The sequence below is a fragment of the Muntiacus reevesi genome, chromosome 1 (assembly GCF_963930625.1).
Source record: "Muntiacus reevesi chromosome 1, mMunRee1.1, whole genome shotgun sequence".
NCBI lineage: Eukaryota > Metazoa > Chordata > Mammalia > Artiodactyla > Cervidae > Muntiacus > Muntiacus reevesi.
In genome coordinates this window covers 192,364,964-192,437,052 of record NC_089249.1, presented here as the reverse complement: position 1 = coordinate 192,437,052, position 72,089 = coordinate 192,364,964, and the positions used below count along the sequence as shown (strand labels likewise).

Sequence of the window (72,089 nt, the reverse complement as noted above, 5' to 3'; positions counted from 1 at the left end):
GGGCCCCTTCATATCCACATATTTGACCATGTTTTGGGGGCATTTCATGAGCATTGTCCTGCGGTGCTGGGAAGGCTCATCCCAGGTCTAATGAAGATTCCACTGACAAGTCACTCAGTGTGCTGTCACTAGACCAGGCCTTGCAAGTGGCAAAAGTCTCTGGACCATACCTGTCTTACTAGTCTCTTGGTCCAGAAAAATATTCCCTCTTGCTGCTTCTTCCCATATCTAGAGCTACATTATTGCAAACATTGATGTCATATGGAACTGCATATTAGCATTTTATCACAGGCTAAGTCACACATTTGGTAATGTAAGATATAATCTGAAACAAGCCACATAGTAAATAATATAGCTAGCAGTTATTAGTAAGGTCACAAACAAAAATTTAAGTCAAGAACTTTCATTGGGTATAGCCTGATATACCCCAGGTCATCTGACTCAGCTAAATGATTATGAAAAGTGAAGGTGAAAGTTGCTCAGTCGTGTCTGACTTTTTTCAACCCCATGGACTCTACATGGAATGCTCCAGGCCAGAATACTGGAGTGGATAGCCTTTCCCTTCTTCAGGGGATCTTCCCAACCCAGGGATTGAAACCAGGTCTCCCACATTCCAGGCAGATTGTGAGCCACACAAGGTGCTAATCTCCTGGTTGTCCATCATGGAACATCTGACCTTTATCCAAAGATTTGTTACTGAGATAAGCTTAGAAACAATCTTACAGTGTCCTTTTTAATAACTTAATCAAACTTTTTAGCAAGGTAACATAACAAGGAACTATCTCAGAAGTGAGTCTTAGTAATCACAGACCTTAATTAACAAAACTAGAACTTAATATTCAGTGAAACATAATTTTTTTTCCCGAACTCATTGTGAGGGCATTAACACTGTAGCGAGGGAAGGCTTTAACCCATCAAATAAAATAAAATAAAAATGAGGTCTGTCAGGGAGCCAGGAAAAGCCAAGTGGCCATCTTGGATTTCCAATAGTCCTGGCTCTTTGATTTTCAGCTGCTGTTTATCCATTTTTAATTACCTGATTTAGGAGCAGATTATTGCCATGTTTTAAGGACATCAGGACATTTAAGCAAAAGTCTAACTGTGAGGGTTTATTTTTTTGTAGAAGCAGAATGAGCTTTGTCTATATGTACCATAATCTTAAATAATTCTTTTTTATTTTACCAAAGTAACAGAAAGATTTAAAAAACAAATATAAATCACTTAAAGGCAAAGAAACTCATAATCTGTTATCAAAAGCTGCATTCTAAGAAAACTTTGTTCTCTAAGCAGATAGAAGAGCAAATTCAAGTTTTTGCACCAACTTACTTTAAACTCATTTAGATAAACTTAATCAAATTTATTTTAAACTTAGTCAGTCGTAACCATACACAAAACGTTTATTCAGTGTTCATTTTCTGTAAAACTTCTAATCACTTTCTGTGCCTATCACTCTGTTCTCTCATCTTGAAACACCTGTAAGTCAGACCTACTTTCTTTACCCTTCATAAAATGTAATTTCATTCCTTATACCATCTTTATTAAAAAGAGACTTCCTACTTTCCTTAAGGAACTAAGAACTGGCCTTTATGTTAGCATTTTATAGATTGATGAGCATAAATACCAGTGATAATTTTTTTTAAAACTTGCTTGATGTTAATGACTCTTAGACATGTCTATATTAGATTAGCAAACAAACATTAATACTAGATATTTAATATTGAGTATTTCCCAGCTTAGGTGAATCTGACATTCATTTAGGTTAATTTCTCTTGTGTTTAGAATTGTTCAATTTGTAAGTGCTTACATTTTTTAGGCCAATTAAATTAGAATTCACTTACAGCTTCAACAATATTATCAAAAAAACAAAAGACATACACTGAGATATACATAAATCAAGACAGATAGACAGAGATCTTACAGTTTTCTGTTTGAGATTTAAAATGTCTCTTACCCCTTTTTTCCTTTGCTTGAAGTTTTAATTTGCCCAAGGCTGAGGTCTTGGGTAAACTGGGCTGTGTATTTCAAGGACATGGAAAGGGTTAGGTTCAAGCTTTCCCCTAGGCAGGCCTTTTAACAAGTTAGTTGTTTTTAATTGCATATGCAATAAGAATTGGTTTTGCAGTTTCCAAGAAAAAAATTTCTCTCACTCCATTCAATTAACAATCGTGCACTCACAATCATTCAGAGATTATCACAATGCCTCCCTTCTCCCGAGTCCTCAGGTTTCCTTAACTGTTGCTCCTTTTTGGGAGCTCCAAGCAGGTGATCAGTCTCCTCTTCTACCCGTTGTCATAGGACCTGACTGGGGACTGGCCGCAAGGCCTTCCCTTATCTTGTGGCCATTCCTGGTAAGTTGGTCTGTACCTCCAATGAGTCCGGTTGGGGCTTGGCCGTCTGGAGAGTTGGAATGCTGGTACAAAAGAGAACCCGGAAAATCATCAGGTGGCATGCCTTCTTGTTTGTCTGGGAGTTCCTCCTCTCCACCGGGCCAAGCTACCGGTCCGGTGGCTCAAGGGGCTGGCATGGTTGGAATCTAGCTGGGGCCTCCAGAAATGTTGCAGAAAGCAGTAGTCAAGAAACCAAGCACCACAGTTGGAGAGTTGAAGAGCTCAGGTTTATTACGCCGGTGGGCCCAGAGGAGTTACCACTCCAAGCTCTGAGCCCCAAACAAAGGGGTTTCAGAGTTTTTATAGACAGACTATAGTGGGCAACTTTAGCTACTAATAGGTTGGTCTGAACTAAGGGGCTTTGCTAAACTGTAATAGCAGTTAAGACGGGGAAGGGGATGCCTGACCTTTACAAAGACAGGCATGATTAAGCAGGATTGCGGGGGCTAGACAACTGCAAAGAGCAGGACAAGGGTGAGTGAGACAAGCTCCAGTTCCAGGTATTGATGTAAGTCCCCACTTTCCAACACTGCATAACCTACATGATCCAGACTTTGCAAGGAACAAGCTGAGTTACAGAGGCGGGACGAACAGGAGGTTATGTAAAATTTTAACTTTTCCTCTTCAACTGGTTTCTGTCTGTTACCACATAGTTCCATTTTTGCCTTTATCCTGCAGTAGATTTTTAAACAACTCCCCATACCTAATTCTTTTCATTAAAAAAATTAGCTTGTTTTTTTGTCCTTGACCAAACCTTGAATGATAAATCATAACATGGATAGAAAGGTACGTTAGGAGTTGTGTGCATTTTGGAACATTGCAAAATGTGATAAAAATGAAAGTCTTTTTTTGTACTTTTAATTTTTAAATTTAATTTAATTTCATATTGGGGAGAGTCTATTTACAATGTTGTGCTAGTTTCAGGTGGTTCATTTATACATGTACATATGTCTATTCTTTTTTAGATTCTGTGCCCATATTGGTTATTACAGAATATTGAGCAGAGTTCCCTGTACTGTACAGTAGGCCCTTGTTGATTATCTGTTTTATGTATAGTCGTGTGTACATGAGAAACTGAAAGTGTTGGTTGCTCAGTGGTGTCCGACTCTTTATGACCTCATGGACTGTAGCCCACCAGGCTCCTCTGCCCATGGGATTTCCCATGCAGGAGTACTGTTATTCCCCAAATCCTAATTTTCCCTCTCTCCCACTTTCCCCTTTGGTAGTCATAAGTTTGTTTTCAAAATCTATGAGTCTGTCTGTTTTGTAAATAAGTTCATGGGTAGCATCTCGCTAGGTTCTGCATATAAGTGATATCACATGATAATTGTCATTCTTTGTCTGACAGTATGATAATCATATTAAGTGAAATAAATCAGACAGAGAGTAAGAGAAAGTGTAGAGGGACTTCCCTGGAGATCCAGTAGTTAAGACTTCACCTTCCAATACAGGGTGAATTGGTCCCTGATTGGGGAATAAGATCCCACATGCCTCGCAGCCAAAAAAGCAAAGCATATAAAAAAAAAAAAAAAAAAAAAAAAAAAAAAAGCAAAGCATATAACAAAAGCAATATTGTAACAAAATTCAGTAAAGACTTTAAAAATGGCCCACAAAAAGTATATAAAAGTCAATAGTTTTCTAATACACCAACATATGTCAGTTGAAAAGAAAAAGTAGACACTGGATGTCATTTAAATAAACAAAAAGGCCTTTAAAAGGGAAATAGAAAGCTCCTTTTAGAGACCTAAATTCTAGTTGAGAAAATGGAAGTAGCTTCAGATTCTGTTACAAAATTCTCCTTAATTTACATGATTAACACAATGAATTTGCAGATGTCAAAGTCAAAAGTCACAAATTAAATTTTTGAAAAAGAATCTCTACTTGTTGCTAAAATACTTGAAATTAGAAGGCAATTTAATCTGTACATTTAATGTACACATATGAGCTTTCTCCTGAGAGGAGGAAGGACTCATACCCTTCTCAATGGATTCACTTTTCTTCTTCTGTTAACATGAGGAGGTCCTCAGAGATTGGGATTAACATGGACCACTTTTGCTAATTATGAGCTCTGGAATTAAGATTGCTGGGAGAAATATCAATAACCTCAGATATGCAGATGACACCACCCTGATGGCAGAAAGTGAAGAAGAACTAAAGGGCCTCTTGATGAAAGTGAAAGAGGAGAGTGAAAAAGTTGGCTTAAAGCTCAACATTCAGAAAATGAAAATCAAGGCATCCAGGTCCATCACTTCATGGCAAATAGAAGGGAAACAATGGAAAAAGTGAGAGACTTTATTTTTTTTTTTGGGGGGGGGGACTCCAAAATCACTGCAGATGGTGACTGCAGCCATGAAATTAAAAGATGCTTGCTCGTTGGAAGAAAAGTTATGACCAACCTAGACAGCATATTAAAAAACAGAGACATTACTTTACCGACAAAGTTCCGTCTAGTCAAAGCTATGGTATTTCCAGTGGTCATGTATGGATGTGAGAGTTGGACTATAAACAAAGCTGAGCACCAAAGAATGGATGCTTTTGAACTCTGCTGTTGGAAAAGACTCTTGAGAGTTCCTTGGACTGCAGGAAGATCCAACCAGTCCATCCTAAAGGAATTCAGTCCTGAATATTCATTGGAAGGACTGATGCTGAAGCTGAAACTCCAATAATTTGGCCACCTGATGTGAAGAACTGACTCATCGGGAAAGACCCTGATGCTGGTAAAGATTGAAGGCAGGAGGAGAAGAGTACGACAAAGGATGAGATGGTTGGATGGCATCACTGACTCAATGGACATGAGTTTGAGTAGACTCTGGGAGTTGGTGATGGATCAGGAAGCCTGGCATGCTGCAGTCCATGGGGTTGCAAAGAGTCAGACATGACTGAGTGACTGAACTGAGATCTTTGCATTTTGCTCTCAAGGCCTTACAGTAGGAAATAATAATTAGCTAGTGCCTTCAGCCTTTCAGGGTACCATTCTCAGTTAGACTTTATATCTGTGTCTCCTCCACCGAGAGTCATCATCCACATAAGGGAGTTCATGCCTGAGTCTGTCTTCCTGCCCATCCTGAGGACAGAGCCTTTGCCCTCATCATTCACCAGGCAGGAGAGGGCAGAATCCAAGCTCCTTGGTCATGACCCAGCAGTGGTACTACATGGACCAGTGAGTGCCTGGGTTGATGGTGAATGGGAGAGGGACTCCGGGAATTGTTTTCTTATCAAGACAAACACAATGGGTTGGGGTAAACAGATGGAGGGACACTGATATGCAACATTTCAGCTCAGAGGCCTGTGGAGTTTATATTCTTTTTTCTGTTGAAGATTTCCAAATTTTCATTCAGAATTCTGCTCTTCTTTGCCACTGTTTCTGGCATCCGTAGGCATTGCCCACACTGGAGTAGACAAAGGATCTTTTTGAATCATCATCCAAGCACTCCCAAATGATCACAAATGTCATAATGCTGATGACGATGATGAGACTAACCATAATATTACAAAACTTTATTTTTTAATTGAAGTATAGTTGATTCCCAGTTTTGTGTTAAATTGCTGTATGCCACAGTGATTCAGTTACAAATATATGCTCTTTCTTTTTTGATATTCTTTTTTATTATGGGTTATCATAATATATTGTATATATTAATAGTTCCCTGTGCTATATAGTAGGACCTTGTTGTTTATCTATTCTATATACATCAGTTTGTGTCTGCTAATCTCAAACACCCAGCCCATCCCTCTTCCACTTCCATCCCATTTGGCAGCCACCAGTCTTTATGTCTGTGATTCTGTTTCTATTTCATAGATAAGTTCATTTCTGTCATATTTTAGATTTCACAGTAAAAGTGATATCCTTTGGTATTTGTCTTTCTCTTTCTGACTTACTTCACTCAGTATATAATCTCTAGTTGCAACCATGTTGCTGAAAATGGTGTTATTTTGTTCTTTTATGGCTGAATAGTTATTTCATTATATATATGAACCACATCTTCTTTATCCATTCACCTGTCATTAGGCTGTTTCCATGACTTAGCTGTTGTGAACAGTGCTGCTATGAACATAGGGGTGTATATATCTTTTTGAATTATAGGTTTTTTTTTGGATTCTTGCCCAGGAACGAGATTGCTGGATCACGTGGTAATCTTATTTTAGTTTCACAAAGCGTTATTGAAGCTTTCCTTGCAACAGGCTCTGATCAATGTGTGTGTAGTTTTTAAAGTTTTATCTGCATACCCTTAAAATAGAGGTATACACATTCTCATTATTTTACAGTTGAGGAAAGGAGCACAGTTTTCTTATTTTATTTGGCCCTGGGGTAAAAAAGAGTGGTCAAGTGTGGATCTGAGCAGTGAGATTATTTACCTGGCACAGAGTGCAGGGTGATGTCTTTCCATACAATTTAGTTTCATGTGACTTTTCAGACCTTGACATGTGGCTAGTCCAAATTGAGGTGTGCCATCAGTATAAAATACCAGCTTTTGAAAATATACAAAAATAAGTAAAATATCTCAAATTTGTGTATTGGTGAAATTTTAATATTTTTGGTATAATGGATTGAATAAAAATTTAAAAAAAAAAAAAAAAACCACCTAACTCACTTATTTGGCTTCCTTGGTGGCTCAGTGGTAAAGAATTTGCCTGCCAATAGGAGGCCTAGGTTTGTTCCCTGGGTCAGGAACATTCCCCGGAGAAGGAAATGACAACCCACTCCAGTATTCTTCCCTGGGAAATCCCATGGACAGAGGAGCCTGGAGGGATAGAGTCCTTGGGGCCACAAAAAGTGTCAGTCATGACTTAGCAACTAAACAACAACAAATGTGTATGTATAACTGATTCACTGTGCTGTACAGCAGAAAGTAGCACAACACTGCAAATCAATTAGACTCCAATAATAAAAAAAATTAAGTTGTAAGACATTCAGATTGTGTGGTGGAAAATTGCTTGTTGTGGGGGGAAACCCACATAAACAGTGACCAGAAGTATCAAAAGTGAAGTGTTCTCTGCAAAAGAGAAACACAGGAAGTGAGAAAGCAAATTGGTTTTTCCTATGTAGTGTCAAAGAGTTGATTCAATTTTAATCTAGTACTCATTGGGTCAGAATGCCCATGCCTTTGGTGGCATTTCTGAGGGCAATGGATGCTATCACAATGGGGGACTGTTGCATGACAACAGTTCTCATGGTGGAAGTGAGGCATATATACTTGTGTATATAAATATATATATGTATATATTAAACAAAAACATGGGAGAACAAATCCACACTTTTATTTGCTTTTCAATAAGTTTAAAATCCTTGAAGGGTACAGCATCACTTGGATTCTGTGTCTAATGGCCTTTAGCGGGAAGGTTGCTTCAGAATTAGACATGAACCATGCCACAGTTTGTCATGAGCTTGAGTCATCTTTCCCCAATCAGGATTTGTTAGGTTTTCCACCAGGAGTTACTGTGCTGTTCTTCACTTTGTACACATAAGCACATTTCTTGCCGAGCTAGAATTCCATTTCATCTGAAGCATACACACCTTCAATTTTCAGGATAACTGTGTGCTCCCTCTGGTTTTGTAGACACTACTTAAAGCCAGCAAAACCAGCCTTGAATCAGAGCCCTCCAGACATATGTCATTTTAGGTATGTCCAGACATTTGTATGTCCAGACGTATGTCCAGACATATGTCATTTTAGGTAGAAGTCTTCTTCCCAGCAGCCTCCACAGGGTCCAAGATGGCTGAAAGACAGGAGGCATACATGTTTGTCCCCCTTTTCCTATGTCCAAGAACCGTCACAAGATTGTAGAGGGTACCTTGTTCAAATTGAGTGGGATTCTCTCAATGATCCCAGTACAGCGCAAGAATATTCAGACAGAGGAGGGTAGGGTGTCATTCACTTGCTGGACATGTGCCCCAGCCAGGTGGCCCTGTGGCTCCCTCCACTTTTATTTATTTTTAAAAATTAAGTTGATGCGTCGTTGATATGTTTTTCATTTGTATTCAGTTCAAGAAGTTTTCTTTCCATCTTTTTTTTGTTGTTGTTGTTGTTGAATGGCATGTGGGATCTTAGTTCCCCCACCAGAGATCGAACCCAAGCTGCCTGCGAGTGAAGCACCGAGTCTTAACTACTCGACTGCCAGGGAAGTTTCTTTCCTCTACTTTTATTATTTTTTAAATAATTTATTTTTTAATTGGCATGTAATTGCTTTACAGAATTTTGTTGGTTTCTGCCAAACATCAAGATGAATCAGTCACCAGTATACATATGTCCCCTCCCTGCCCAGCTATTACTATAATTTGTGTCCCAGTGTTGACTGAGGACATGAAGGTTTGCTAACTGGGGCATTTCAGCAGATATTTAAATTAATTCAGAATCTATGTTGAAGAGATGCAGAAGTGGCCCTTATTTTTGTTCTATAAATTAATTTTAGTAAATGTTGGCTTTCCAGTTGGGTCAAGTTGTATGCCTCTGTTTCAGTTTTCTACTTCCTTCTCAGTATCCAAGTTTCTTTCTCCCTCTCTTCTGTCTTTTATTCTCTTTTTATACATTTGTTTTTCAAATCACTGGATATATTTTAAGGGAGGTCTTCTTTATCCCACTCGTATTTATAGATTTCCTTCTCTAAGAGACTCAAATCAGCATCTTCAAGGTTACCATTCATCCCCACCATGATAATTGTTGTTTTGCAGGGTTTGTATACCCTGTTCTTAACTCAGCTTTGAAGTAATCCCTTTGCTGTGCTACAGGGACTCCACAGATGTTTCTCCCTATAATCTCAAGGATCTGGATCTTTGTTACGACAAAGGCATGGGCAAGCTTAGTAACAGAGATGTTCAAAGATTCTGGTCTGTTATTAGGAGTGTAGACCTCAATGTGACATGTGATGCCTGCTTTTTTCTTCTCATCCCTTCTTTCCCCCTCCCTCTGCTCTCAATTCCCTAATGACCACTCTTTCATGAGCAACCACAGAATGGACCTGTGTCTTGCCCAGGGCATACTCTTTCCCCTGAACACCCAAAGACACTACTGTCTGGTTAAATGACACAACTAGTCAGACTATGAGTTCTTCCCCTGGGGCTTCCCTGGTAGCTCAGCAGTAAAGAATCTTCCTGCCAATGCAGGAGACACAGGTTCAATCCCTGGTTTGGGAAGATCCCACATGCTGTAGAGCACTTAGGCCCATGCACCACAACTACTGAGCCTGTGCTCTAGACCCCAGAGCAGCAACTACTGAAGCCCATGTGCCCTAGAGCCTCTGCCCTGCAGCAAGGGAAGCCACTGCAATGAGAAGCCTGTGTTCCACAACTAGAGAGTAGCCCCCACTCACTGCAACTGAAGAAAAGCCTGTGCAGCAATGAAGACCCAGCAGAACCAAAAATAAAAAAATAAATAAGAAAAAAGAGTCCTTCCCCTGACCCTAGTGTCAGTCACAGCTTTATTCTAAGGCACGCAGGCAGCTCTGAGCCAAGACACAAGACCTGGGGCCACAGAAAAAGGATGTGATCCCATACTTTTGTCTCTAATCACCAAATAATTATTGAAACTCCTAAATTAGATTATTTAGATCTGTAAGAGAGGACTGAAAGTGCTCAAGAAGTGCAGCACAGTGAAGCGAGCAGGTGGTCACTTTAAGTGTCTGCTTGCCATTAGGCAACAGAGCCAGTGAGGAAGTCAGACCAAGAGCATAAAGACTTCTGATGGTGGTGATTACTGCCCTTGTGCCCCATTTGCTGTAGTGAACACTCTTCAGAAATAAGATAGACTCTCACCCCAAATTTAGCTTGGATGGATAGACTGAAAACGCCACACATATAAGAGGGTATAAAAAGTTTTACTCTTCTTCCTCTCCTGGGCATGTACTCTGAGAAAACCGTCATTGAAAAATACACATGTACCCCAATGTCCTCTGCAATCCTATTTACAATAACCAAAATATGAAAGCAACCTAGATGTTCATCAACAGACAAAGAGATAAAGAAGTTATGTTACACATATTCTATGAAATATTACTCAGCCATAAAAAGGAACAAATTTGAGTCAGTTCTAGTGAGGTGAGTAAATCTAGAGATTTACAGGGTGAAGTGAGTCAGAAAGAGAGACAAGTACAATATCTTAAAGCATATATCTGGAATCTAGAAAGATGGTACTGATGAGCCTATTTGCAGGGCAAGAATAGGGATACCAACATAGAGAACAGATTTGTGAACACAGCAGGGGAAGGAGAGGGTGGGACGGATGGAGAGAGTAGCACTGAAACATATACATTACCATATGTAAAATAGATAGCCAGTGGGAATTTGCTGCATGGTGTAGGAATCTCAACTAAGTCCTCTGTGACAACTTTGAGTGGTGGGTTGTTGGGGGGAGTGGTGTTCAAAAGGGAGGGGATGTATGTACACTTATGGCTGATTCATGTTGTTGTATGGCAGAAACCAACACAACATTGTAAAGCAATTATCCTCCAATTAAAAATAAATTAAAAAACATTTCACTCCTCAGATGAAGATCTCTCTGTATGGAGAGAGCATAGTGGTTTTAAGTTGGTCTGAATTGGCATGAGCGTTCAAGTAAAGTGGCTTGAGTTTCAACTTTTAAAAATTGTGGTCAGATTCTCATTAGTTATCTATTTTATACATAACATCAAGAGTGTATAGCTCAGGGAACTCTACTCAGTGCTCTGTGGTGACCTAAATGGAAAGGAAATCCAAAAAAGAGGGGACACATGCATTTCTATAGCTGATTCACTTTACCGAACAGAAGAAACTAACACAGCTTTGTAAAGCTACTATGCTGCCATGACAGTTAATTAAAAAAACTGTGATTAGAGTGTGGGTTCAGAGTGAGAGTTCCAGTATAAGTATTCCGGCTGGCTTGGTTTGAATCTTCTACTGTTGCCAAAGGAATGAGGACCAGAACTTTCATCAGATTCCCCAGAAGTTGAGCAGAAGGAGAAGAGACAGAAGTATGGCTTAAAAACTATCAGTAACCAAACATCACACACACACACACACACACACACAAGACAGAGCTACATGCTTTATTACATAGCGCTTAGAGTTTTATAAATGGTCCAAATCAAGAGAATTAATTGCACTGCATTTGGACAAAAAAATATACATAGGACTGCTTTCTAGTGTCCTTTAATTAGAACTTTTTCTCTAAGGGAAAGGATATTTCATATATATATATATATATATATATATACACACACACACACACACACACACACATATATATACACACTCACATATATATATGTATACTCACACACACACACACACACATATATATATATATATATATATACATAGACACTCATGTATCTGTATATAGCACTCACCAACACACATATATACATATTTTTGTTGCCCTGGTCTTGGTTGCAACATGTGGGTTTTCTCTAGTTGCAGAAAGCAGGGGCTGCTCTCTAACTGTGGTGCACAGGCTTCTCATTTCTGTGTCTTCTCTTGTTGTGGAACACAGGCTCCAAGGTGCACGGGGGCTTCAGTAGTTGCAACAGGTAATCTCAGCAGTTATGGTGCATGGACCTAGTGCTCCACAGCATATAGGATCTTCCCAGATTAGGGATTGAAACTGTGTCTCCTGCACTGGCAGGCCGATTCTTATCCATTATACCCCTGGGGTGGGGCTGCGGGGTGGCTACCCAAGTGGCACAGGCAGGTTTGATTCCTGGGTCAGGAAGATCCCCCTGGAGGAGGGCATGGCAATCCACTCAAGTATTCTTGCCTAGAGAATCCCATGGACAGAGGAACCTTGCAAGCTACAGCCCATTGGGTTGCAAAGAGTTGAACATGACTGAAGCGACTTAACACACACACAAACATACCACCAGGGAAGTCCTCTTATGACCTTGATTTCCTTGAAAGGGTAAGAATTAATATTTTAGTGTGTTTATGGAATTTTTTAATCTTTTAATATACATGCTTCTCTAACTTGTTTAGCCTCTTTTTTCCCAATGTGATGCATATAGTAATAAATGAATGGAGAAAAGGCCAATGTAACAAGGAGTTCTAAGAAGGACATGTTTGTTATTACAAAGAAATATTGCTAAAGAGATATTTTCCTCAAGTGAATGCATTATTTATGAATTGCTTGACTTCAGAATATAGACACACTGATGGGCACGTATGTATTGTTTCCTTTGTATCAACTCTCATTTATTTTCCAGGAAATGTCTCTGCTCTGTGGAACCATGGAATTTGATAGGTCTCTTGGAATTCCTCCTCCTGGGCCTCTCAGATGACTGAGACCTGCAACACCTTCTCTCTGGGCTGTTTCTGTCCATGTATCTGGTCACTGTGCTTGGGAACCTTCTCAACGTCCCGGCTGTCACCTCTGATTCTCACCTCCACACCCCATGTACTTCTTCCTCTCCAACTTGTCCATGGCTGACATTGGCTTTACTTCTATCACTGTCCCAGAGATGATTTTGCACACTCATACTGATAACAGAGTTATCTCCTATGTGGGCTGTCAGATACAGTTGCCTGCTTTTAATCTCTGGGTGTATGGACAGTGTCCTTTTAGCTGTGATGGCCTATGACTGGTTTGTAGCTCTTTGTTATCCCTTGCACTACCTGGTTATCATGAATTAATACCTCTGTAGCCTCCTGGCTCTGGTGTCTTTTATAATCAACCTTTGGGACTTTCAGATTCATTACTTGATGATGTCTCAACTTGTATTTTTCTCAAAAGTGGAAATTCCTCATTTCTTCTGTGACTCTCCTCACCTTTTCAAGCTTGCCTATGAAGATACCCCACTGATAAAATAATAATATATTTTATTGGTGCCATCTTTGGTGGTATTCCAGTTTCAGGGATCCTTTTCTCTTACACATGAATTATTCCTCCATTCTGAGAGTCCCATGGACAAGTTCCTCAGCAAGGCAGGCTAATCTCAATACTTAGGATTTCTTTTTTGGGTCTCTGGATTAGAAATGATCTCAGAATAAACATCTGGAGTTGGCAAACATGCCTTTTTAATCACATAAATTTCATAGTTCAAGTTTTTTATTTACTTATCATATTTATTATGTCTGAACGTTGTTTATTTTGTCATATGTTTGAAGGGATTAAGAGAGTATTCTGGATCTTATGTAAGTCAAATCATTGTATGATTGAATCGTATTCCACCTGTTGAACTTCCTGTATTTGTCACCCATGGCCTAGGCACCCCGTAGAAATTCACAATTCTTTACTAATTTATATATCAATGCAATTTGTAGCCATTTTCACAGTCCATGTTGGTTTTCTGTAAAACTGACTTCTATCAAATTTATTGATTCAGGTCTGTGGGGAGTGAATGTCACTTTTCTTCAATACTGATTTCATAAAGGAAGCACCTGATGACACAAATAAATGGAGAAATATACCGTGTTCATGGATTGGAAGAATCAATATTATGAAAAGAGTATACTACCCAAAGCAATCTATAGGTTCAATGCAATCCCTATCAAGCAACCAATGGTATTTTTCACAGAACTAGAATGAATAATTTCACAATTTGTATGGAAATAGAAAACACCTCGAATAGCCAAAGCAATCTTGAGAAAGAATGGAACTGGAGGAATCAACCTGCCTGATTTCAGACTCTACTACAAAGCCACAGTCATCAAGACAGTATGGGATTAGCACAAAGACAGAAATATAGATCAATGGAACAAAATAGAAAGCCCAGAGATAAATCCACATACCTACGGACACCTTATCTTCGACAAAGGAGGCAAGAATATACAATGGAGAAAAGACAACCTCTTTAACAAGTGGTGCAGGGAAAATTGGTCAACCACTTGTAAAAGAATGAAACTAGAACACTTTCTAACACCATACACAAAAATAAACTCAAAATGGATTAAAGATCTAAATGTAAGACCAGAAACTATAAAACTCTTAGAGGAGAACATAGGCAAAACATTCTATGACATAAATCACAGCAGGATCCTCTATAGCCCACATCCCAGAATATTGAAAATAAAAGCAAAAATAAACAAAAGAGACCTGAGGAAACTTAAAAGCTTTTGCACAACAAAGGAAGCTATAAGCAAGCTGAAAAGACAGCCTTCAGAATGGGAGAAAATAATAGCAAATGAAGAAACAGACAAAGGATTAATCTCAAACATATACAAGCAACTCCTACAGCTCAATTCCAGAAAAATGAATGACCCAATCAAAAAGTGGGCCAAAGAACTAAACAGACATTTCTCCAAAAAAGACATACAGATGGCTAACAAACATGAAAAGTTGCTCAACATCACTCATTATCAGAGAAATGCCAATCAAAATCTCAATGAGGTACCATTACACACCAGTCAGGATGGCTGCTATCCAAAAGTCTACAAGCAATAAATGCTGGAGAGGGTGTGGAGAAAAGGGAACCCTCTTACACTGTTGGTGGGAATGAAAACTAGTACAGCCACTGTGGAGAACAATGTGGAGATTCCTTATAAAACAGGAAATAGAACTGCCATATGACCCAGCAATGCTACTCCTGGGCATCCACACCAAGGAAACCAGATCTGAAAGAGACAATGTTCATCACAGAACTGTTTATAGTAGCCAGGACATGGAAACAACCTAGATGCCCATCAGCAGACAAATGGATAATGAAGCTATGGTACATATACAAAATGGAACATTCAGTTCAATTCAGTTCAGTTGCTCAATCGTGTCCGACTCTTTGGGACCCCATGAATCGCAGCACGCCACGCCTCCCTGTCCATCACCAACTCCCAGAGTTTACTCAAACTCATGCCCATCGAGTCGGTGATGCCATCCAGCCATCTCATCCTCTGTCGTCCCCTTCTCCTCCTGCCCCCAATCTCTCCCAGCGTCAGGGTCTGTTCCAATGAGTCAACTCTTTGCATGAGGGGGCCAAAGTGTTGGAGTTTTAGCTTCAACATCAGTCCGTCCAATGAACACCCGACTGATGTCCTTTAGGATGGACTGGTTGGATCTTCGTGCAGTCCAAGGGGCTCTCAAGAGTCTTCTCCTACACCACAGTTCAAAAGCATCAATTTTTCAGTGCTCAGCTTTCTTCATAGTCCAACTCTCACATCCACACGTGACCACTGGAAAAACCATAGACTTGACTACATGGACCTTTGTTTGCAAAGTAATGTCTCTGCTTTTTAATATGTTATCTAGGTTGGTCATAACTTTCCTTCCAAGGAGTAAGCGTCTTTTAATTTCATGTCTGCAGTCACCATCTGCAGTGATTTTGGAGCCCCCCCCAAAAAAGTCTGACACTGTTTCCACTGTCTCCCGATCTATTTCTCACGAGGTGATGGGACCAGATGACATGATCTTAGGTTTCTGAATTTTAAGCTTTAAGCCAACTTTTTCACTCTCCTCTTTCACTTTCATCAAGAGGCTTTTCAGTTCCTCTTCACCCTCTGCCATAAGGGTGGTGTCATTTGCATGTCTGAGGTGCCTGATATTTCTCCTGGCAATCTTGATTCCAGCTTGTGCTTCTTCCAGCCCAGCGTTTCTCATGATGTACTCTGCATAGAAGTTAAATAAGCAGGGTGACAATACACAGCCTTTATGTACTCTTTTTCCTATTGGAACCAGTCTGTTGTTCCATGTCCAGTCCTAACTGTTGCTTCCTGACCTGCATACAGGTTTCTCAAGAGGCAGGTCAGGTGGTTTGGGATTCCCATCTTTTTCAGAATTTTCCACAGTTTATTATGATCCACACAGTCGAAGACTTTGGCGTAGTTAATAAAGCAGAAATAGATGTTTTTCTGGAACTCTCTTGTTTTTCGATGATCCAGCAGATATTGGCAATTTGATCTCTGGATCCTCTGCCTTTTCTAAAACCAGCTTGAACATCTGGAAGTTCATGGTTTATGTATTGCTGAAGCCTGTTTGGAGAATTTTGAGCATTACTTTACTAGTGTGTGACATGAGTGTCACTGTGCACTAGTTTGAGCATTCTTTGGGATTGCTATTCTTAGGGATTGGATGAAAATGGACCTTTTCTAGTCCTGTGGCCACTGCTGAGTTTTCCAAACTTGCTGGCATATTGAGTACAGCACTTTCACAGCATCATCTTTTAGGATTTGAAATAGCTCAACTGGAATTCCATCACCTCCAATAACGTTGTTCATAGTGATGCTTTCTAAGGCCCACTTGACTTCACATTCCAGGATGTCTGGCCTAGGTGAGTGGTCACACCATTGTGATTATCTGTGTCATGAAGATCTCTTTTGTACAGTTCTTCTGTGTATTCTTGCCACCTCTTCTTAATATCTTCTGCTTCTGTTAGGTCCATACCATTTCTGTCCTTTATCGAACCCATGTTTGCCTGAAATTTTCCCTTGGTATCTCTAATTTTCTTAAAGAGATCTCTAATCTTTCCCGTTCTGTTGTTTTCCTCTATTTCTTTGCATTGATCACTGAGAAAGACTTTCTTATCTCTCCTGGCTATTCCTTGGAACTCTGCATTCAAATGGGAATACCTTTCCTTTTCTCCTTTGCTTTTTGCTTTTCTTCTTTTTCATAGCTATTTGTAAGGCCTCCTCAGACAACCATTTTGCCTTTTTGCATTTCTTTTCCATGGAGATGGTCTTGATCCCTGACACTCGTACAATGTCACGAACCTCCGTCCATAGTTCATCAGGCTCTCTGTCTATCAGATCTAGTCCCTTAAATCTATTTCTTACTTCCACTGTATAGTCATAAGGGATTTGATTTAGGTCATACCTGAATGGCCCAGTGGTTTCCCCTACTTTCTTCAGTTTACGTCTGAATTTGGCAATAAGGAGTTCATGATCTGAGCCACAGTCAGCTCCTGGTCTTGTTTTTGCTGACTGTATAGAGTTTCTCCATCCTTTACTGCAAAGAATATAATCAATCTGATTTTGGTGTTGACCATCTGGTGATGTCCATGTGTAGAGTCTTCTCTTGTGTTGTTGGAAGAGGGTGTTTGCTATGACCAGTGCGTTCTCTTGGCAAAACTCTATTAGCCTTTGCCCTGCTTCATTCCATACTCCAAGGCCAAATTTCCCTGTTACTCCAGGTGTTTCTTGACTTCCTACTTTCACATTCCAGTCCCCTATAATGAAAAGGACATCTTTTTTGGGTGTTAGTTCTAAAAGGTCTTGTAGGTTTTCATAGAACCGTTCAACTTCAGCTTCTTCAGCATTACTGGTTGGGGCATAGGCTTGGATTACCGTGATAATGAATGGTTTGCCTTGGAAACAAACAGAGATCATTCTGTCGTTTTTGAGATTGCATCCAAGTACTGCATTTTGGACTCTTTTGTTGACTATGATGGCTACTCCATTTCTTCTAAGGGATTCCTGCTCACAGTAGTAGATATAATGGTCATCTGAGTTAAATTCACCCATTCCAGTCCATTTTAGTTCACTGATTCCTAGAATGTCAACATTCACTCTTGCCATCTCCTGTTTGACCACTTCCAATTTGCCTTGATTCATGGACCTAACATTCCAGGCGCCTATGTAATATTGCTCTTTACAGCATCAGACCTTGCTTCTATCACCAGTCGCATCCCCAACTGGGTGCTGTTTTTGCTTTGGCTCCATCCCTTCATTCTTTCTGGAGTTATTTCTCCACTGATCTCCAGTAGCATATTGGGCACCTACCGACCTGGGGAGTTCCTCTTTCAGTATCCAATCATTTTACCTTCTCATACTCTTCATGGGATTCTCAAGGCAAGAATACTAGAGTGGTTTGCCATTCCCTTCTCCAGTGGACCACATTCTGTCAGACCTCTCCACCATGACCTGACTGTCTTGGGTGGCCCCACACGGCATGGCTTAGTTTCATTGAGTTAGACAAGCGCCCCAGCTGTGATGGACTGTGCAGAAGCGTGCCGACTGCATCAGACCTCACAGAAGTGTGGTCGTGAGGAGCTACCCCTCGCCCAAGGTCAGGGGTAGAGACCGAGAGCCCCAGAGGGCGAAAGTGCAGGAGCAGCGGCCGAGAGGAGCAACCCCACCTCCAAGGAGCGGCTGCTGTCAGGCACAGGAGGGCTGAGAGCACCTACTCCACGTTCAAGGTCAGGAGGGTCAGCCGAGAGAAGATACCCCTCCTCCAAGTTAAGGAGCAAGGGCTGCACTTTGCTGGAGCAGCTGTGAAGAGATACCCCATGTCCCAGGTAAGATAAACCCAAGTAAGATGGTAGGTGTTGCGAGAGAGCATCTGAGGGCAGACACACTAAATGGAATATTACTCAGCCATTAAAAAGAATTCATTTGAATCAGTTCTAATGAGGTGGATGACACTTGAGCCCATTATAGAAAGTGAAGTAAGTCAGAAAAATAAAGACCAATACAGTATACTAACGCATATATATGGAATTTAAAAAGATGGTAACGATAACCCTATATGCAAGACAATAAGAGACACAGAAGTAGAGAACAGACTTTTGGACTCTGTGGGAGAAGGCGAGGGTGGGATGTTCTGAGAGAATAGCACTGAAACAAGTATACTATCAAATGTGAAACAGATTGCCAGCCCAGGTTGGATGCATGAGACAAGTGCTCAGGGCTGGTGCACTGGGAAGACCAGAGGGATGGGATGGGGAGGGAGGCAGGAGGGAGGATTGGGATGGGGAACACATGAAAATCCATGGCTAATTCATGTCAATGTATGGCAAAAACCACTACAATACTGTAAAATAATTAGCCTCCAACTGATAAAAATAAATGAAAAAAAAAATCCTCCTGCCTGAGTCCCACTGAGATAAGCTGGCACCTGGGACCCTTTGCCGCAGTGCTTCCACCTGGACAAATGTCTCCTTAAGCAGCAAAATACAAAGAAACTTCAGAGACTAAAATATGACTGTGTGCACGCACAGATGGGGCAAATTATGAACAAGCTAATTATAAAAGGGCTAAAAACCCCACCTACCACTTCTGAAGAGTCAGGCGCAAAAATAGGGGGTTGGGAGCATAAGCAGGGTAACACTAATGCCCCCTGCACACAACACCATGAGAGATGTGGGCAAACCACATAAGCCACTCCTCTGGCCCAACCCCTGGACACATCCCTACCTTCACTGCATATAAGGAATATGCTCACCCCCCACACACATCCCCACCCCAGGGAGAAAGCAAGGGTATAGTTGTTGGTCCCATCTGCCTCCTGCCGCAGTCAGGGCCTCGATAAAGCCTTGCCTGAGTTTCCTGCCTGGTCTCTAGTCATTAGTCATTGTCTGGGAAGGCCAAGAACCCTGATCCATATCACCATGATCATAGATTGAGTTTTAATTGGACTGGAGAATTAAAAGAGTATGAACAGTTCTCATAGCATCCCAGGTGGGTCTTGGTGGCTCAGTGGTAAAGAATCCACTTGCAGTGCAGGATACTTGCAGGAGACACAGGTTTGATCCCTGGGTCAGGCAGATTCCCCTGGAAGAAGAAATGGCAACCCACTCCAGTATTCTTGCCTGGGAAATCATATGGACAGAGGAACCTGGTGGGCTACAGTCCATAGGATCACAAACGAGTCAGACGTGACGTAGCGACTAAACAACAGCAACAGGTGGGTCTAGCACGAAGCCAAGGTTTGAGAATTACTAAATTTTGTAAGATCTTTCATTCAAAAATGAGTTATGTGTCTTGAGTCCCTTACTGTTCATGGTCAGACCCTGAAGTGAAAAGACAATAAAAGAGAAGATAGAAAAGTGTTTGCCTTACATCAGTGTGATTTGTCTCAATATTCCTGGCAACATTATTTCACATGTCTTCTCTTTCCACATTCTACAGCTTGGTCATAGTTGCTGGTCATTTAGACATTGTTTATGTGCTCCAAACTTATCCTTTTTTACTTTACATTGTGATGGTGTGGTGGGGGCTGGAAATCTTTAACCTGCCTGCTCTGAATTTTCATATTTTCCCTTTAGGTTCTTCCAGTTCATAGTCAGTAAAAGTCATCTTGCCCTAACTCCCAGTCTTTCCCCTATATCCGTTAGCCCATGGCATTGACACTATTTCCTGCAGCTAGGGCTCTGTGTTACTATATATATATTTGGCCTGTCATTTCTCTATAATCATTCAATTACCTATATTAAATTATTGTCAATTAAAATAACTAGTGTAATTTCCCTTTTCTTATTTGAATCCTGATTAATAAATCACAATACATTGCAAAATGCAATTTAAAACTTGCAAAGTGAACTTAGGATAAAAAAGATGATTGTAATGATATGTCTTGGTCAAGGGTACGCCATTGAGGCTTAGTAGCGGTGTGATGTAAATCCATGGCTGATTCATGTCTATGTATGACAAAAAGCACTACAATATTGTAAAGTAATTAGCTTCCAACTAAAAAAAATAAATGAAAAAAAATTAGAAAAATGAAATAAAGTAGTGGTATGGTATTTCCAATTACTGGTTCTAATTGTGTCTTCAGATCACTGTCACCCAAGTCATTATGAATACTTTTATCTTAACTGTTATTACTCGAGGATAGCAAAGAACCATGTCCTTAGCAAAGGGGGATCTTTCCTTTCACTAGTAACCACTTCATTAAAATTCACTTTGTAAAAATGCTTCCTTCTCTTCTGTCAGGATCAAACTATCTTGGCCTCTTCTGTCTTCAGCTAGATATCCAGTTACCCATGACCACATCAATCTTTCCTTTAGAGATGCTTCACACAGTTTATTTATTTATTTACTTATTTATTTTTGGCTGTGCTGATCCTTGTTGCCATACTCAAACTTCCTCTACTTGAGGCAAGTGGGAACTACTCTTTGATGTGGTATGTGGACTTCACATTGCAGTGGTTTCTCTTGTTGCAGAGCATGGGCTCTATGCATGTTTGCTTCAGTAGTTGAGGCTTATGGGCTCTAGAGCACAGGCTCAGTAGCTGTGGCCCATGGGTTTAGCTGTCCAGTGGCATGTGGAATCTTCTGAGACCAGGGGTTGAACCTCTGCCCTTGGCATTGGCTGGTGGATTTTTAACCACTGGACCACCAGGGAAATCCTTCATATGGTTTCTGAGGTAGCAATGTCAGCTTTCTGAAAAGCTGTCCAGTAATTTACTCTGCCTTTTACCAGGAAGCTAAATCACCCACCAACTTCACTAATGATGAATCTAGTATCTGATTTACTATTCCTACTAAGAAATGACTTCAGTTTAATATAAGGTTTTTTCCTCCCTCGCAAGCTCCTAAAATGTCACAACACTCACACCGTCTATCCTCCTGGTCACTTGGGCTCATTAAAATTATATTCTGCCATTTACACCCACACGTTATTAGCATACTTTCTCTAATATCCAAGTATATTGGTAAATATTCAAGTTTTCTTCATATCAGTTAGTGAGAAACCAATCTCTGAGTTCCTCATATAGAAAAATCTGAGCCAGATTGATGGCAAATGTAAGACATAGAGGTTGCCACAAACTATGATATCCATATACTCACTTAATGAACCAGAATCACATTTTTTATTGAAGTAGAGTTGATTTACAATGTTTGCCAATGTCTGCTATAGCAAAGTGAATAAGTTATACACATATATACATTCTTTTTTATTGTCATTCAGTTGCTCAGCCATGTCCAAATCTCTGTGACCCTATGGACTGCAGCACACCAAGTTTCCCTGACCTTCACTATTTTTTAAATATGCTTTTCTATTTGCCACTTGCAGCAACATGGGTGCAACCAGAGATTATCATACTAAGTGACGTAAGTCAGAAAGAGAAATGCCTTATGATATCACTTACATGTGGAATCTAAAATATGGCACAAGTTAACCTATCTACAAAGGTGAGACAGATTCATAGAGAACCATAGAATTCATAGAGAATGGTTGCCACAGGCGAGAGATGGGAAGAGAGAGAGGGATAGACTAGGATTTGGGGGTTGGTAGATGCAAAAAGTGAAGAGGAACTGAAGTCTCCTGATGAAAGTGAAAGAGGAGAGTGGGAAAGTTGACTTAAAGCTCAACATTCAGAAAACTAAGATCATGGCATGTGGTCCCATCAGTTCATGGCAAATAGATGGGGAAACAGTGGAAACAGTCAGACTTTTTTTGGGGGGGCTCCAAAATCACTGCAGATGGTGATTGCAGCCATGAAATTAAAAGACGCTTACTCCTTGGAAGGAAAGTTATGACCAAACTAGATAGCATATTAAAAAAGCAGAGACATTACTTTGCCAACAAAGGTCCATGTAGTCAAGGCTCTGGTTTTTCCAGTGGTCATGTATGGATGTGAGAGTTGGAATGTGAAGAAAACTGAGCACTGAAGAATTGATGCTTTTGAACTGTGGTGTTGGAGAAGACTCTTGAGAGTTCCTTGGACTTCAAGAAGATCCAACCAGTCCATCCTAAAGAGGTCAGTCCTGGGTGTTCATTGGAAGGACTGACGCTGAAGCTGAAACTCCAATACTTTGGCCACCTCATGCGAAGGGTTGACTCATTAGAAAAGACCCTGATGCTAGGAAGAATTGGGGGCAGGAGGAGAAGGGGACAAGAGAGGATGAGATGGCTGGATGGCATCACCGACTAGATGGACATGAGTTTGAGTAAACTCTGGGAGTTGGTGATGGACAGGGAGGCCTGGTGTGCTGCGATTCATGGGGTCGCAGAGAGTCAGACACGGCTAAGCGACTGAACTGAACTGAACTGAACTGAGATGCAAAAATTACATTTAAAAAAAGACTTCAAGAGTTCAAATATAAAGATTCTAACAAGAATATATTTGGAGAGAAATGAGCCCTTTCTAGTTGAGCAGGAATCCGAAGCCTCTAGAGATAAATGTTGAATTGTTCCTGAAATGGCTTTGACTTCTCTTGGCAAAGACAAAAAGATGTTTTTTTCTCTTCAACAAATTTAAATGTCACAGTCAACATATGACTCTAATAAAAAATATATAAAGAAGCACATTATGAACTAACTCTCTACACCCACTTTCTGAAAAAAAAAAAAACCATATAAAAATACTAATAAGGTTAGGTAATTTCAAAATTAAAAATTACCTGAATTATGACCACATAAAAAGTTTGAATTCTAGATGAGCTCAACTATTATTAAGTCTTTGAATTTCAGGATATAAGGATGCTCTAAAATTACCACCACCAGGGATCGAACCCATGTCTCCTGCATTGCAGGCGGATTCTTTACTATCTGAGGTGCCAGAGAAACCCCATGTGAGCGTCCCCAAATTATTTAAGCAAACTGTCCACTTCCTGATGACTCTGTCAAAATAGATAGCTTTCTAATGTATTCAGCAGAAAACTGAGAAACTGGGTTGTTATTCAAAATAGCAAAAAATGTCCATCACCAACACCAAAATCCATTTCCAATGCCAAAATGCACACTGCCAACCAGGATTCTTAAAAGCAAAGTAGGAAGCTCTCCTTGGAGACATAAATCTTAACTGAAGAAAAGTGGAAATATATATCAGATTCTGAGTATAAGAGAACTAATTCTCTCTAAATTTCATTATTAGTTCAATGGATGTGCAGATTTAAGATGTACATTTTTCATTTTTAATTGAGAGCAATATTTATAACTTTTATAAGATCCCTATAACTTGGAAGTTAGAAGGAAGATGCGCAGGTGAGCTTTCTCCTGAGACAAGGAAGGGTTCAGACTCTTTCAAGGGCATTCATTTTTCTCCTTTTTCTCTTAAATTAATATTAGGAAGTCCTCAGAGATTATGAGAACCTAGACCCATTTGGCTAATTATGAGCTTTGTGCATTGAGCTCCCAAGGTCACACAATTGTAAATAATCACCTTCCAGCCCTTCAGTTTCAGGTTCCAGTCCAGTGGGTTTCATACTGTGTCTTCTCCTCCCAGAGTCATCCCTTGTCAGCATCAGAGTTCATGCCTGAGACTGTCTTTCTGCCAGTCCTGAGGACAGAGCCTGAGTTTTCATCACTTAGGAGGCAGGAGAGGGGTTGTTGCATTACCAATCCTTGGTCACGACCCACCGAAGATGTAGAACAGTGGAGGAAGTGCCTAGGGAGAAACTGGATGGAGGAAGGGCTGGAGGAGCATTGCATTCTTTATCATCAATACAAGTAGGACAATTCTTTGTACCTCACATTATCAGTGGAATCAAACAGTATTTGTCTGTACCTAATGTATGTTGATGGCTCAGCGGGTAAAGAATCTACCCACAATACAGGAGATACTGGGAAGTTGGGTTCGATCTCAGGGTCAGAAAGATTCCCTGGAGGCAGAAATGGCAACCCACTCCAGTATGCTTGCTTGAAAAATCCCATGGACAGAGGAGTCTGGTGGACTACAGGCCATGGGGTTGGAAAGAGTCAGAGACGACTGAGCACAGCGCACAACATAAGGTACATTGTAATGCATTTTTAAGGTTAACTTAATACATGTCTTACAAACAAATTATGCTTTCTTTTTTCCCTATAGAGTCAGAAAGTACATTGGCAGGTGCCAGGGGCCAGGGAGTGGGAGGGTGGAAAGGAGGGATGGCAAGTTAGTGTTCATGGGGACATAGTTTCAGCTTAGGAAGGTGAAAAATGGGGAGATGCGTGATGGTGAGAGTTTCACAGCAATGTCAGTGTACCTTATGCCTCAGAACTGTACAGTTAAATACAGTTAAAAGAGTATGTTTTATACTGTGTGACTTATCCCACAAAAATGGACAAGCAGAACAGTCAGATAGCCATAAGGGAGAGAATCAGTATTCATTGTTTCAGCTCAAAAGACCATGAAGTTTAAATCCCTGGTTCTGCGGGGAGTGCAAGAACTCTCTTACACAGTTTTCCCTCAATCCCACGCTGGTTCTAGTGGCTGTACACATCTCTCCCACCATAGCAGGAAATACACCCTTGTATATAGTCCCTTAAGCGCTAAAATGATCTTGAAAGTGATGATGACAATGATGGAAATGATGACATTAATCACAACATCATGAAGTTTCTAACTTAGGGTTTCCTAGTGCCAGTCTCCAAGATAAGTTTTTTCTTTTTTTAAAGAGTGAGTTAAATTTATGCTCTTTTTAAAAGTTGAAATAAATTGACTTGTTAGCTTCAAGTACATAACCTGATGATCTGAAATTTTGTCCATTATATACCATATAAACTTATTATAATATTATTGACTGTATTCCCTGTACTGTACATTACATCCCTGTGACTTGTTTATTTTGTAAATACTGAATTCTTTTCTCTGAGAAAGTGAGAGAAAAGTGAGATTGTGCACAAGCCATTTAAGATCAGAGTCTTCATTTCCTACAAGCCCCCTGGCCCTCCTGGGCATTAACACTCCTGGTCTTCAAAACCTATTAAGGGGTTTTTCTTCCTGGTTGCGAGACCCCAGGATTGGGGCTGCCTAAGTGAGGTTGAGGCTCCCTACTCCTTAGAGAGGACCTCCGAGTTTGTGATATCCTTCCAAGATAAGCTTTTAAAATTTATTTTTTATTTTATTATCAGAGTATGATTTCTTTACAATGTTGTGTTTTTTTCTGCTGTACTATGAAGAGAATCAGCTGTATGTATTATGTATGTATGTATCAGCCATAAAAAAGAATGAAATTGAGTCATCTGTAGTGATGTAGATGGACCTAGAGTCTGTCATACAGAGTGAAATAAGCCAGAAAGGGAAGGACAAATATCATGTATCAACACATATATATGGAATCTAGAAAAATGGTACAGGTGAACCCATTTACAGGGCAGAAATAGAGATGCAGATGTAGAGAATGGACATGTGGATGCAGAGGGGGCAGGGGAGGGAGGAACAAATGGGGAGAGTACCAAGATAAGTTTTTTAATGTAGCTTGCTATCTGCAAAACCACCTTGAAACAAGAGAGACGTGTATTATCATTATTTTACAGCTCAGCCTTTGAGGACAGGAGCACAATATTTCCATGTATTTGTATTTAATTGCAGTCTTGGGTGGAAAAGGCTGAAGTCAAGTTTGCATCCAAGAGCCAGACTCCATTCACAGGGCCTCTAGACAACATTCTCACCTGTCCATCCAACCTCATATTTCTCTTTTCTGTAACTAGAGGCAGAGACCCCCTGTTTACTATGCTCTTACCTTCGGGGTTCCTATAGTGGAGAGCAGCAGGTGGCATTGCTGTATCAGCTATAGGAAGTTAGCTGGGATCATAGGTGGAGTTCATAGAATGTGCTGGCACACAGTAATTTAGGGCAGTGCTTTCTCTTTCCCCAGCTCCTTGATTTTGCTTTATTATCTACTTCTACCTTCATCCTTATAATTGATCATCTTTCAATTTCTGTTAGTTGTTCAGTTGTGTCTGAATCTTTGTGACCCTATGGACTGTAGCCCACCAGGTTCCTCTGTCCATGGAATTCTCCAGGCAAGAACACTGGAGTGGATAGCCTTTTCCTTCTCCAGGGGATCTTCCCAACTTAGGGATCGAACCCGGGTCCCCCACATTGCAGTCTTTACCATCTGAGCCACCAGGAAATCTCTAAGGGAGACAAATTCAGAATGTTGGGCTGCATTCATAGGAAACAGGAGACTATTAAGAGGCAGTGCCTGCATGCTCGTTGCTTCAGCCGTGGCCGACTCTTTGTGAACCTGTGGACTGTAGCCCTCCAGACGCCTCTCTGTCCATGGGATCTCCAGGCAGGAATACTAGAGTGGGTTACCATTTCCTCCTCCAAAGGATCTTCCTGACCCTAGGATTGAACCTGTGTCTCCTGGGTCTCCTGCATTGCGGGAAGTTTCTTTACTCCTGAGCCACTGAGGAAGTTCCACGAAAAGACTTGCCTTGGGAAATTAGAACAGACCTCTGGACTTCCTCTTAGACTCTCTGAAGTGAAGGGAGACAGTCAAGTTCAGTGCATGGGCTTCAGAGACACTCCATTCAATTTTAAATCCATCTGATCTACTTGTTATCTGTGTGACATAAAGAAAGTTCTGAGTATCTCTGAGCCTCAGTGTTGTCAATTGAATTGATCTCCAGTTGATACAACTGCACTGATTAAGCATTAGACACAATCAGTATTGAATATGTGAATAAATATGAGATGGATGCATGTAGGAACAGAAAGGGATATTTTTGATATTATTATTTTTATTACTAAGTACCATATAGTCAAGTAAGATATCCTGCTATATGAAGGTTTGGTTTTCTTCAGAACCCTGCGAAAACATTTTCTTGGTCCTTTCTTAAGTAGTTACTGACACGTTGTTGTTCTTGTTGTTTGGTTGCTCAGTTGTGTCCAAGTCTTTTGTGACCCCATGGACTGTAGCCTGCCAGGTTACTCTGTGCATGGGATTTCCCAGGCAAAAATACTGGAGTAGATTGTCATTTCCTTCCCCAGTGGATCTTCCTGACCCAGGGATCGAACTCACGTCTCCAGCAAGTCTCCTGCATTGCAGGAGATTCTTTACCACTGAGCCACCAGGGAAGACCCTAATGCCTGGAGGGAAACAACTGAATCACATTCATTTCTTTTTTAAAAAAATTGTTGGAGTGTAGCTGATTTACAATGTTGTGTGAATCAGTTATATATATACATATATTCACTCTTTTTTTTTTTTTAGATTCCTTTCCCATATAGGCCATTACAGAGGATTGAGTAGAGTCCTCTGTTTCATATCACTTCTATGTGGAATCTTGTGAACTTGTTTGTAGACTTCTTGATGATGGCCATCCTGAACAATTATGAAGTAACTGTCATTGTAGTTTTGATTTGCATTTCTCCATTAATTAGTCCTGTTAAGCATCTTCTCATATGCTTTTTAGCCACTCATATTAATTTCTGATTCCCCAGAAATACTTAAAATTCCCTAAATTCCCTAAACCTTGCTTGGCACAGAGTAAGCTGCAAGGAAAACAATTTTTGTTAAATACTGAATACACTCTTCCTTGGTTCTCAGAAACAGAGTCTAGGCAATAGGGGTTCCGCACACTGGGAGCTTTCTTCTTTCCAGAGACGTGCTCAGCACTGGACCGAAGAGAAAACAGGGCTTGAGTAAATCTATGTCATAGATTTTCTAAGGGAGCGGTTGCTTTCTATTCAATAGAACCTACAATAATCTAGCCCACCAGGCTTCTCTGTCCACGGGATTCTCCAGACAAGAATACTGGAGTAGGTTGCCATTTTCTTCTCCAGGGAATCTTCCCAACCCAGTGATTGAACCCAGGTTTCCCAGATCACAGGCAGATTCTTTACCCTGTGAGCCACCAGGGAAGCCCAAAATATTCAATTATTAAAAATGTGGGTATTTCTTGAGAGAAAGAGAGAGAGTTTTACTGTGTGAACTAAGACACATTTTAAGATTTCTACTTATTCTCTGAATTAACTTTGTGAGACATGATGGTCTTCTATCTCTCTACCATATAATAGAATAAAAGACCATTAATTTTCAAAAGGTCTTTAAACATTTTGGAGAAGGTATTTCAACAGTAAACCCACTATTCCAATAATAACTCAAATTTTTATTTGAAAACCATGACTATTTATGAAGTGTAAGCCTCTGTTAGACGCCACACAAGTCCCAGAGGTAGGTGTTAGTCTTCCCATTTCTAGGTAAGGGATGCAAACATAGAGAGGTTGAGAGGTTTATACACACTCTATGTTTAATAGCTAAAAGATGTTACTTCTGACTTCTATCCCAGATCACCTGACTTCCATCCCAGAGATCTTCCCCCACCATTAGAGCAGCATGATTAAGTTCTTTTCAAACCTGCTGTAATCCCAAGTGTGCAAATGGAGGCAGAACCATGAATTTCTTCTCTTGGTACCTGGTGAGTTTATCTGTGAATTAGGGATATGGGTTGAGTGTTTACAGGGAACTTTAATGCATGCATGTTGTTGTTCATATAGTTTTGTGTGAATGGTAATGAATTTTATAGGCCATTTTGGATATCTGAGATGTATAATTATTATTATTCCTTATGAAAAGTGAAAGTGTTAATTTCTTAGTCATTTCTGACTCTTTGTGGCCCCATCGTCTATAACCCATCTGGCTCCTCTGTCCTTGGAACTCTCCAGGCAAGAATACTGGCATGGGTAGCCTTTCCTTGCTTCAGCATATCTTCTCCAGCCAGGGATTGAACATATATTTCCCACATGGCAGGCAGATTCTTTACAGTCTGACCACCAGCAAAGCCCCTGTATTCCCTATATAAGAAGGGAATCTTCACATGGGTCTAATATGAAACAACAACTGTTGTTTTTAGGCAGATTTTAGAAAACCTTTCTGATTTTAAACCTTGACAGTAAGAGACTATAGTTGATTTCACTTGATTTATCTATTGGGAAAACAAATGCAGTTAATTGAAGTAAAATTGTGAAAAACATAAGTTTTTACAAATCAATTATTTTTCATGCACATATTTTATATAGTTCACATTTGTTAATCCCAAACACACGATCCTTCCCTCCTTCACCCACTTGGTGACCACAAATTCTCTGTCTGTGAGTCTGTTTCATAGGTATGTTCATTTGTATTGCATTTTAGAGTCCACATATAACTGATATCATATGGTAATGTCTCTCTCTTTCTCACTTATTTCACTTTGTATGATCATCTCTAGGTCTATTCATATTGTTGAAATTGGCATTTTATATATATACATATATAATATATATAAAATATCTTTATCAATTCAACTGTTGATGGACATTTAGGTTGTTTCTATGTCTTGGTCATTGTGAATGGTGCTGCTATGAACACAGAGGTGTATGTCACATTTTCAGTTATAGTTTTGCATGGCTATTTGATTTTAACTTAGAATGCCTTAATGTGGTTTTAGGTCTCTGAGGGTTATAATGCAAATCAACAGAATTTGGATAAGATAAAGTACACTTGAGTGCTTCATAGTGTCCATTAATTAGAGGATATTTAATTAACCTTTTAACCTAAAGAGGATATTAATTATTCCATATTTTAAAAATGGGGAACTGATATTTTACTGTGTTCATAGAATTGTTATCTGAAAAATCCTTGCTTATCTAACATTCATTAGCCTAATATCTAAAGTGAGTGTGTATAGAAACAGGTGAATAAGACAGACAGGTGAATAAGGAAAGAGTTTTAAGAAGAGCTCAGATAGAAATTTTGCTGAACATACTGGGGCATATTGAATGTACTTCAAGTGTGATTATTTTACTTGTAAATTACTTGAATTAAAAAAGTATGCATTTATCTGGGTGTTCTGTTTTGTTTATTCCAACTCTCTCTTCTTTGTTGACAGGTGCTGCATCTACATGGAAGCACAGAATTTTACACAGGTCTCAGAATTCCTCCTCATTGGACTCTCAGATGATCCAGACCTGCAGCCCCTTCTCTTTGGGCTCTTCCTGTCCATGTACCTGGTAGCCATGTTCGGGAACCTGCTCGTCATCCTGGCTGTCATCTCTGACTCCCACCTCCACACTCCCATGTACTTCTTCCTCTCTAACCTGTCCTTGGCTGACATTGGTTTCATCACCACCACAGTCCCCAAGATGCTTGTACATATCCAGGCACACAGAAAGTTCATCACCTACGCAAATTGTCTGACTCAGGTGTCCTTTTTTTTCTTTTTGGGGTGTTTGGACAATCTACTCCTGGCTGTGATGGCCTATGACCGATTGGTGGCCATCTGTCACCCCCTACATTACCCACTCATCATGAAACCCCGCCTCTGTGGTTTTTTGGTTTTGCTGTCATTTTTCAGCAGCCTTTTGGACTCCCTGATTAACTCCTTGATGGTGTTGCAACTCACCTTCTGCACAAGTGTGGAAATCCCTAATTTCTTTTGTGATGTTCCTCAACTTCTCCATCTTGCCTGTTCTGATATGTCCATCGATAAGATAATCATCTATTTTACTGGTGCCATTTTTGGTGGTATTCCCGCCTCAGGGATTCTTTACTCTTACACTCGAATTGTTTCCTCCATTCTGAGAGTCCCATCAGCAGATGGAAAGTACAAAATCTTTTCTACCTGTGGCTCTCACCTAGTAGTTGTTTGTTTATTTTATGGAACAGCCCTTGGTGCGTACCTCAGCTCAGCCATCTCACAATCTCTCAGGAAGGATTAAGTAGCCTCAGTGATGTACACCATAGTCACTCCAGTGTTTATCCCCTTCATCTATAGCCTGAGGAATAAGGACACCAAGAGTTCCTTGTGGAAGATTATCAGCAGAATAGCCTAATCTCAATATATATCTTATCCTTTTCAGTTCGGAGGAGAAGAAAATGCAGTCAAATTCAATATGCACAACAAGAAATTCTGAATCTACAGTCACATGGAGTATAGGTACCCATATGGCTCTTTACCATTTGTTTATACAATTGTTCCTTTTAGTATAACTTTAACAAAATTAGGAGGTTATTTTTGGTTTACCACTTAAATCATAGTCACTTCAGAATTATGTACAAAATATCAGTCTATATGTCCCACTGTCAAATACCCTTGGCTGATTCATGTCAAGGTATGGCAAAAACCACCACAATATTGTAAAGTAATTAGCCTCCAATTAACATAAATAAGTAAATTAAAAGAAAAAATATCAGTATACCCTTCTCACTTTCCTTACCCAATTACCCAGATCTTGGTCATAAGCTGTCTTATTTCTATCGACGTAAAGTAATCATAGTTCTTTCTTGTTATTCAAAGATTCTATACTTTGCAATAATTTTTCCTACTTGTTCAGAGAATCTAAATCCTATCCTTTAGGGTGAAAACATCTATGATAATTTACCCCTTAATGATCTAGAGAAGAAAATGGCAACCCCACTCCAATATTCTTGCCTGGAAAATCCCATGGACAGAGGAACCTGGCAGGCAGGTTGTTGCTTAATCACTAAGTCAACTCTTTGCAACCACATGGACTGTAGTCAGCCAGGTTCCTCTGTCCATGGGATTTCCCTGGCCCAGGGATTGAATCTGTCTGTGTCTCCTGAATTGGCAGACAGATTCTTTACCACTGAGCCAGTGGGGAAGCCAATATTACACAATATTACATAAGCTAAACCTATATTCCTTTAGTATTTAAAGGCCTCTTACGATGGCCTAAAATTCCCATACTAGAATAAAAATGTCTTTAAAAAAAATTCCAGCAGTCACTCAAAGTACAGATCAACCCAATATTGTATAAATATTTCAATAAAAAAGGGAACTGCTGTTTTATAAGACTAATTAGAATCTGGTACAGAAAACAATATATTCCATTCTTGCTACTGGAAATAGGTTTCTGATGAACCCTGATGAAGATGATATCCAGTCATGTACACTAATATTTTATTGGAGAAAAAGGACAAATTGCAACATTAGCAGACTATTGAACCCAGATTATAAGAAGCTTGGAAATTGCCATTCCCTTGTAAAAATAACTAAAAAACTTAACAATCTTAATTATTGAGATATAATTGACATATAACATATTAGTTTCAACTATATGACATAATGTTTCAACATTTCTGTATATTGTGAATGATCACAACATTGAATCTAATTATTATTCATCCCCACACATAGTTAGAATTTTCTTCTCCTGTGATATGAGGAGATATGTCTTTATGCTACTATATTTTTTCTTTCATGTCTTTAATCTTTCAATAATCAGTCACTTTCATTAAATTATCTTCATTAAAATAATTAGCATGTTTTCTCTCCTTTTTTAAACTCTGAATGGTAAATGATAACATGGAGAATTAAGGTATGTTGTGAAGTTCTACAATTGGAAGATTGCAAAGTGTGCTCAGGGGGAAAAAGGTGATTTTAATGATATACCTTGATCTAGTGTGTACAACTGAGCTTAATGTGATGGCATCATATTTCCAGTTTCTGTGTGGCTCTAAATGTATCTGTGAATCCTTAAGTCATCCAAGTCATTATGAATAAATTCAACTTTAATTTATCTTTATTTTTTAAGGTAATATATTGATTAATGTTTTACATTTCTAGAAGAAACATACAAGTGCATATGGGGAATATAGATGGATAGATACACATATGTGAATTTTTCTAAATATATGTGGATATATAGTAATATACATAATAATATGGATAGGCATATATGCATTATCCTTCTCTAACATACCTAACAAATGATAACATACAGTAAACGTGCAGATATCTATATTATAAATCATCTGCTTGATATCAGAAGAGAAGTCACATGAAACTAGGTTTTCTACTCCCTGAAAAAAGAAAATAAAAGCATTTTAACAGCTCAAATTATTATTAAATCTGGGAAGGTTTTATCGAACCAGTAATTCCCATATAGCAGCCATCATATTTAATATGACATGTGTTAGTTATGTAATAATGATATTTTACTTTCCATTTATTTTCTTTAGGTTTTAAAATAGCATTGCATCAAAATACCCTTATGTATTGGACTGATCAATGCTTATTTTAATTTATATTATGCAAGGATAACAAAGTATCATGTTTTCAGCAATTAGGGGAGAAAACCTCACTAGGATTTCACTTTGTATCCATGCTTCCTGCTCTTCTGTCATAATCAGTTTTCATTGGACTCCTTTCTTGTACATACCCAAAATACAATGTACATATCAATCATTCCTTTAAAGATGCTACACAGTTTCTGAGCTAGCAATCTGGGCTTTCTGAAGAGCTGTCCATTAACTGGTTTGACTTACTCTGCTTTTTACCACTAATCTAAATCACCTACCAACTTCACTGACAGTGAACTTTGATACTCAAAGAGGGTTCTGAGAGATCTTTTTTTTTTTTTTTAATTTTTGCAAATGAGAACGTGAGCAATTTGTCTGGCTATACCTTGTGACCTGCATCCGATGAATAAAATATTGAAAAATATTGGGATATAATTCCAACATTAATGAGAGGGATAGAGTAGGGTAATTAGTTTAGAAATCCCACTAGGGATTAAGACAGAAAGGGAATTTTAAGGGAGTTGGGAGAATGTTGTAAGCTAATGACCACTCAAGAAAAGAATCCTGTAACCTAGTAACAGTCTACACTTCCTTGAAGGAAGACCAGATGCATTTGTGCACCAGGCACACTCAAGTAAACTCTGATAGTTAAAACACAAGACAGTAGGTGCGGAGTGTCAGTCTTGTTACATGAAGTCAGGAAGTTAATGGTCCTTGAAGAGTAGCATTTCCGCATGTAGCCAAGACAGGAATATAGGTGAAAGAGGAAAGAAACTGAAGGAGAAAACAGACAGAACAGGCTCCCTCTTGAAAGCAGGACTCCATCTTGGGCTGTTCTGTGGACTTTGAGCTATATGCCCAGTATCTATGGAAATGACATACCAACTGGAAAACCAGGCCCCCAGAAGGAAGAGTCCCAGGGCTCGTGCCTAGACTCTTTGTCAGCTAAAAGAATACCCTAATTATCTGTGTAACTGAATAGAATCATACATTCTATTATGCTTCTTGAGGTATGACCACGGCCTATTGATAATTGTCCACTGTTAGCTACCTAGGCTTAAAGCGTATGAATCATGGGTTAACTTTGATTATATCTTTTTTTCCTTTGTTCAGACTAGTTTCTGGGAATTTGAGGAAGTGGGTTTGGGCACGTACACTTAGGGTATATAAGGTTTTCACAAAAACTGGTCGGGGTCCTTGGCTAAGAGGAGACTCTGCCTTGGGCCCACTGGTATAATAAATTGCACCCAACTATCTGCATAGTCCTTCTGAGTGAGTTTTTTTCCCGGAACACCTGGCTACAACAAAACTAGGTGAAAGGGGACATTATACAGAAACCTGAGGTGAATTACCACATTCTAGTGCATGTTGCCATCTTTTTGCTAATACACATGTGATTTAAATAGTACTTGCTTCCCTGGTGGCTCAGAATCTGCCTACAATGTAGGAGACCTGGGTTCAATCCCTCAGTTGGGAAGATCCCCTGGAAAAGAGAATGGCAACCCATTCCAGTATTCTTGCCTGGAGAATCCCATGGCCAGAGGAGCCTGGAGGGTTACAGTCCATGGGGTCATAAAGAATAGTCCAGGACTGAGCATCTAACACTTTCATGACAGTCTTGGTTAGACTATCTAGCGACAAAGGAGGAACCAATGATGCAAGCCTTAATGGCTAACTAAAAATGAGAAAGAAGGAGGTCTTCTCCCCTCCCCACATTTTCTTTGATTATAAAAATGTAGCACTGTTTGTTTTCAGGGCTGTGCCCCTTGCCTGTCAACTACCAGCTCTCACAAGCATTCTATAATAATAAACTCATTATTTGCCTGTATCATTGCCTCAAGCATTCTGAGAAGAGACAGAAGAATCTAAGCTTCAGTCCTGATAGCAGGTGAGTGGTTTTAATTAAAAGACAGTGGTTTGAGTCCCCTCCTAAATCAGGGATCAACGGTTCAAGTCCCAACCTGAGGTGTGGGTGGGTTTGAGTTCCATCCCATGAATGCAAGTCTCAATCTGAGTTTTCTCTGGGTTTGAGTTCCATCTAAAAAGGAGTGAAGTTTCACTGATGTGTAAAGCGCTTCAAGTTTTCAACCTACCAGCCTTCTTCTACTCTGTTACTAACTCACCCTGATGGAAGATGGCTGCCATTTTGTCAGCTGTCCAATGGAGAAGCCCAGAGATGATGCCTATGGTTAACTGCCCATGGGGAACTGAATCCTTGCTACTCAAGTGAACTTAGATCTCTTCTAGTCAAGCCTTAAGATGACTGCAGTCCTATAACCAGAATGCATACATCTGTGAAGACCACTGTAGTATATAAGTGAATAGTCAATTTAATAAGTATGTCAAAATAGTTATTTAATGTACCAACATCATTGGAAAAGACTCCAATGGTGGGAAAGATTGAAGACAAAGGAGAAGTGGGCAGCATAGGATGAGATGGTTAGATAGCATCACCTACTCAATGGACTTGAATTTAAGCAAACGGCTGGAGACAGTGAAGTACAGGGAAACTTGATGTGCTGCAGTCCATGGGGTTACAAAGAGTCAGACATGAGTTAGCGACTGAACAATAAAAACAAAATATGACTTTTATAGAAAAATTAAAAATTTGATTAGCTCTAGTCGCTTTCTAGTAGAGTCTTTAGGGTTTACTATGTAGAGGATCATGTCATCTGCAAGCAGTGAGAGTTTCACTTCTTCTTTTCCTATCTGGATTCCTTTTACTTCTTTTTCTGCTCTGATTGCTGTAGCCAGCACTTCCAACACTATGTTGAATAGTAGTGGTGAGAGTGGGCATCCTTGTCTTGTTCCTGATTTTAGGGGAAATACTTTCAATTTTTCACCATTGAGGGTAGTGCTTGCTGTGGGTTTGTCATATATAGTTTTTATTATGTTGAGGTATGTTCCTTCTATTCCTGCTTTCTGGAGAGTTTTAATCATAAGTGGATGTTAAATTTTGTCAAATGCTTTTTCTGGATCAAATGAGATAATCATATGGTTTTTATCTTTCAATTTGTTAATGTGGTGTATTACATTGATTGATTTGCAGATATTAAAGAATCCTTGCATTCCTGGGATAAAGTCCACTTGGTCATGGTGTATGATTTTTTTAATATGTTGTTGGATTCTGTTTGCTAGTATTTTGTTAAGGATTTTTGCATCTATGTTCATCAGTGTTATTGGCCTGTAGTTTTCTTTTTTTGTGACATCTTTTTCTGGTTTTGGAATTAGGGTGATGGTGGCCTCATAGAATGAGTTTGGAAGTTTACCTTCCTCTGCTATTTTCTGGAAGAGTTTGAATAAGATAGATGTTAATTCTTCTCTCAATTTTTCGTAGAATTCAGCTGTCAAGCCATTTGGTCCTGGACTTTTGTTTGCGGGAAGATTTCTGATTACAGTTTTGATTTCCTTGCTTGTGATGGGACTGTTAAGATCTTCTATTTCATTCACCATTGCAACAAAAAGAATAAAATACTTAGGAGTATATCTACCTAAAGAAACCAAAGACCTATACATAGAAAACTATAAAACACTGATGAAAGAAATCAAAGAGGACACAAACAGATGGAGAAACAAACCGTGTACATGGATTGGAAGAATCAATATTGTCAAAATGACTATACTACCCAAAGCAATCTATAGATTCAATGCAATCCCTATCAAGCTACCAATGGTATTTTTCACAGAACTAGAACAAATAATTTCACAATTTGTATGGAAATTCAAAAAACCTCGAATAGCCAAAGTAATCTTGAGAAAGAATGGAACTGGAAGAATCAACCTGCCTGACTTCAGACTCTACTACAAAGCCACAGTCATCAAGACAGTATGGTACTGGCACAAAGACAGAAATATAAATCAATGAAGCAGAATAGAAAGGCCCAGAGATAAATCCACGAACCTATGGACACCTTATCTTCGACAAAGGAGGCAAGGATATACAATGGAAAAAAGACAACCTTTTCAGCAACTGGTGCTGGGAAAACTGATCAACCACTTGTAAAAGAATGAAACTAGAACATTTTCTAGCACCATACACAAAAATAAACTCAAAATGGATTAAAGATCTAAATGTAAGACCAGAAACTATAAAACTCCACGAGGAGAACATAGGCAAAACACTCTCCGACATGAATCACAGCAGGATCCTCTATGACCCACCTCCCAGAATATTGGAAATAAAAGCAAAAATAAATAAATGGGACATAATGAAACTTAAAAACTTTTGCACGACAAAGGAAACTAAAAGTAAGGTGAAAAGACAGCCCTCAGATTGGGAGAAAATAATAGCAAATGAAGCAACAGACAAAGGATTAATCTCAAAAATATACAAACAACTCGTGCAGCTCAATAACAGAAAAATAAAAGACACAATCAAAAAGTGGGCCAAAGAACTAAACAGACATTTCTCCAAAGAAGACATACAGATGGCTAACAAACACATGAAAAGATGCTCAACATCACTCATCATCAGAGAAATGCAAATCAAAATCACAATGAGGTACCATTACATACCAGTCAGGATGGCTGCTATCCAAAAGTATACAAGCAATAAATGCTGGAGAGGTTGTGGAGAAAAGGGAACCCTCTTACACTGTTGGTGGGAATGCAAACTAGTACAGCCGCTATGGAGAACAGTGTGGAGATTTCTTAAAAAACTGGAAATAGAACTGCCATATGACCCAGCAATACCACTTCTGGGCATACACACCGAGGAAACCAGATCTGAAAGAGTCACGTGCACCCCAATGTTCATTGCAGCACTGTTTATAATAGCCAGGACATGGAAGCAACCTAGATGCCCATCAGGAGACAAATGGATAAGGAAGCTGTGGTACATATACACTATGGAATATTACTCAGCCGTTAAAAAGAATTCATTTGAATCAGTTCTAATGAGACGGATGAACCTGGAGTCCATTATACAGAGTGAAGTAAGCCAGAAGGATAAAGACCATTACAGTATACTAACACATATATATGGAATTTAGAAAGATGGTAATGATAACCCTATATGCAAAACAGAAAAAGAGACACAGATGTACAGAACAGACTTTTGAACTCTTTGGGAGAAGGCGAGGGTGGGATGTTTCAAGAGATCAGCATCAAAACATGTATAATTTCTAGGGTGAAACAGATCATCAGCCCAGATTGGATGCATGAGACGAGTGCTTGGGCCTGGTGCACTGGGAAAACCCAGAAGGATCAGGTAGAGAGGGAGGTGGGAGGGGGCATCCAGATGGGGAATACATGTAAATCCATGGCTGATTGATGTCAGTGTGTGGCAAAAACCACTACAATATTGTAAAGTAATGAGCCTCCAACTAATAAAAAAAAATTAAAAATTTGACTGCCATTCAAAGTAACCAAAAACATGCATCTCCAAACGTAAAATTCAAAATCCCAAAGCAGGAATGCAAAAAGAAAAATAAGTAGTTCTCCTTGGAGGCATACATCTTAACTGAGAATGCAGAAATTGTGTAAAATTCTTGGTGTGGAAGACATAATCTTTCTTATATAGCATAATTAATTCAGAGAGTTTTCAGACATGTAAGTCATATATCACCCAATTGTGGAAAATTCTTCAAGAGATGGGAATACCAGACAACCTTACCTGCCTCCTGAGAAATCTGTATGCAAGTCAAGAAGCAACCGTTAGAACTGGACGTGGAACAACAGACAGGTTCCAAATTGGGAAAGGAGCACGTCAAGGTTGTATACTGTCATCCTGCTTATTTAACTTATATGCAGAGTACATCATGAGAAATGCCAGGTTGGATGAAGCACAAGCTGGAATCAAGATTGCCGGGAGAAATACCAATAACCTTAGATATGCAGATGACACCACCCTTATGGCAGAAAGTGAAGAAGAACTAAAGAGCTTCTTGATGACAGTGAAAGAGGAGAGGGAAAAAGTTGGCTTAATGCTCAACATTCAAAAAACGGAGATCATGGCATCCAGTCCCACCACTTCATGGCAAATTGATGGGGATAAAATGGAAACAGTGATAGACTATTTTTATTGGCTCCAAAATCACTGCAGATGGTGACTGCAGCCGCGAAATTAAAAGATGCTTGCTCCTTGGAAGAGAAGTTGTGACCAACCTAGATAGCATATTAAAGAGCAGAGACTTTACTTTGCCAACAAAGGTCCGTCTAGTCAAAGCTATGGTTTTTCCAGTAGTCATGTATGGATGTGAGGGTTAGACTACAAGCTAAGTGCAGAAGAAATCATGCTTTTGAACTGTGGTGTTGGAGAAGAGTCTTGAGAGTCCCTTGGACTGCAAGGAGATCCAACTAGTCCATCCTAAAGGAAATCAGTCCTGAATATTCATTGGAAGTACTGATGTTGAAGCTGAGACTCCAATATTTTGACGACCTGATGCAAAGTACTGACTTATTTGAAAAGACCTTGATAATGGGAAAGATTGAGAGCAGGAGGAGAAGGGGATGACAGAAGATGAGGTGGTTGGATAGCATCACCAACTTAATGGATATGAGTTTGGGCAGGCTTCGGGAGTTGGTGATAGACAGAGAAGCCTGGCCTGCTTCAGTCCCGGGGGTCACAAAGAGTCAGACATGACTGAAAGACTGAAATGAACTGATCTGAAGTCATATACTGTTTGTTTAAATTTAAAAAATTAAATTAAAAAAAAAAGAAAACTACAGGCCAATATCACTGATGAACATAGATGCAAAATTCCTTAACAAAATTCTAGCAAACAGAATCCAACAACATATTAAAAAAATCATACACCATGACCAAGTGGGCTTTATCCCAGGAATGCAAGGATTCTTTAATATCCACAAATCAATCAACGTAATACACCACATTAACAAATTGGAAGATAAAAACCATATGATCATCTCAACAGATGCAGAGAAAGCCTTTGACAAAATTCAACACTCATTTATGATTAAAACTCTCCAGAAAGCAGGAATAGAAGGAACATACCTCAACATAATAAAAGCTATATATGACAAACCCACAGCAAGCACTACCCTCAATGGTGAAAAATTGAAAGTATTTCCCCTAAAATCAGGAACAAGACAAGGATGCCCACTCTCATCACTACTATTCAACATAGTGTTGGAAGTTTTGGCCACAGCAATCAGAGCAGAAAAAGACGTAAAAGGAATCCAGACAGGAAAAGAAGAAGTGAAACTCTCGCTGTTTGCAGATGACATGATCCTCTACATAGAAAACCCTGAAGACTCTTCCAGAAAATTACTAGAGCTAATCAATGAATATAGTAAAGCTGCAGGATATAAAATTAACACACAGAAATCCCTTGCATTCCTATATACTAACAATGAAAAAACAGAAAGGGAAATTAAGGAAACAATACCATTCAGCATTGCAACAAAAAGAATAAAATACTTAGGAGTATATCTACCTAAAGAAACAAAAGAACTACACATAAAAAACTATAAAACATTGATGAAAGAAATCAAAGAGGACACAAACAGATGGAGAAAAATACCGTGTTCATGGATTGAAAGAATCAATATTGTCAAAATGGCTATTCTACCCAAAGCAATCTATAGATTCAATGCAATCCCTATCAAGCTACCAACGGTATTTTTCACAGAACTAGAACAAATAATTTCACAATTTGTATGGAAATACAAAAAACCTCGAATAGCCAAAGTAATCTTGAGAAAGAAGAATGGAACTGGACGAATCAACCTGCCTGACTTCAGACTCTACTACAAAGCCACAGTCATCAAGACACTATGGTACTGGCACAAAGACAGAAATATAGATCAATGGAACATAATAGAAAGCCCAGAGATAAATCCACAAACCTATGGACAAATTATCTTTGACAAAGGAGGCAAGGATATACAATGGAAAAAAGACAACCTCTTTAACAAGTGGTGCTGGGAAAACTGGTCAACCACTTGTAAAAGAATGAAACTAGAACACTTTCTAACACCATACACAAAAATAAACTCAAAATGGATTAAAGATCTAAATGTAAGACCAGAAACTATAAAACTCCTAGAGGAGAACATAGGCAAAACACTCTCTGACATATATCACAGCAAGATCTTCTATGACCCACCTCCCAGAATATTGGAAATAAAAGAAAAGTAAACAAATGGGACCTAATGAAAATTAAAAGCTTTTGCACAACAAAGGAAACTATAAGTAAGGTGAAAAGACAGCCCTCAGATTGGGAGAAAATAATAGCAAATGAAGCAAGAGACAAAGGATTAATCTCAAAAATATACAAGCAACTCCTGAAGCTCAATTCCAGAAAAATAAATGACCCAATCAAAAAATGGGCCAAAGAACTAAACAGACATTTCTCCAAAGAAGACATACAGATGGCTAACAAACACATGAAAAGATGCTCAACATCACTCATTATCAGAGAAATGCAAATCAAAACCACAATGAGGTACCATTACACGCCAGTCAGAATGGCTGCTATCCAAAAGTATACAAGCAATAAATGCTGGAGAGGTTGTGGAGAAAAGGGAACCCTCTTACACTGTTGGTGGGAATGCAAACTAGTACAGCCACTATGGAAAACAGTGTGGAGATTTCTTAAAAAACTGGAAATAGAACTGCCATATGACCCAGCAATACCACTTCTGGGCATACACACTGAGGAATCCAGATCTGAAAGAGGCACGTGCACCCCAATGTTCATCGCAGCACTGTTTATAATAGCCAGGACATGGAAGCAACCTAGATGCCCATCAGGAGACAAATGGATAAGGAAGCTGTGGTACATATACACTATGGAATATTACTCAGCCATTAAAAAGAATTCATTTGAATCAGTTCTAATGAGATGGATGAAACTGGAGCCCATTATACAGAGTGAGGTGAGCAAGAAAGATAAAGAACATTACAGTATACTAACACATATATACGGAATTTAGAAAGATGGTAACGATGGCCCTATATGCAGGGCAGAAGAAGAGATGCAGAAGTACAGAACAGACTTTTGAACTCTGTGGGAGAGGGGGAGGGTGGGATATTTCGAAAGAACAGTATGTATATTATCTATGGTGAAACAGACCACCAGCCCAGGTGGGAGGCATGAGTCAAGTGCTCGGGCCTGTTGGGCTGGGAAGATCCAGAGGAATCGGGTGGAGAGGGAGGTGGGATGGGAGACCGGTATGGGGAATTCGTGTAACTCTATGGCTGATTCATATCAATGTATGACAAAATCCACTGAAAAATAAAACAAAAAAAAAATTTTTTTTTAAGTATCTGAAAAAAATTATCTGTATTTATAAGATCCCTTCCCTGGTGGCTCAGTGACAAAGAATCAGCCTGCTAGTGCAGGAGACATGGGTTTAATCTCTGGGTCAAGAAGTTCCCCTGGAGAAGGAAATGGCAACCCACTCCTGTATTCTTGCCTGGGAAATCCCACGGACAGAGAAGCCTATCAGGCTACCATCCATAGGGTCACAAAGAATTGAACACAACTTAGTGACCAAAACAACAAAAAAATAAAATCCCTACAAGTTGAAAGTTGGAAGTGAGGAGTACATGTATGCTTCCTGTTCAAAAGACGAGGGACCCAGACACTTCTAACACATTTACTTTTCTTTTTCCACTTCCACTAGTAATAGCAAGTCCCCAGAGACTGGGATAACACAGACCCATTTAGCTAATGATGAGCTCTGTGCATTGAACTCTTGAGGCCACACAAGAGTAAATAATCAGCCTGTGCCTCCAACCCTTCAGATAGGAATCAAAGTCAAACAGGTTTCACATCCTTGTCTTCTCTTCCCAGAATCCGTGATTGCATCAGGTCATGACTAATTCAGTCTTCCCACCAGTCCTAAGGAGAGAGCCTGAACCTTCATCACTTGCCGGGCAGGAGAGGAACATCAGATTCTCATTCCTTAGTCATACTCCAGCAGAGACACAGGCCAGCCCAGTGAGTACCATGGAGATGGTGAATGGAGGAGGATCTGTCAAGGGGACTGTTTTTTTTGTTTTGTTTTTGTTTTTGTTTTTTTTTAATCATTAAATGCACAGGAGAGTAGGGACAAATGGATAGTAGTTCAGTTCAGTTCAGTCACTCAGTCATGTCTGACTCTTTGTGACCCCATGGACTGTAGCACACCAGGCTTCCCTGTCCATCACCAACTCCCAGAGCTTACTCAAACTTATGTCCATCGAGTCAGTGATATCATCCAACCATCTCATCCTCAGTCACCCCCTTCCCCTCCTGCCTTCAAACTTTCCCAGCATCAGGGTCTTTTCAAATGAGTTAGTTCTTTGCATCATGTGGCCAAAATATTGGAGTCTCAGCTACAGCACCAGTTCTTCCAGTGAATATTCAGGACTGATTTCCCTTAGAATTAACTGGTTGGATCTCCTTGCAGTCCAAGGGACTCTCAAGAGTCTTCTCTAATACCACAGTTCAAAAGCATCAGTTCTTCAGTGCTCAGCTTTCTTTATAGTCCAACTCTCACATCCATACATGACTATGGAAAAACCATAGCTTTGACTAGATGGGCCTTTGTTGGCAACTAATGTCTCTGCTTTTTAGCAGAGCTACTAAAAATAGTAGGACACTAATATTCAAAGTTTCAGCTCAGAACCCTATGTAGTTTATGTTCTTGATTCTGATGGCTGTCCAAAGCCTCTCATTCAAATTTCTGTTTTTTGCAGAACACTGGATCTACCATCATAGATATCTTCCCTATGATAGCAGTAGTGAAAGGTGAAATGAAAGTGCTAGTCACTCAGTTGTGTCCAACTCCTCTTTGGACTGTAGTCCACCAGATTCCTCTGTCTATGGGGTTCTCCAGGCAAGAATCCTGGAGTGAGTTGCCATTCTATTCTCCATGGGATCTTCCCAACCCAGGTCTCCCACAGATTCTTTGCCATCTGAATGACCAAGGAAGCCCATGATAGCAGTAATAATGAGTCCCTATAAATGTCCCCCTAAGCACTTTTTAGTGCTTTAGGATAAGGAAGGAGATGTTGATGATAATGATGAAAATGATGATAATACCAAAATACTAAAAAGCTTTGGCTCGGGATTCCAAATCCCCAATGCTGAGCTAAGATTATTGGAGTATAGCTGATTTACAATGTCGTGTTAGTTTCAGATGTACAGCAAAGTGAAAAATCAGATATATATATATATATATATATATATATATATATATGAAAGTTGCTCTGTAATGTCCTACTCTTTGTGACCCCATGGTCTATACAGTCCATGGAATTCTCCGGGTCATAATACTGGAGTGGGTAGACTTTCCGTTCTCCAGGGGATCTTCCCAATCCAGGGATTGAACTTAGGTCTCCTGCATTGCATCCTTATTAGTTATTTATCTTATATATAGTAGTGTGTATATGTTAATCCCAATCTTTCAACTTATCACGGACTGCTTATCTTCCAGTAACCATAAGTTTAATGAAGTTTTTGTCATGTGCTGGGGTAGAATGAAGGTGAAGTCAGGATTGAATCCAGATAGTGAAATTCCACGGACAGGGGAGCCTGGTGGTCTACAGTCCATGGGGTCACCAAGAGCCAGACACAACTAGGAAGGAAGCCTCCAGTGAGACCCATTCATAGGGCTCCTGGATAGTATTCTCTCTTGCCTACCCATCCCAGAACGCTTCTTCCTGTCATTTCAGGTGGAGACCCCACTCACTGTGCTCTTCTATATGCATTTCTGATAGCACACAGTGGAGAGTAGAGGGCTACCCTTGCTTGTATTAGCTGTAGTAACTACGGCTGATAGCAAAAGCAGGAATCACAGAAAGTGTCGTCATGATAATTCAGGGCATATCTCTTTCTTGTCTCTGCTCTTTGATTTTGTTTCCATTGTTCCATTTCCCCCATCATTCTTGTATGTCTCACTTCTCAATCTAATGGAGACATAAAGTCCGAGTGTTTTCTTGCTTTTATTCTTAGGAAACAGGTAAAAGTTGTACCTTGTGATGTTCAAAATAGACTTCTGTATATCTGCTTGAACCCTCATTGCTAAACCGTGAACATTTTCAGAGCATGGTCCTTAGAAGCCCACAATTTAATTTTGAATCTTTTCTGTTCTATTTATTATCTTGGTGAAAATACTTTGCGGGTCACGCTAGTGGTAAAGAATCTGCCTGCAATGCATGAGACATGAGTTCGATCCCTGGGTCAGGAGCATCCCCTGGAAAAGGGCATAGGAACCCACTCCAGTATTCTTGCCTGGAAAATCCCGTGGAAAGAGGAGCCTGACGGGCTACAATCCATGAGGTTGTAAAGAGTCGAACTTGACTGAAGGGACTAAGTGCTCACATAGGCAGCCTCGGTGTTAACTTAGTCGATATTTGTTGATACAACTACATAATGTGTACCGAGTAAGTATGTGATGGATGCATATAGTAGAGACAGATTAAATTTTAGGCATTTTATTTTTATTGAGGCTAAGCACCAGAGATAACTGAATTATCCTGTGATCTGTAAGTTAGGTTTTTCTCTAGATCTTGAGTTAGCTTTTTTTTGTCCCTATGCAAGTAGCTTCTGAGTTCCTGGAGGAAAACAACTGGGTCTCATTCATTTCTGATTCCTGAAGGCCTTACTTTTCAAGGCACAGAGTGGGCTACAAGAATAGCAGCAATCTCTGTTAAATATTGATTACACTCTTCCTTGATTCACAGAAACAGTGCATAATCTGTATGGCTTACAAATACTGGGCGCTTTCCTGACTGTGATTTCATTTCTTTCAGTGAGGTTCTATAGGACTAGACAAAAGATGAAAACAGTGTTTGAGCCCAAGGGACACATAGCTGTTCATCTAATGGAATCTACAACACTTTAGTATTAAAAATAGATTGTCAGTAAAGGATTAAAAAAAGAGAGGGTTTTTTTTGTTTTGTTTTGTTCTTTTTGCAAAGACTGAGGCACCTTAGGTTTTACACTCACTATTTTTATGTTTTTTTTTTTTTTGTTAGTACGTCATGCATTTTATTAAGAAAAATAGAAAAAATGAGCACATGATTTTGTTTCCAAATACATGGTTGTTCAGTTCAGTCACTCAGTCGTGTCCGACTCTTTGCAACGCCATGAATCACAGCACGCCAGGCCTCCCTGTCCATCACCAACTCCCGGAGTCCACCCAAACCCACATCCATCAAGTTGATAATGCCATCCAACCATTTCACCTTCTGTCATCCCCTTCTCCTCCTGACCTCAATCTTTCCCAGCTTCAGGGTCTTTTCCAATGAGTCAGTTCTTTGCATCAGGTGGCCAAAGTATTAGAGTTTCAGTGTCAACATCAGTCCTTCCAATGAACCCCCAGGACTGATCTCCTTTAGGACGGACTGGTTGCATCTCCTTGCAGTTGAAGGGACTCTCAAGAGTCTTCTCCAACACCACAGTTCAAAAGCATCAATTCTTTGGTGTTCAGCTTTCTTTATAGTCCAACTCTCACATCCATACATGGTCACAAGAAAAACCATTACCTTGACGAGAGGAACCTTTGTTGGCAAAGTAATGTCTCTGCTTTTTAATATGCTGTCTAGGTTGGTCATAACTTTCCTTCCAAGGAGTAAGCAGCCTTTACTTTCAAAGCTGCAATGAACATCTGCAGTGATTTTGGAGTCCAGAAAAATAAAGTCAGCCACTGTTTCCACTGTTTCCCCATCTATCTGCCATGAAGTGATGGGACTGGATGCCATGATCTTAATTTTCTGAATGTTGAGTTTTTTTTTTTTTAATTTTTTTTAATTTTTTTTATGTTTAAAATTTTTTTTATTTTTCAGTGGGTTTTGTCATATATTGATATGAATCAGCCATAGAGTTACACTTATTCCCCATCCCGATCCCTCCTCCCACCTCCCTCCCCACCCGATTCCTCTGGGTCGTCCCAGCCCACCAGGCCCGAGCACTTGACTCATGCGTCCCACCTGGGCTGGTGGTCTGTTTCACCATAGATAATATACATGCTGTTCTTTCAAAACATCCCACCCTCACCTTCTCCCACAGAGTTCAAAAGTCTGTTCTGTACTTCTGTGTCTCTTTTTCTGTTTTGCATATAGGGTTATCCTTACCATCTTTCTAAATTCCATATATATGTGTTAGTATGCTGTAATGTTCTTTATTTTTCTGGCTTACTTCACTCTGTATAATGGGCTCCAGTTTCATCCATCTCATTAGAACTGATTCAAATGAATTCTTTTTAATGGCTGAGTAATATTCCATGGTGTATATGTACCACAGCTTCCTTATCCATTCATCTGCTGATGGGCATCTAGGTTGCTTCCATGTCCTGGCTATTATAAACAGTGCTGTGATGAACATTGGGGTGCACGTGTCTCTATCAGATCTGGATTCCTCAGTGTGTATGCCCAGAAGTGGTATTGCTGGGTCATATGGCAGTTCTATTTCCAGTTTTTTAAGAAATCTCCACACTGTTTTCCATAGTGGCTGTACTAGTTTGCATTCCCACCAACAGTGTAAGAGGGTTCCCTTTTCTCCACACCCTCTCTAGCATTTGTTGCTTGTATACTTTTGGATAGCAGCCATCCTGACTGGCGTGTAATGGTACCTCATTGTGGTTTTGATTTGCATTTCTCTGATAATGAGTGATGTTGAGCATCTTTTCATGTGTTTGTTAGCCATCTGTATGTCTTCTTTGGAGAAATGTCTGTTTAGTTCTTTGGCCCATTTTTTGATTGGGTCATTTATTTTTCTGGAATTGAGCTTCAGGAGTTGCTTGTATATTTTTGAGATTAATCCTTTGTCTCTTGCTTCATTTGCTATTATTTTCTCCCAATCTGAGGGCTGTCTTTTCACCTTACTTATAGTTTCCTTTGTTGTGCAAAAGCTTTTAATTTTCATGACCAAGTGGGCTTTATCCCAGGAATGCAAGAATTCTTTAATATCCACAAATCAATCAACGTAATACACCACATTAACAAATTGGAAGATAAAAACCATATGATTATCTCAACAGATGCAGAGAAAGCCTTTGACAAAATTCAACACTCATTTATGATTAAAACTCTCCAGAAAGCAGGAATAGAAGGAACATACCTCAACATAATAAAAGCTATATATGACAAACCCACAGCAAGCATCACCCTCAATGGTGAAAAATTGAAAGCATTTCCTCTGAAATCAGGAACAAGACAAGGATGCCCACTCTCACCACCACTATTCAACATAGTGCTGGAAGTTTTGGCCACAGCAATCAGAGCAGAAAAAGAAGTAAAAGGAATCCAGATAGGAAAAGAAGAAGTGAAACTCTCGTTGTTTGCAGACGACATGATCCTCTACATAGAGAACCCTAAAGACTCTTCCAGAAAATTACTAGAGCTAATCAATGAATATAGCAAAGTTGCAGGATACAAAATTAACAGACAGAAATCCCTTACATTCCTATATACTAACAATGAAAAAACAGAAAGAGAAATTAAGGAAACAATATCATTCACCATTGCAACAAAAAGAATAAAATACTTAGGAGTACATCTACCTAAAGAAACCAAAGACCTATACATAGAAAACTATAAAACACTGATGAAAGAAATCAAAGAGGACACAAACAGATGGAGAAACATACCGTGTACATGATTTGGAAGAATCAATATTGTCAAAATGGCTATTCTACCCAAAGCAATCTGTAGATTCAATGCAATCCCTATCAAGCTACCAACGGTATTTTTCACAGAACTAGAACAAATAATTTCACAATTTGTATGGAAATACAAAAAACCTCGAATAGCCAAAGTAATCTTGAGAAAGAAGAATGGAACTGGACGAATCAACCTGCCTGACTTCAGACTCTACTACAAAGCCACAGTCATCAAGACAGTATGGTACTGACACAAAGACAGAAATATAGATCAATGGAACAGAATAGAAAGCCCAGAGATAAATCCACGAACCTATGGACACCTTATCTTTGACAAAGGAGGCAAGGATATACAATGGAAAAAAGACAATCTCTTTAACAAGTGGTGCTGGGAAAACTGGTCAACCACTTGTAAAAGAATGAAACTAGAGCACTTTCTAACACCATACACAAAAATAAACTCAAAATGGATTAAAGATCTAAATGTAAGACCAGAAACTATAAAACTCCTAGAGGAGAACATAGGCAAAACACTCTCTGACATAAATCACAGCAAGATCTTCTATGACCCACCTCCCAGAATATTGGAAATAAATACACTCACTATTTTTAAAAAAAATTCCCTATTATACAGAGTGAAGTAAATCAGAAAGAAAAACACCAATACAGTATATTAACACATATACATGGAATTTAGAAAGATGGTAATGATGACCCTATATGTGAGACAACAAAAGAGACACAGATGTAAAGAACAATATTTTGGACTCTGTGGGAGAAGGCAAGGGTGGGATGATTTGAGAGAATAGCATTGAAACAAACACATATATGCCATATGTGAAATAGATCACCAGTCCAGGTTCAATGCATGAGACAGAACACTCGGGCCGGTGCACTGGGGTGACCCTGAGGGATGGGATGGGGAGGGAGGTGGGAGGGGTGTTCAGGATGGGGGACACATGTACCCCCATGGCTGATTCATGTCAATGTATGGCAAAACCCAGTACAATATTGTAAAGTAATTAACCTCCAATTAAAATAAATAAAAAGAAAAATTTATTTTTATTTAATAGGGGGATAATTGCTTTACAATATTGTCTTTGTTTCTATCATACATCAACATGAATCCGCCATAGGTATACATATGTCCCCTCCCTCATGGACCTCCCTCCCTCCACTCATTCTATGAATGAATTCCCTTGGACATCATGGGGTTCTATCTCTCTGCCATAGTACAGAATCAAAGGACCTTTTGCCTTTCTTGGGATTGTATTTCACTGATAAAACTCACTATTTCAATTATAATTCAAATTTTGATTTAAAAACCATAACTGAATATTTATGAAATGCAAATATTTGTTCGGTGGCACAAAGGTCCTAGAGATTCTTCCCATTTCTAGGTAAGTGACACCAGCAAAGAGAGGTTGAGAGATTTACACACAGTTTATATTTAGTAGGTGAAAGATGTGAGATTCAGACATAGGTCTCCTGATTTCCATCCCATGGATCTTTCCCCAACATCACAGTAGAATTATTGTTCTCTTTTCAAACCTGCTTTAGTCCCAGATAAGCAAACGAAGGTAGAGCAATTGTTTCTTTCTCTTGAAATTATATTTCATTCATGAATTAAGGAACAGGACCAAGTGGTTTACACGGAACTTTAGTGCATGAATGTTGTGAACTATAGAGTTTTCTGTGAATAATAATGTATTTTGCAGATTATTTTGCCAATTTGAACTATGGAAATATCATTCCTGGGGCAAGATGGGAATTTTCACATGCATCTAAAATAGAAAAACCAAGTTAGACAGACTTAAGAGGTGTTTTTGATCTGTACCTTGACATAAGACTACACATTTTATTATTTCTCATTTTTCTATTTAGGAAGACAAATATTTGGGGTGACTAATGGTGAATAAGAACTAGTGTTAGCAAGCTGTGTTATGTAGATTCCTCTGGTGTCATCTCTGGGCTGAAAAGGGTCTAGAAGTGTTTCAAGTAAGTAAGTGAAAGTCACTCAGTCATGTCCGACTCTTTGTGACCCCATGGACTCTACAGCCCATGGAATTTTCCAGGCCAGAATACTGGAGTGGGTAGCCTTTCCTTTTTCCAGGGGATCTTCCCAACCCAGGGATCGAACCCAGGTCTCTGCATTGTGTGCAGATTCCTTCCCAGCACAGTCACCAGGGAAGCCCAGAAGTACCTCAGGTAATTAAGAATTCTCCTGACCTTCTTTTAGAGATGAGAGAGGAGCCACCTTTGCATATTTATGCCCTGCTTTGAGGAAAATAGGAGGAGAGCAGAGAGTTTTTTTGTATCCACTTCTTTTAAATCACCCTCAGCTCAAAATGATACTTATGATAAAGTGACATTTTGGGGTAGCATATTCTGATACCCTTCATTTCTTTAGACACTTTAAGAAATATAGATAGATAAATATAGATATAAAGATAAAATTTAAATGATATCTGAAGAGAGAGACTCAGAGGAAGTTATGAGGTGAGAGATCTGTTCAGAGGGAGATAAACATATGCTGTAATGTTCAGAAAAGAACAAATCTCAATACATTGTCCTGTGTCTCATTGACTTAGTATCTCAGCCTTGGACCTTAGTCTCGTAGTCTTGGGAATCAGTCAGCCCAGTTAAAAAACTGTGTCTCATTGTAGGTGGTGTAGGTGAATGGGACATCTACCCAAGTTAGGCCTTTATACACCGTGAATAATCAGACATGTAGGGCTTCCCAGGTGGGTCAGCGGTAAAAATCCACCTGCAATGCAGGAGATGCTGGTTCGATCCTTGGTTTGGGCAGAACCCTGGGGAAGGAAATGATAATTCACTTCAGTATTACTGCCTGGGAAACCCCATGAACAGAGGAGCCTGACAAGATACAGTCCATGGAGTCATAAAGAATAGGGCATTACTTAGTGACTAAATAATACCAACAAAAATCAGGCATTTAATAGGGGGACATATTTCTGAAAATAAAAGAAAAATAAAGGTGAATGATGAGAACAAACTGAAAATTAATTTTTTTAATCCAGAAGGTAGTCAATCAGATTTTGGATTTTTGTTTGTTTGTTTTTTAATTTTTTAAATTAATTAATTAATTTTACTTTATAGTATTGTATTGGTTTTGCCATAAATTGTTGGGTTTCAAATATCTTTGGATGATGGAAAGAGGACATACAGTGGCATTTAGATAATTTTTTTGGTTTGTATTTTGAAAGTCTCTAATGATGACAACACAATTATGGCTTTTTTTGGGAGCAGAACACTTAAGTATCTGATTTTAGCTGTAGGGTCTTCTTTAGACAGTTTTGACAAGAACTTGGGCACTAAGGCCATAGTCTTTAGTCTTTGGTGACATGAAGTCAGGAGGGTGAGAGTAAAACTGGAAACATTAATTGTCAACAAAATGTACAAAACAACAAGAATCAGTTTATAAAGAAGAAAAAGACTCAAAATTAGTAAACGTGAATAGAGTCTGATAATATGCCGCAGTGTTTTGGAACATTTTTATTGAAATATAGTTAAGTTACATTAATATATCAGTTTCTGGTGTACTACAATATTTTTAGAGATTATACTCCATACACATTTACATAAAATTTGGATTATATTGTCAGCATTACCCCGGGCTACCTGTTAAATTCTTGTAATTTACTTATTTTATGCCTAGTAATTTGTACCTCTTAATCTTCTTTATCTATTTTGCTCTTCTTTCCACCCTTCCCCTTTAAGTAACCACTAGTTTGTTCTCTATATCTGTGAGCCTGTTTCTGTTTATTTTTTAGATTCCATGTATTAGCGTAAAAATATAGTATTTGTCTTTCTCTGTCTGACTTATTTCACTGAGCATAATACCCTCCAGGTTAATTTATGCTATCACAACTGGAATAATTTCATTTTTTTAATTGTTGAGTAGTATTTCATTGTTTATATGTAACACATTTTCTTTATCTATTTATCTGTTGATGGACAGATTGCTTTTATATCTTGGTTGGTATAAGTAATGCTTCTATGACTATTGGGGTGCATATAGCTTGTCAAACTAGTGTTTTCATTTTTCTTTAAAGAAATTGATGGATCATATGAAAGTTCTATTTTTAATGTTTTGAGGAACCTCCATACTGTTTTCCATAGTGGCTACATCAGTTTACATTCCTATCAAAGGTGTACATGCATGCTGAGTCACTCAGTGATGGCCTATTCTTTGCAACCCCATGGATTCCTCTGTCCATGTGATTATCCCGGCAAGAATACTGGTGTGGATTGCAATTTCCTCCTCCAGGGACCAAAGGTGTGTAAGGGTTCCCTAATCTTCACACCCTCACCAACACTTGTTATTTGTTGTTTTTTTATTATAATAACCATTCTGACAGGTGTGAGGTGATATATAAAATTGTAGTTTTAATTTGCATTTCCCTGAAGATTAGTGATGGTGAGTATCTCATAATTTTTTGTTAAAACATAGATCATTTTTTCTTACAATTACTTCCCATCTTAATCAAGGATAATCAAAGTAAAAATGATTGTTCTTAAAATAAGTCTAGACTTTTATTAAACTGTAGTAAGAATAGTGATTGATCATATAAGTTATTTTTAAGTCTGTTTTGTTGGAACATTTTATAAGAAATCTCAAATTGGGTATCTATATATGAGTATAGAGATTTTAGGGCTTCACTGGTAGCTGAACTGGTAAAGAATCTACCTGCAATGCAGGAGGTCCTGGTTCAATTCCTGGATTGGGAAGATCCCCTGGAGAAGGGATAGGATACCCACTCCAGTAATCTTGGGCTTCTCTGGTGGCTCAGAAGGGAAAGAATCCACCTGAAATGTGTGAGACCTGGGTTCAATCTCTGGGTTGGGAAGAAATCCTGGAGGAGGGCATTGCATTCCACTTCAGTATTTTTGCCTGGAGAATTCCATGGACAGAGGAGCCTGGTGGGCTATAATCCATGGGGGTCACAAAGAGTTGGACATGACTGAGTGACTAAGCACACACACAAAGAGATTTTATATAATTTCTGAAAAACTTATTTTAATAACATATATTCATGCAAATATATGCTTGCCCGGTAGCTCAATCAATAAAGAATCTGCCTGCAATGCAGGAGACCCAGGTTCAATCCTTTGGTGGGAAGAACCCATGGAGAAGGAAATGGCAACCCACTCCAGTATTCTTGTTTGAGAAATCCCATGAACAGAGGAGGCTGGCGGGCTACAGTCCATGGGGATCTCAAGAGTTGTACATGACAGGGCCAGTAGCGCAATGGATAATGCGTCTGACTATGGATCAGAAGAGTTGTACATGACTTACTGACTAAAGTGCCACACATACAAATATAACCTAAAGAAGATTAAACATCATTTCTGTTTGTCAGTGTTTTCCATGCTATTTAGCATATTAAGTCAAATTAGTTTAACATCAATTTTTTTATAAGACAAGAGAACAAATATTTTAAGATTTTTTCAGAGACTTTTTGGGAAATCCTGTCTAGTTTGAAATAAAAAATATTTTATTTATAATTTAATTTGGGGATTTTGTTAAAATTGTCAAATAGTTTAAAACATCTGACTAAATATGATCACAGATCACCATATAAAAACAGCTTAACCAAAATGAAAATTAAAATATTCTAAAGACAAACATAGGTTATAACACACAGTTGACCCTTTAACAACCTAGGGGTTTTGACCCCTGTGCAGTCAAAAATCCATATGTAACTTTACAGTCAACCCTTCATGTCCATGGTCATTCACCTGCAGATTCAACCAACTGTGGATTGTCTAGTAGTGTCAAATCCACATATAAGTGGCCCTACATAGTTCAAACCTATGTTACTCAAGGATCTACTGTCCTTGAGGAAAAATCCTACCTTAGCTCTCTTATTTATTGTTTCCCTCCCAGTCAGGTTGCCCACCAAGGTTCAAACACTTCCCCCAGATCCACCAGTGCGAGGGTTTCCTGGTGTCTGGAAACTCCCTCTATTAAGACTCCCTTCCTGGGACAGATCTCTGTCCTTTGCTCTTTTGTCTCTCTTTTTATCTTTTATATTTTCTCCTACCTCCTTTCAAAGACAATGGGTTGCTTTTCTGGGTGCCTGATGACCTCAGCCAGTGATCAGAAGTTGTTTTGTGAAGTTTGCTCTGCGTTCAGTTATTCTTTTGATGAATTTGTAGAAAGTGGTCTCCCCGTCCTATTCCTCCACCATCTTGGCTCCTCCCTCCTAGCTCTTTTAATATTGAGAAGACTTAATTTTCTTAAGTAATCAAAGACATAATAAAGAACACATGACATTCAGGAAATTATTTTGTTAAAATACAAAATCTTTGTTTCCTAGATGAACTACTTAACAGGTAAAGAAAAAATCTTTTATAATTATCCAAGAATCTGTCTTCTTTAAACAGAAAAGAAAATCGAATACCAGTTTTCTATAAGCACAATTTCATCAAAGCACAATTTAAAAATCTTTATAATAATTCACCAATTTTAGCCAGATGACCACACTAAGACTTTTTTCCCCTTTTTCTTTAAAATTTTTTATATCTATCTAGCATTTTTAAATAAAAAATTGAAATATCTGTTCCAAATTGCCTTCAGATTCAAATAATCTTTAAGCAAAATTGTAATATTTTGGAGCAACATATTCTGCCTACCCTTAAGTAAGTTCAATTAATATACTCATTTTAGAAATGAGTAAACTATCCAGTTATTTGTAATATTGTTCTCTGTTCTCTCTGTTACATTTTCCCCAAATTAAATCATGTTTTGATCTATCAGAGTGAATACAGATCTGTTTGCCTTCAGGGAACTGAATTTAGAAGAAATGCAATCTTTCCTCTGTGAGAAAAGATTGACTTGAAAAATTCTTAAATAGGAATGAGAAACCAGTTTAAGATTTCAGATCTGGGGACTTCCCTGGTGGTCCAGTGGTTAAGACTCTGGGTTTCCATTGCAATGGGTGTGGTTTCAATCCCTGATTGGTGTACTAAGATCCTGCATGCCACTCCATGTGGCCAAAAAAGGGAAAAAAGAAAGAAACTTCAGACCAGGGTCCTGAATTTCTCAACTATAGTGCCCCCTGCCCCTCATATCCACAGTTCTGCATCAGTGGATTCAACCAACCACTGACGGAATTCCATATGGAACTGTATTTACTAAAAGGCAGATTGTACCACATTACTTTGTATAAGGTAATTACACTCACAGGGGTTCATTGAATCAATCGCCCAGGAATTCTGAAGAATATATAAACAAAGAGTGTTGCATTAGGGGAGAAAATAACCCTTTACAAATGTTTAGGATTAGTAATGTATTTAACTAGTTTTAGCAATTCACTCTAAACAAAAAACACAGAATATGAGTTCAGTCTCAGATGTGTCCTGAAATCGTGTGGCATTGACGGAAAATAAACCAGCAAAAGATGAAAATAAGGTGCAGTGTGTTCATTTAAAAGAAGTATGTGTTTAAGCATAGGTGATACTGTTTACAGAATCAGTATTATTTGCTGCATTCAACAAAAACCTATGTATGAAAAGGTGACATCCACCAAGGCTAACCTCTTGTATAGCTGAGTTTTATTTCAAAAAAATTTTACCAGAACACCCACACATTTGAAAGTTCATGTTATCTCCATGAAAGACATATGTTGTAAAGCCAAAAAATTATGAAATCCCATGAAATAACTGGCATATAAAATTCTATTTGATTATGAACATTTGACTTCATTTAGAATCTAATTTGGCTTCCCTGATGGCTCAGTGGGTAAAGAATCCTCCAGCAATGCAGGAGAAACAGGAGATGTGAATTCAATCCCAGGGTCAGGAAAAACCCCTGGAGGAAGAAAATCACAACCCACTCCAGTATTCTTGCCTGAAAAATACCATGGACAGAGGAGCCTGGTAGACTACTGTCCATGGGGTTGCAAAGAGTTGCATCTTTTACATGACTTAGCCACTATACACCAGCATACCACCATACAATGACTATTTTTCTTCTCAAAGGAGAAAGATATTTAATATTCTATATGTTCTCCTTAACAGTGGGAGGCTGATAGTTACTGTGTCTTTGAATTTGTTGTCTCGAAATTTCCTTGTTGCTTATAGACTTTGGCTCAGTCTCTATTAAGTGGAAACATACAAAAACAGATAAATAATCCAGACATCAATGTAGAAGGAGTTCTAATTATAATGAATTTACCACCTCTGAAAAATATTGCTTGAGGTTTGCATTACTCAAGTGTGAATAGTTTATTTTTTATTCTAAGGACACTTTGCTCCCTGGGTACTTGCTTTATTTATCATAACACTATTTTTTTTTCATCCCAAAAGGTAGTCCAGCTACATGGAACTCCAGAATTTAACAAGTTTCTCAGAATTTCTCCTCCTGGGTCTCTCAGATGATCTGAACCTGCAGCCGTTCATATATGGGCTCTTTTTGTTCATGTACCTGGTCACCATGCTGGGGAACCTTCTCATCATCCTGGCTGTCAGCTCTGACCCCTACCTCCACACCCCCATGTACTTCTTCCTCTCCAACCTGTCCTTGGTTGACATTGGTTTCAGTACCACTACAGTCCCCAAGATGCTGGTGAATATCCAGGCACACAGCAAATCTATCACCTATGCAGGCTGCCTAACTCAGATATCCTTTTTTATTCTTTTTGGCTGTTTGGAAAGTCTACTCCTGTCTGTGATGGCCTATGACCGGTTGGTGGCCATCTGTCACCCACTACACTACACAGTGATCATGAAGCCCCGTATCTGTGGCTTGTTAGTTCTTGTGTCATTTTTTATCAGTCTTTTGGACTCTCAGATGCATTGCTTGATGGTGTCGCAACTTACTTTCTGCAAAGATGCAGAAATCCCTCATTTCTTTTGTGATGTTCCTAAGCTTCGTGACCTTGCCTGTTCTGATACTTCAGGAAGTAACATTGTCATGTTTTTCGCTGGGACCTTCTCTGGTTTTCTCCCTATATCAGGAATTGTTTTCTCTTACTATAGAATTGTTTCCTCCATCCTGAGAGTCTCATCGTCCAGTGGGAGGTACAAAGCCTTGTCCACCTGTGGTTCTCACCTGTTGGTTGTTTGTCTGTTTTATGGAACAGGCCTTAGGGTGTATCTCAGTTCAGCTGTCTCATCTTCCCCAAGGAAGGATGCAGTGGTCTCAGTGATGTACACTGTGGTCACCCCTATGCTGAACCCCTTCATCTACAGTCTGAGGAACAAGGACATCAAGAGTGCCCTGTTGAGGATTATCAGCAGAATAGTCTAATCTCAATACCTGTGCTATCCTTCTGGCAAACTCCAGGAGATGGTGAATGACAGGGAAGCCTGGTGTGCTGTAGTCCATGGGTTGCAAAGAGTCGGACATGACTGAACAACTGAACAACAACAACAATTCTTCTGGTCACAGAACTGGAAAGGGCAGCTAATGCTTTGGAAATATAAACAAAATTGCCAAAACTTGAGCCAGGATAACTGAGATGCAAAGAGTAAAGTCTCATTTTTTTTTTTTCCAGTTTCTCCTCATGCATTTGTTTATTTTTTAATTGGAGGAAAACTGCTTTAAATGTTGTACTGATTTCTACCATAAAACAATGCAAATCAGCCATAATTATATCACCTGAAAAGATTCATTTTAATAAAACCAGTGAGGTGGGGGGGGGTTCAGGATGGGGAACACAGGTACATCCATGGCAGATCCATGTCTATGTATGGCAAAACTACTACAATAAAAAGCAAAAAAATTAAAAAAAATAAGATGGAAAACCTTATAACTGATGCCACAGAAACAAAGAGAATCTTAAAAGAGACTAGTCTGAGCAATTATACATCAAAAATGTCCAACCTAGAATAAATGGATAAATTTCTAGAAGCATACAACCTACTGAGTCTAAAGCATGAAGAAAGAGAAAATCTGAACAGACCAGTAACAAGTAGGGAGACTGAATCAGTAATCAAATACTTCACAACAACAACAAAAAAGCCCAGGACTAGATGGCTTCACCAGTGAATTCAGTCAACCATTTAAAGAATTATTACCAGTTCTTTCCAAACTCTTCTAAAAGATTGGAGAGAGTACTCCAAAACTTATTTTATAAGGCCAGTATTACCCTGATACCAAAGCCAGATAAAGATCTTATAAGAACAGGAAATAATAGGCCAATATGCTTGATGAATATAGATAGAAAAATTCTCATTCAGAATTTTGCTTCCTTCCTACCCTGATTCTACCTCTCCTAGGCATCTCCACATAACAGCGGGAAATGGGTCATTCCTATCTGTACCATGGGCACTTAAAAATAATCATGAAGGTAATGTTAGAATGTTGTTTGTTCTTCAGTTGCTCAGTCATGTCCAACTCTGCGACCTCATGGACTGCAGCACACCAGGCTTCCCTGTCCTTCACTATCTCCCGGAGCTTGCTCAAACTCATATCCATTTAGTTGGTGATACTGTCCAACCACCTTGTCCTCTGTCATCCCCTTCTCTCCCTACCTTCTATCTTTCCCAGCATCAGGGTCTTTTGCTCTGAGTTGGCTCTTTGCATCAGGTGGCCAAAGTTTTGGAACTTCAGCTTTGACATCAGTCCTTTCAATGAATATTGAAGGTTGATTTCCTTTAGGATTGACTGGCTTGATCTCCTTGCAATCCAAAGGACTTCTCAAGAGTCTTCACCAACACTACAACTCAAAAGCATCAATTCTTCAGCGCTCAGCCTTCTTTATGGTCCAACTCTCACATCCATACATGACTACTGGAAGATCCATAGCTTTGACTAGATGTACCTTTGTCAGCAAAGTAATGTCCCTGCTTTTTAATATGCTGTCTAGGTTGGTCATAACTTTTCTTCCAAGGAGCAATTGTCTTTTAATTTCATGGCTGCAGTCACCATCTGCAGTGATTTTGGATCCCAAGAAATAAAGTCTGTCACTGCTTCCATTGTTTCCCCATCTATTTGCCATGAAGTGATGATACTAAATGCCATGATCTTCGGTTTTTGAATGCTGAGTTTTAGGCCAACTTTTTCACTCCTCTTTCACCTTCATCAAGAGACTCTTTAGTTCCTCTTCACTTTCTGCCATAAGGGTGGTATCATCTGCATATCTAAGGTTACTGATATCCCTCATGTTAGGACGAGGAGAATGTAACCATAACATCTAGGACTTTTACTGAGGATTTCTTGATTGCCAGGCTCTGAGCTAACTGTTCCATGTATCTTGTTTCATTTCATCTGCATAATCTCCCTCAAGGTATAAATGCAGGTATTACTGTTATTTCACAAAAGAGGAAAGGATCATAGCATTTTAAGTTTAATTCATACCAGTTATGAATTAAAAAGAGTTTCCCAGGTGGCTCAGTGGTAAAGAATCTGCCTGCCGATGCAGGAGCTGCAGGACCTGCAAGCTTGATCCCTGGGTCGGGAAGATCCCTGGAGGAGGAAATGGCAACCCACTCAAGTATTCTTGCCTGGGGAACCTCCTGGACAGAGGAGCCTGGCGGGCCACTGTCTATGGGGTCACAAAGAGTCAGACATGACTGAAGTGACTGAGCACAGAACACAGCACATGCATTAAAAAGGAAAGAAGTTGAACGGAGGTGGATGAACCTAGAGTCTTCATACAGAGTAACATAAGTCAGAAAGAGAAAAATAAATGTTGTATATTAAGCATGTATATGGAATCTAAATTTAAAAAAAGGTACTGATGAATCTATTTGCAGGGCAAGAATAGAGATGCAGATGTAGGGATCAGCCATATGGACATAGCAGGGGAAGAAGAGGGTGGGACAAATTGAGATAGTAACATTGACATATATACACTACCGTGTATAAAATAGTGTAAAAATACCATGTGTAAAATAGCCAGCTGGTGGGAAGCTTCTGTATAGTACAGGGAGCTCAGATCGGTGCTCTGTGATGATAGAGAAGGGTAGGATGGGGTGGGAGGGAGGATGAAGAGGGAGGGGATATATGTATACTTATGACTGATTACGATGTTTTATGGCAGAAACTAACACAACATTGAAAGCAATTGTTCTCCAATTAAAAATAAAAATTAAAAAAAAGTCAATTTGGAACGAAGCCAAGTTGAAACTGGGCAGTCTAACCCCAGACGCAGGGCCCCTAGCTGTCCCTCTCCCCTGGCACTCCACGTGGGGACCCTCTCTCTGCTCATGGTGTTCTACCCTTTGGGGGTTCCTGGTGGGCCTCAACCCTTGATGGTTCAACTAGGGGAGCTTAACTGAGATGACAAGCAGGGGTCCCAGGAAGTATTGGTAGATGATAACTCAGGGCAGACTTCTTTGGTGCTCCCAATCTCGGTTTTCTGCTTCTTCCTTCGTTCCTGTAATCAACCCACTCAAGGTCAAATGAGATATGTGTGGTATGTATATATACAGTGGAATATCACTCAGCCATAAAAAAAAATGAAATTCTGCCATTTGCAGCAACATGGATGGATATTATGCTTAGTGACGTTCACAGACAATGACAAATATTCTATGTTATCATTTTTATGCAGAATTTTTAAAGTAAAAGAAACAAATGTATATTGCAAAACAGATTCACAGATATAGAAAATAAACTTATGGTTACCAAATGAGAGAGAGTGGGAGAAAGCAACACATTAGGAATATAGCATTAATAGATACAAGCCACTATACACAAAATATATAAGCAATAAGAATATATGGTACAGTACAAAGAAATATAGCCATTATTCTGTAATAAGGTTACTTTTTAAATTAATTTTTATTAGAGTATAGTTGCTTTACATGTTATGCTGGTTTTTACTGCACAGCAAAATGAATCAGTCACACATATACATGTATCTCCTCCCTTTTGAACCTCCTTCCTATTCAGTTCACCATAGTGTGTTAAGTAGAGATCCCTGTGCTATGCAGTATGTTTTAAACGGAGTATAATCTATAGAAATGTTGAACCACTTCACCGTACACCTACACTGAAGGTGTGAATCAACTATATGTCAATTTTTAAAAGAGAGCTATAAAGTCTGGGTTCCATTTCTACTCAAGAAATTGGACCTCCAAAAAAAAAAAAAAGAAATTGGGCCTCATTTATATTCCAATTCTTTCATTTTACTTCTGTTTCAAAACTTTACATTTTGTATGTGAGTATAGCCAATTACCAATGTTGTGATAGTTTCTGGTGAACAGTGAAGGGATTCAGCCATACATATACTTGTATCCATCCACTCCCTTTAACAAAATTCTTATTTTTTGAATGGAGGAAATCAGTTTTATTTTTTATTTTTTTCCCATTTATTTTTACAAATTGGAGGCTAATTACTTTAAAATATTGTAGCGGTTTTTGCCATACATTGACATGAATCAGCCATGGATTTACATGTGTTCCCCATCCTGAACCTCCCTCCCCATCCCATCCCTCTGGGTCTTCCCAGTTCACCAACCCCGAGCATTTGTCTCATGCATCCAACCTGGGCTGGTGATCTGTTTCACCCTTGATAATTTAGAAAGATGGTAACAATAACCTTATAGGCAAAACAGAAAATTCTTTTTTAATTTCTTTTTTTATTGAAGGATAACTGCTTTACAGAATTTTGTTGTTTCTTAAAGAGATGGGAATACCAGACCACCTTACCTGCCTCCTGAGAAACCTGTACGCAGGTCAAGAAGCAACAATTAGAACTGGACAAATAAGGAAAGGAGTACGTCAAGGTTGTAAATTGTCAATCTGCTTATTTAATTTATACACAGAGTACATCATGAAAAATGCCAGGCTGGATGAAGCACAAGCTGGAATCAAGATTTCCAGGAGAAATATCAATAACCTCAGATACACAGATGACAACACCCTTGTGGGAGAAAGCAAAGAACTAAGGAGCCTCTTGTAGAAAGTAAAAGAGGAGAGTGAAAAAGTTGGCTTAAAACTCAACATTCAGAAGACTAAGATCTTGGCATCCAGTCCCATCATTTCATGGCAAAGAGATGGGGAAACAATGGAAACAGTGAGAGACTTTATTTATTTATTTATTTTTGACTCCAAAATCACTGCAGATGGTGACTGCAGCCATGACATTAAAAGATGCTTGCTCCTTGGAAGAAAAGCTATGACTAACTTAGAAAGCATATTAAAAAGCAGAGACATTACTTTGCCAACAAAGGTCTGTCTAGTCAAAGCAATGGTTTTTCCAATAGTCAAGTATGGATGTGAGAGCTGGACTATAAAGAAAGCTGAGCACCAAAAAATTGATGCTTTCAAACTGTGGTGTTGGAGAAGACTCTTGAGAGTCTCTTGGACTGCAAGGAAGTCAAACCAGTCCATCCTAAAGGAGATCAGTCCTGGGTGTTCATTAGAAGGAGTGATACTGAAACTGAAACTCCAATACTTTGGCCACCTGATGCGAAGAACTGACTCATTAGAAAAGACCCTGATGCTGGGAAAGATTGAAGGTAGGAGGAGAAGGGGACGGCAGAGAATGAGATGGTTGGATGGCATCACCGACTTGATGGACATGAATTTGAGCAAACTCCAGGAGTTGGTGATGGACAGGGAAGACCGGCATGCCTGTGGTCCATGGGGCCACAGAATCGGACACAACTGAGGGACTGAACTGAACTGAAATGATCCCCCTTCTTGTCCCCATAGCTTGTCTTCCATCCAGGCTAGCACATAACATTAAGCAGAGTTCTCTGTGCTGTACAGTAGGTTCTTGCTGGCTACCCATTCTAAATATAGCAGTGTGTACATGGACATATTTTTCAAATGTACCTCAGAAGTACCTCTGATAAGCTCTCTGGACTCCTGCTCAAAACTTCTGAAAGTCAGAAAACAAGGAAATTTAGTCAAAGATTGTTAAGTTAATTTTAATCCTGTCTGCTCCACTTCTAATAGTGTATTATGGGAAAATTTCCTAGGATCTCTGAGACACCATTGTCATTGAGTTGACCCCTAGTTGACAGAACCCCATCAAGAAAGGATTGAGCAGATAATAGATGCTCTCTATATGATTCATATGAAAGGGATGTGTAAAGTAAGGGGAAATCTTGATAAGGCAGCATGCTCAGTCACGCAGTTGTGCCTGACTCCTTGTGACCCCATGGACTGTATCCCACAAAACTCCTCTGTCCAGGGAATTTTACAGGCAAGAATACTGGAATGGGTTGCCATTTGCTCCTCCAGGGGATCTTCCCAATCCAGGGATCAAACCCATGACTCCGGCATCTCCTACCTTAGCAGATGAATTCTTTACCATTAAACCACTGGCTGAACCTCATATTATTTGACTTAAATATCCTATGACTTGTAACAGTTTCCCTTGCTTCCCTGGTAGGGCATTTGTTGTCCTTACACAAATAGGTACTTAGTGTATGGAGAGAAATGGCTAGTCTCGTTTATTACTAATTCCCCAGAACTTTACCTTGCTGTCACAAAGGAGGCACCAAGAACAAAACCAGACTTTGTTAAATACTGAAGAGACTCTTCAGTTGTTCACAGAAACAAAGCAAAGGCATACGCTGGGATCATTCATGCCTGTTTCTTCCCTTTTTCAGGAATGTCCCATAGACTAAGATCCCCTGGAGGAGATCATGACACCCCACTCCAGTATTCTTGCCTGCAGAATCCCATGGGCAGAGGAGCCTGGTGGGCTAGGAGCACAAAGAGTCGGACATGACCGAAGCAACTTAGCATGCACACACATAGCACTAAAGACCAAATAAAAGAGCACTTGTTTGTGTCTGTCATAGACTTGCTATCAGTTCAGTTCAGTTCAATTCAGTCACTAAGTCGGGTCTGACTCTTTGCATCCCCATGGACTGCAGCACGTCAGGCCTCCCTGTCTATCACCAACTCCCGGAGCTTACTCAAACTCATGTCCATTGAGTTGGTGATGCCATCCAACCATCCCATCCTCTGTCGTCCCCTTCTCCTCTCGCCTTCAATCTTTCCAAACATCAGGGTGCTTTACAATGAGTTAGCTCTTCGTATCATGTGGCCAAAGTTTTGGGGTTTCCACTTCAACATCAGTCCTTCCAGTGAATATTTAGGACTGATTTCCTTTAGGATTGACTGTTTGGATCTCCTTGCAGTCAAGGAACTCTCAAGAGTCTTCACCACAGTTTCCAACACCGCAGTTTGGAAGCATCAATTCTTCAGCACTCAGCCTTCTTTATCGTACAACTCTCACATTCACATGTGACTATTGGAAAAACCAGAGCTTTGACTTTGCAGACCTTTGTCAGCAAAGTGATGTCTCTGCTTTTTTAATAGTCTGTCTAGGTTTGTCATAGACTTTCTTCCAAGGAGCAATTGTCTTTTAATTTCATGGCTGCAGTCATCATCTCCAGTGATTTTGGAGCCCCCCAAAATAAGTCTGTCACTGTTTCCATCATTTCCCCATCTAATTGTCATGAAGTGATGAGACCAGATATCATGATCTTTGTTTTTTGAATGTTGATTTTTAACCCAGCTTTTTCACTCTCCTCTTTCACCTTCATTTGATTATCTTTTCATTTTTCTTAATTAGACAGATTTTATTATAGGAGAAAAGATATTTATGTCTTGTCTTAAAGAGTTGGCTCTATATTTCTGTAACCATGAATTTGCTAACTCTAGTGTTCTTGCTTTTCTAACATTCTTTAGTCAAGTATCTTTAAATAGGTGTGTATAGAAAGAACTGAATAACACAGAAAAGAAATATTGCCTCAACTAGAGAGCCTGCCCTGTTCCAAAGACTGAGAAATGGTGAAAGTGCTGCGGTGGATGGTCCTTAAGTGTGAATAGTTTACTAGTGAAAATCTTAAATGCAAAATATAAACACAGTTATAGTTGCCATTTATCTTGTTTCCTTTTATCCAAACCTCTTTTTTCCCCCCTAATCAATAGGTGTCCAAGTTACTTAAAATCACAAAGTTTAACACATGCTTCAGAATTCCTCCTCCTGGGACTCTCAGATGATCCAGAATAACAGTCCTCCCTCTTTCTGCCCATGTACTTGGTCACCATGCTTGGGAACCTGCTCAACATCCTAGCTGCCACCTCTGACTCTCACCTCCACAACCCCTTGTGCGTCTTCATTGCCAACCTGTCCTTGGCTGACATTGATTACACCTCCACCGTGATTCCTAGGCTGATAGTGGACATCCAAACTCACAGCAGAGTCATCTCCTATGTGGGATGACTGACACAAATGTCTTTTTTATCTTTTTTGATTGTATGAATTCTATGCTTCTGACAGTGATGGCTTATGATTGTTTCATGACCATCTGCGATCCCCTGCACTACACAGTCATCATGAACCCACACCTCTGTGGTTTCTTAGTTTTGATGTTTTTTAATCCATATTTTGGATTCCCAGGTACACAATTTGATTACATTACCACTTCCCTACTTCAAGAATATGGAGATTTCTAATTTCTATTGTGATTCTTCTCAACTCCTAAACCTTGCATGTTCTGACACCTCCACCAATGACATAGTCATGTATTTTGTTGGAGCCATCTCTGGTTTCCTCCCTATTATAGGGATCTTTCTCTCTTACTATAAGATTATTTCTTCCATTCCGAGAGTCCCCTCCTCAGGTGGGAGGTACAAAACCAATTCTCCAAATGTGGTTCTCGCCTGTCACTTGTTTGCGTATTTTATGGGACAGGCCTTGGAATATACTTCAGTTCTGCTCTTTCACTTTCCCCAAAGAAGGGTGTGGTGACTTCTGATGCTGTGGACACCTGATTGCTGAAACATTTTATCTATAACTTGACAAACAGGGACATCAAGAGTGCCCTGTGGAGGTTCTTCAGCAAAACAGTCTAATATTAATATCTCTGCCATCTATCTGGAGAATCAGTTGGAAAGGATATGAAAACAAGACATCTAGACCTGCAAATTCTTCTTCCTTCACTGCACTGTTTTTGTAGTCTCATGATTTTCATTCCTCTGCATATTCCACATATGAATATTGTTTCTCTTGTTTTTTAAAAATTGGATTAGGAAAGTATTCTATAATCTGTTGTATATCATGATCACTTCATGGCTGAATCCAATATGCATTGACAGCTCCCTGTAATTTCTTAGCAATGGCTGTCATCCAGGTAAAATATGTATCTTTCAAAAAAAAAATACTTATAATTGACACCCCTTTCCACAATTCATCTGTATTTTTCATACATTATTAAAAACCAAAGCTGTCACATGTAAAAAAGTGGAAGAAAGAGATCAAAATGGTAGAGTAGGAAGAAGCAAGGCTCACCTCTCCTCACAAACACATCAAAACTACAACTACATATACAATGAGTCTCAATGAAATTGACCTGGGTACTAGCAGGACTTCTTTAACCAAGATGATAGAGACATAACCACACGGAGTCTGGTAGGAAGGGAAGAAAACCAATCTGGTTGAATATAACCAGTATCATAGAAATATGAAAAATTATTAAAGAATGCTACAGTCATATAACCCTCAGAGTGGGAGAAAATAATTGGAAATGATGCAACTGACCAAAGATTAATTTCCAAAATATGCAAGCAGCTCATGTAGCTCAACATCAGAAAAACAAACAGCCTAATAAAAAAATGGGCAGGAGACTTAAACATTTCTCCAAAGAAGACATCCAGATGGTAAAACACACATGAAAAAATGCTCAATATTGCTTATTATTAGAGAAATGCAAATCAAAATGACAATGAGGTATCACCCCACACCAGACAGAATGGCCATCATCAAAAAATATTCAAATAATAAATGCTGGAGAGGATGTGGAGAAAAGGGAATCCTCTTTCACTGTTTGTGGGAATGTAAATTGATAAGCCACTATGGAGAACAATATGGAGATTTCTTTAAAAACTAGGAATGCAACTAACATGTGACCCATCAATCCCATTACTGGGCATGTACCCTGAGAAAACCATAACTGAAAAAGACACATGTACCCCAGTGTTTATTGTAGAACTATTTACAACAGCCAGGACATGGAAGCAACCTAGATATCAGCCAATGGATGAATGGATAAAGAAGCTGTGGTATATACATACAATGGAATATTACTCTGCCATAAAAGAATGAATTTGAGTCTGTTCTAGTGAGGTGGATGAACCTAGAGCCTCTTATACGGAGTGAAGTAGATTAGAAAGGACATGACTGAACACATGATGGATGTTTCATTCATGTTTTTCATCTTTTAGTAAATAATTAATTAATTATGTTCTTATGCTCAGATACTCAGTTATGTCTGACTGTTTGTGACACCAAGAACTGTAGCCTACCAGGTTCCTTTGTCCATGGAATTCTCTAGGCAAGAAAACTGGAGTGGGTTGCCATTTCCTTCTCCAGGGGATCTTCCCTACCCAGGGATCAAACGTTGGTCTCCTACATTGCAGGCAGAGTCTTTACCAACTGATCCACAGGAAAGCCCTTTTAATTAATCACTTCTGTTAAATTATCTTAATTAACATAGCAAGAGTGGGTTCTCTTCTTGACTAAACTCTGAAAAATCATAATGTGGGGAAGAAAGGTATGTTGTGAGATTCTGTAATTGGAGGATAGCAAAGTGAACTCTGGGTGGGGAGCGGAGACAATTTTAATGATATGTCTTGGCCAAGGGTATATAATTGAGGTTTAAGATAGTGGCATGGTATTTTCAGTGACTGTGTGAGTCTAATTGTGACTGTGGATAAATCACCCAAGTCACTATGGATAAACTACAACTAGAAAAGCCCACATGCCACAACTAGAGAAAGCTCTCATACTGCAACGAGGAGCCTGCACGCTGCAATGAAGACCGGTACAGTAAAAATACAACAGTTTTTAAGAAGGGATACATGTACCCCAATGTTCATTACAGCACTATTTACAATAGCCAGGACATGGAAGCAACCTAAATATCCATTGACAGAGAAATTGATTTAAAATAATGTGGTACACACACACTATAGTGTATTACTCAGTCATAAAAGGGAACAAAATTATGTCATTTGCACTAACATGGATGGAGATAAAGATTATCATACTGAGTAAGATAAGTCACAGAAAGACAAATAGCATATGAAATCACTTATATGTGTGGAATCTTAAGAAAGGGTACAGGTGAACTTATCTACAAAACAGAAATAGAGAAGAAACCTATGGCTATCAGTGGGCAAGGGGGAAAGAATAAACTAGGAGATTGGGACTGACATATATACATATATATATATATATATATATATATATATATATACTATAAATATATATATATACTATATAGATAACCAATAAGGACCTACTGTATAGTGGAGGGAACTATACTCAATACTCTACAATGGCCTATATGGGAAAAGAGTCTCAATGTCGATATGTGTATGTGCATAACTGATTCACTTTGCTGTTTACATGAAACTAACACAACAGGGTAAATCAGCTCGACTCCAATACATTTTTTTAAAAACTATACATGCAACCCAAAGTTCATAACAGCACTGTTTACAATACCTAAGCCATGGAAGCAATATAAATGTCCTTTAACATGAATGGATAAAGAAGGTATAGTGTTGTATAATGGAATATTACTCAGCCATGAAAAAGAATTGACTATTGCCATTTGTAGCAACATGAGTGAACCTACAAATTCACCTAGTATGAAGTAAGTCAGACAAAGACAAAATCATATGACATCACTTACATATGTACTCTAAGAAAGTAATACAAATGAACTTATTCATAAAACAGAAATAGAATCACAGTCATAAAAGCTAACTGATTTTTTACTAAAGGGGTTAGAAGAGGAAAGGATACATTGGGAGTTTGGGATTAACATATTAACTACCATACATAAAATTACTAACTACTGCATGTAAAATATATAAACAACAACAACTTACTATATAGCACAGGGGACTATATTCAATGTCTTATAATCATCTATAATGGAAAAGAATATGAAAAATAATAGATATATACATGTGTAAAAAAGTATGTGAAGTTTCTAATAAGATAAACAACTTGGACGTCAGAGGTAAGTAGAGGTCAGCCTCTTCCCGGAAAGAGGAAAGATTCAGATATCTCCTAACACATTCACTTTTCTGCTTTTTCTCCTCCATTAAATTAACAAATCCTCAGAGACTGAGAAAAAAATTGGGCCAATTTAGCTAATTATCCGCTATGAACATTGAGGTCTATGGATGTTCTAGAGATATTTACAGCATATCACTCTAAATAATTACCCTGTTCTTCCCAGCCCTTCATATAGCCAAACCCAGTCCAATGGATTTCATACCTTTGTGACTCACCGTCCCAGAGTTGTCCGCACCAGGAGGCCCACACCTGAGTCTGTCTTGCTGCCCGTCCTGAGGACAAAGCCTCCGTCCTCATCCAAACAGCAGGTAGAGGAGGGGCGTTATCTGCACCCCTCAGTCCTGCCCCAGCAGAGACACAGCACAGCCCAGAGAGTACCAAGTGCAGAGGGAGACACTGGATGCAGGAGGTATGGGAGAGCCTTTTTTCTCATCATCTAAGCTAAGCAATGGGACAGTTGAGATAGCCAGTGGGAGGCCCCAAAATGCACAGATTCATCTCAGAGCCCTATGAAGTTGCTGTTGTTTGTGGTGGGGATCCGAGAGCTCTTATTTAAAATTCAATTTTCCTCTGACATTGGTTTTATCTTTGGGGGGCATCTTTTCTACCTGAGCAGGAAAGCATTCCCTCTAAATTGTCTTCCAAGTGCTCCAAAAGATCATGAAGGGGTGCTGATGAAAATGATGAGAGTAACCTATATAGTATCATAAAATATTGCCTAAGGATTCCAAATGCCAGGAGTTGAGCCAAGTCCTTTTATATAGCTAGTTACTTTTTATTTTGATTACTGCTCCCAAAATAGAGCAACATTATCATCGCTTTGTAGTTCTGGATGGCAACACAATACTCTAAGGTACTGTGGTTTATTTTTAAGGTTTATATTTGAGGTTTATTTTTATAAACCCTGAAGGAGAAAGAGGGTAAAATCAGATCTGAATGCAGACTGTGATACTCCATCCATAAGGCACCTAGATAGTACCCTGTCCTGCTAATCCAATCTGCATTCAGGGAGCTGAATTTAGGAGCAATGCAATCCCTCTGTAAGGAAAAATTGGCATGAAAATGCTTTAAGTTGGTACAAGAAGGCAAGCAGGGTTTGAGTGTCAGATATCCTTTGATCATTGTGCTCTTCTTTCTGGGAATTCATGGCAGACACAGTGGTGAACATGTGTGGCTCCTGCTACATTAGTTACAGGAAGGAAGTCTGAGTTGAAGGTGGGGGTCCTAGAAAGATTCTGCTTATGACAATTCAAGTCAGTTCTTTCTCTTGCCCCTGGTTTCGAATTTTGCTTCACTGTCCACTTCCTCCTTTATTCTTGTAACTTACACCCTCTTGATCTCCAAGGGAGTGTAGAGTCAGAGTGTTGGGTTCTATTCTTAGTCAGGAAATAAGAAACAGTTCAAAGGTTTTAGTATATCTTAGGAAAATCAGAAGAGACTCCTGAACCTCTGCTTAAACTCCCTCTGAAATGTAGGGAAACAGAGTGGACAAGTTCAGTGCTTGAGACCCACAATTTAATTTTGAATCTTATCTGCCTTACTTATTATCTGAATGACAAAGAACTGGGCAAGTTACTAATATCTTTAAAGCTGTGTTGCCATCTAAGTTGATATATCATTGACAAACTGCATTAAGAATGAAACAAAATGAGTATTAAGCATGTGAATAAATGTGTGATGGATGCATTATAGTAAAACCAAATGAATTTTAACTGTTGTTATAATTATTGTTATTCTCAGGGTAAAGTACCAATCACTCAAATAAAATATCTTGTGATCTGAGGTTTGATTTTCCCTAGACCCTGAGAAGACATTTTACTTTTT

General features: G+C 39.1%; 2 protein-coding genes and 1 pseudogene across 2 annotated transcripts; 2 read left to right on the top strand and 1 right to left on the bottom strand.

Moving 5' to 3' along the window:
* Positions 1–7,645: 7,645 nt before the first annotated feature.
* Positions 7,646–7,996, bottom strand: LOC136156259 (large ribosomal subunit protein eL33 pseudogene; annotated as a pseudogene).
* A 22,540-nt stretch (positions 7,997–30,536) lies between these two features.
* LOC136166295 (olfactory receptor 7E24-like) lies at positions 30,537–31,352 on the top strand. The gene has a single exon (XM_065932413.1). It carries the CDS (start codon positions 30,537–30,539, stop codon positions 31,350–31,352), a length of 816 nt encoding a protein of 271 aa, XP_065788485.1.
* A 26,174-nt stretch (positions 31,353–57,526) lies between these two features.
* Positions 57,527–58,507, top strand: LOC136166288 (olfactory receptor 7E178-like). Its single transcript, XM_065932400.1, has one exon. It carries the CDS (start codon positions 57,578–57,580, stop codon positions 58,505–58,507), a length of 930 nt encoding a protein of 309 aa, XP_065788472.1. The 5' UTR covers positions 57,527–57,577.
* Positions 58,508–72,089: the final 13,582 nt, after the last annotated feature.

Excerpts from the sequence above, each read along its gene's own strand:
- LOC136166295 (XM_065932413.1), top strand. The coding sequence starts at position 30,537 with ATGGAAGCACAGAATTTTACACAGGTCTCAGAATTCCTCCTCATTGGA.
- LOC136166288 (XM_065932400.1), top strand. The coding sequence starts at position 57,578 with ATGGAACTCCAGAATTTAACAAGTTTCTCAGAATTTCTCCTCCTGGGT.